Raw genomic sequence first — 69618 nt, 5'->3', positions numbered from 1 at the left:
GCTGTCAAATCTCCCCTCTTGGAGCTTTGTCAGATCTCTCGGTACAGTCTCTGGGGGAGGAATGTTGGCTTCCCTGTCCTCTGGAAGATTTTGATTGGATTAAGTTCAACTGGGTTGGGCTGTATTTGCTCTGATGCCGAAGACTCCTGGAAGGCTGGAGCCAAATGGAAGGTCTCAACCACCCAGGTTCTCTCCAGTTCTCTCCAGCTGCTTCTCCGCCACCTGCATTCCACACTCTGAGCCTGGCACAGCACTGTCTGCAAGGTACACCCTCTAGACCAGTTCCTTTGCCTGCCCAGAGGTTCCTGTCCTTGTGGGAGGCCCTGAACTCTAGGGGGGGAGGGGTCCTGGCCTCCCTGAGCTCTGAGGACTCCTGATGGGATTAGGTTCAACTGGGTTGGTCTGGATGTTCCCCAAGGCAAAAACCTCCAGTGAGACTGGAGCCAGATGGAAGGACCCAGCCACGGGGCTGCAGGCTCTTCAGTCTCTCTCTGGCAGCTTCCCTGCCACCTATGTTGGATGCTCTGAGCCTGACCCAGCCCTGCTCACAAGGTATACCCTCCAGACCAGCACCTTTGCCTGCCCAGAGGTTCCCACTGCTGCTGGGGGCTCAGTGCTCTGGGTTGGGGGGGAGGGGTCCTGGGACCTTCCTTTTGCCTTCCCCTTAGACCTCGGTGTTTTCAGAATCTGGCTTTTGTGGGGGATGGCGTACCTTTTGAATTGAGTCCAGAAGGAGGGTTCCCCACCTCTGTCCTATTGTTTAGTTTGATTTTCAGTCCCCTAGGAGCATTCAGTTTGTGATCAGTAAGGAAGGGTTTTGAGAGGTCTGAACTTTTGCTGCTTCTAAGCTGCCATCTTGACTCTACCCCCCCTTTTGTTAAGTTCTAACAGTGTTCAGCTTCTTGATTTCCTTGATCTCTTTGTCTCTTAAAATTTTCTCTGTTACCTCAAAATTTTCTTTTAAATCTTGCATTTGTTTATGTTGTTCTGAATGATTTTCATGAAGGTAGCTTGTGGTTTCATGTAATTCAATCAGATTTACAGTATCATACTTTGGGAAGTAATGTTTAAAAAAAATTTTCAAGTGAGGTGTGCATCCCTTCAAAAACTGTCTTCTCACTTGACTAGTAGATTCCTCGTTATTTGCCTCAACCCATAATTGATTCAGCCATTTCAGAGAGATGATATATAAATGAAGCTGGATGTTCCCCTTTATTTTGCATGAGTTTATCATATCTTGCCCATGCATTAGGCTGTGAGCAATAGAGCTTTTAATAGCTTGGAGCAAGTCTTCCCTACATTTCCTTAAGGAGCTCATGCTTGTGATATTTGCAAAATCAAGGTCTTCCCTTTGCTCCTGTGTGAGCCAACTAGTCAGGTTGTTTTCTGACCTGGTCTTTTCAATTAATTGGCGATGCTCATGGGGGCTGAAGAGTTCTGACAAGAGAAATTATACATCTTGGAAGTCTGGGTCAAAGATCCAGAAAGCATGTTTCAGTTCTTTTTGAGCCTTATATGGCTGATCAATAAATTTTGGAACCTGTTTCTTCAGGGAATCAAGCTCCTGGGTTGTAAACTATCTATGCACCTTTGATTGTAACACACCAGCTGTACTTGATAATTTAGTGACATCCTGTAGCATACCAGGCATGTTAGCATCTGGGAAGTATGATTGATGTATTGATATTGTATCCTGTATATGCATTTACCAAACGCATGGTCAGATCACTTGATGTTCATTGTATGGAAAGGGACAGTCCGAAGCATTAGCAAAGGACAGGCAAATTCTTGGGCTGGGCCTTGACAGCCATGCCTTGGCTCAGAATACATTCATTTGCAAAGCGCAGGGTGGATTAATCTCCTCCTCTTTGATATTGTCATTGTCAATTCAACCAATGTTAAGACCTATGCCGTGTTAAGTATTCGTTGATCTCCTCCCAATCTACATTCCTAAAACCTCCAATAAATTCTGGGGAACAAGCGTGAATTCCGTCTCTCTTTACCGTCTCTTACTCTCTTACTTCCTCTTGTCTTACAGCTCTGACTTCCCTGTATCTTCAAAGTGCTTTGTTCCATCTTTTCCTGCTGATCCTCATGACGCTGTCTCCCCCAATGCTTCCTACTAATGCTCAGACTCTCTTGTCTATAGGAGGCATTAAGGAGTTGTGACTCCCCACGTATTTTCTTATTCCTCATATTTCCTCGGAGTTTGCATCACTCCCCATGTGTTTGAACCTGCTGTCTTTGAGTCCTTATTATTCATCCATTTCCTTAGTCTCCCTTCTCCTCCTCAGGTTATTACCCACAGGTAAAAATCATATGGGGACCCCAGGCCAGGTCTCTATACATGCTTTAGTGGAAAAAGTTTTTCAGGTTCACTATCAGACTTAGTGTCCTTGCCTCTGTCATTTCCCTGTGCCTTGGCCTTTGATTTCTTTGCCTTTCTGTCTTTCTCTTTGGGTGCATTATCTGTCTGGCCATTGTTCTTGTCCTTAATCTGGTCTAGCTCTTTTCTCCTTGATAAATTCCTCAAACATGTTCTTAATAACATTTTTCCAAGCCAGTATCTACCACTAGTATCTTTGTTGCCTTTTGGGGAATTACAAATCTACAGATGTTCTTCATATAGGTCAGAGTCTGAATGACTGCCATGGAGATGATATAAACTTGAGTCATAATGTGCCAGAGGACAGTTTCTTTTTGGAATGGCCATTGTAGTATGAGCATCGTGGTGTTGCCCGGGTGTTCCACTGAATCAACTATCATGGTGGTCATCTTACTATATATGATGTTATAGATCCAGTAAGCCATAATGGCTGCCAGCACAACTACCCCACAGAGTACTTGCTTGAACGTCTTGCTGTTTGTTTTTAGGATTGTGAAGTCCAGTCAGCCCGGGGTGCCAAGTTGTAATAGATAATCTTGGAGGGTATGTTTGATGGATAATAGAGAACTAATAGATCAGATAGTTATCTTCCTAAGCCTACCCTCCTCCCTTTTATACTTCCCATCCTCCCTCTTCCAATCTCCCTTTCTCCCCTCTCCTTCCCTTCAGTTTCCCCTTCTCTCTTCTTCTTCAGCCTCCTTCTAAATCACTCAGGATGAGCTATGATGTTTCAGAGGAAATACTCTTTTCTCTTCATCTCAAGTAAGGGTTTATTGGGGGAAAACAGGACAAGATAGAGGATGAAGGTAAGAGGGGTGGGGTTTCCCTTTTATCTACAGTGAGTCTTAAGTTGGAGGATATTGAGAGAAATGGCAATTCAGTCACTACCATGAAACAGAGGAAGTCAGAGAGAGATATGGACTATTGTCCTTCTTCTTCTGCCTTCAAATCAGCCAGGCCACCTCCAGCTTGATTATCCCAAGTCCCAGAGATAAACCCAGCTTCTTCCTTCAAAGTCACCACCATCAGCCAAGAAGCCCAGAAATCCAGCCACCGTTGGCCTGGCTCCAAACTGCTTTTCCTGGTCTTATTCCAAAAGGAATCTTCATTTGACTGACAGCTGATCAATCTCCAGCTTCTTGTCTTGCTGCATTTTTTTGTAATTTCTCTCTTCTCCACATTCTACAGCCAAAGAGACTTATCTCCTGGGGAGAGGGACCTGATTTGCCCATCCCAGGAGGATGCCCATGGGCATGCAGCAGGGAGATGTCTCTAAGCCCAGAGGTTTTGGAGGGAGGGCTGGGAAAACTAGAAGTGAGTCATAAAGGAAGCCTGAGCAGAGAGGAATGGTCACAGAGCTAGAGAGTCCCCCCTGTGCAACGTTTCTTCCTGCTGAGGCTTGTAGACATGAACTCTTTTCTCTTTGAGAAGCCCCTGACTCCTGCCTAGAGCTCCAATGCCTTGCCACTCTGGCACAGGTGGATGACTGGTGCATGCCATGGACTGTAGCAAGGCTTCCTACCATGTCTCTAGAGTGACTGAGCTATCTGCCCCACACAGGCTCTCCTCCTCCTCTTTCTCCTCCCTGGAAGAGAGGATGGTGATTCTGAGATAGAGTGAAACTTTCTTTTGCTGTCTGTGGTCCCTTTCCCCAAGTGCATGAAGACTCCAGGGGAGCAGGAGGGGCAGGGAGATAGGGGCTCCTTAAAATCTGGAGGGTAGGTGATAGTTTGGCTTGGGGAATGGTGTTGGGATGCTGCCCTTGGATCCATTTTCCCACCATGCTCCTTGCATTTCTATTTAAGTCAATCACCCTTTTCCCATCACTACAAGGTGTTGTCATGAGATCAGCATTGGCTGGTTGTGGGCAAGAGAATCAGAGAGGGAATAATGAGGGTAAGTGGTGTGCCTGGAAGAAGTGGAGAGTCCTCCTTAAAAAGAAGAGGAAGAGGAGGAGGCAGTGATTTACATAAATCTTGGCCTGCTGGGTTTCATATTCAGGTGCCAGTGACCAGATTGGATTTATTGACTTAAAATCCAGAGGAGTGGGCAAAGCTGAGTCTCACATGCATTGAAGGATGGTTTCCATGTGGTTCCAGTCTCCTTGCCACTGAAACCATTGCCTGCTGGAAGCTTAATCCATGGAAGAGACAAGTATTGACTCCTCCAGGCCACTATTTACTCCAGGACTGCTTAAAGACTCCAGAGTCAGGTCTTGACAAGAGAGATGAATACTCAAGATAGAGTGCAGGCAGAAATATACAAAGTCTAGAGTTTCCATCAGAGAGAAATAGAAATTATAATTACCCAGCAAGTGGGGGGAGAGATACCAAAGTGGGTGGAAGCAACCTTTCTGCTGTCGGGTATGGTTTTCTGAAGTCTCATATGTGTAGGTGGGAAATTTGCCACACCTGAGCTACATTCCCAGCATCCTTTTAAGTTACGTCCTCATTTTATGTAAGGATGCTTAGGAGATAAATTTGGCTGGGAGTCATGCTGAGGGGCTCTTTTTTCAGAGCTTGTGCTTTTGGTAAAGTGCTGTGGGTGTGAGTCTCTGGCTCTCTTTGCTCTGCTCACTTGACTGAAAGAACCTTTTTTTTCTTTCACCTCCCTTTTGATTATTATTAAAAATCCCACAGACTGATAGTGGTACTGTATTCCAGAAGAGGAGAACTCAGAAATAGCAATGATGGTTACAGGTAATTTTGATTGTAATTTCACAGTTAAAATATAAATTTTTATTTAGAGCTAGAAGGAGCCATTTTTTAAAACCCTTCACTTTCTGTTTTAGAATCAATACTGTGTGTTGGTTCTAAGGCAGAAGAGCAGTACGGGCTAGGAAATGGGGGTTAAGTGACTTGCCCAGGGTCACACAGTTACAGAGTGTCTGAGGTCAGATTTGAACCCAGGACCTCCCATCTCTGGGCCTGGCTCTCAATACACTGAGGCACCCAGCTGCCCTCAATCTCTACCTTTCTTGTTAAGCAGGTAGAAAGAATATGTATCCCAGTCTACTAGAGAGTAGAGAACATAATCACATGGGGACAACTCTGCCCAGGGGCTAAGCAATACCCATAGAGACCACTGGGTGTCATTGGCAGACATGAGACAAAGGTAGGGGAGAAGGAAAAGACAGACATTCTTGCAAATCAAGAGAGAGGAGAAAGAGGAGAAAGAAAGAAAGAGAAAGAGAGAAAGAAAGAAAGAGAAAGGAAGAAAGAGAGAGAGAAAGAGAGAAAGAAAGAAAGAAAGAAAGAAAGAAAGAAAGAAAGAAAGAAAGAAAGAAAGAAAGAAAGAAAGAAAGAAAGAAAGAAAGAAAGAGAGAAAGAAAGAAAGAAAGAAAGAGAGAAAGAGAGAAAGAAGGAAGGAAAAGAAAGAGAGAAAGAAAGAAAGAAAGAAAGAAAGAAAGAAAGAAAGAAAGAAAGAAAGAAAGAAAGAGAGAGAGAAAGAGAGAAAGAAGGAAGGAAAAGAAAGAGAGAAAGAAGGAAGGAAAGAAGGAAGGAAAGAAAGAGAAAGAAAGAAAGAAAGAGAGAAAGAGAGAGAGAAAGAAAGAGAAAGAGAGAAAGAACGAAAGAAAGAAAGAAAGAAAGAAAGAAAGAAAGAAAGAAAGAAAGAGAAAGAAAGAAAGAAAGAAAGAAAGAAAGAAAGAAAGAAGAAAGAAAGAAAGAAAGAAAGAAAGAAAGAAAGAAGAAAGAAAGAAAGAAAGAAAGAAAGAAAGAAAGAAAGAAAGAAAGAAAGAAAGAAAGAAAGAAAGAAAGAAAGAAAGAAAGAAAGAAAGAAAGAAAGAAAGAAATGTTGTGGGAGGCTTGAGGTGAACCCCTGGGGTTTGGGACGGGTACCTTTTACAATAATTCAAGACTCTAAAACTTAGCTTAAAAATAAAAAGAGAAGTTTATTGATTTAGAAGGTAATGTTGAATCCAGTCAGGAGGGTAGCATAGGTGGAAGACTGCCTCCTAGGTGGAACAGCATGGGTGGAAATTGCCTCCCAGTTGACATCAATTCTGGGGTCTTTATACTCTTTACAGCAGTGAAGATGTGACTCTAGACTGGTATGCACTGAGGCAATGGCAGTGGGTTTGCCTGAAGACATAGGTGGTGACCCTCATAGTTTAGAGGACAGATGAATGTCTGAGATACAACTTGATATCAAGGAAGTGCATCTCTCTGTTCATCTAAAGGATGATCCAAGGAGGATAATTCTCTCAGTGTCTTATAAGAGTTATCAGATGTTTTGGGTTAGGAGTCACAAGGATAGAAGGGAGCAAAGGAATTTCCCTCCTTACAGTTGACCTGAAACACTTCTGTAATTTGGGGGTACACTGGTCCATGCAAGAAAGAAAGGAAAGAAAGAAAGAAAGAAAGAAAGAAAGAAAGAAAGAAAGAAAGAAAGAAAGAAAGAAAGAAAGAAAGAAAGAAAGAAAGAGAGAGAAAGAAAGAGAGAAATCAAAGCAAAGAGAGGAAGGAGTCAGCAACAGCTGTTCCAAAACTTGGCATGTCAGAGCTGGATCTCAGCTGTCCAGAGACCTAAACCATATTCTATATATTAAGGGCACCTAGGAACACCAGCTTTAGAGATATAAATGCCTGTAGAGAGATCAACTGGTCCAGACCTCTACTTTGTTATTTGTTCATTGTTGATTTTCATGTTAACTTACATGAATAATAAATGTCAAACTATAGTCATTATCAATAATTGACACAAAACACTTTAAGGTTTATAAGGCACTCAACAGACATTACCTTCTTTAAGTCTCCTAACAGCCCAAGGAGGTATATGATGGTAATTGTCATCCTCATTTACAGATAAACTGAGGACTAGCGGCAGGAAGTGACCTGACCTCAGATACCAATCAATGGATCTGGGCCCATAGATTGCTGACCTTCTTGCTTCATCACTATCAGAAAGGTTAATCTTATGGGGAAAGGAAGATGCCTTTAATGTGTAAGCCTTTATTTTCACCAGAATATGTGATTATTATCAGAGTGTACTGTCTATCCTCAAGAAGAAGAGACAAAAGGTCTTGGGGATGAGAGCAATTAGATGGTTCAGTGAATTAAGAGCCAGGCCCAGAGATGGGAGATCCTGGGTTCAAATGTGACCTCAGACATTTCCTAGCTGTGTGACCCTGGGCAAGTCACTTAACCCCTAGTACCTAGCCTTTACCAGTCTTCTGCTTTGGAATCGATACACAGTACTGATTCTAAGCCATAGGGTAAGGGTTTTGTTGTTGTTGTTTTTTAAGTCTAGGGGCAGGTTTAAGGTTCAATGTGCTTATCTCCTTGGTTCCTCTCATGCCCAAGAATTCATGTGAGCTCTCAGCCCCTACTAGAAAATGCTGGCTTCTAACTGAGCATGAGACTTGGCTTCAAATAACTTCATTTCAAATGCTGACCATATTTACTCACTGTGTGGTCTTGGGCAAGTCACTAATCTCTAGGGATGCTGGATTAGGAGCCAAGAGGAAGTGGGTTCAAATCCTGCCTCAGACACTTATTGACTACGTGCCTGGACAAGTCCTTAATTCCTTAGTGCCTTAGAATCTTCATCCATAGAATAAGGAGGTTCTTCTAAGAGATTTCTTTCATCTCCTGTAAACCTCAAATTTCCTTAGACTTATAAATGTTGGAAATTTCACCATTGGGATATTTCATACTTGGAAAATTTCTTACTGATAGTCTATTGGAATGGGAACTCCATTGGCATGGGAGGTTCCTTCTCTTCCCTTCTTAAGATTACTTTAGGACAGAAAACCTTTTGCTGAACAATGGAAAGGACTTTGACCTATGCTTAAGCATAGAACAGGAATTTCTTTGAGTCTTGATTGATTTAGAATTGATACAATGGAGATACTTGGAATAAATCTCCACCCTATTCAGTCCTAATAGGATTGAGTAAGGGCTGCAGCCTAGATCAAAATTTAATTATTCCAATCTCTACCATACTCAAGTTAACAGGATTTAGAAAGGGCTGTAGCAAAGGAGTATAGATTTAATCATTTGAAAATATGACCTTCAACAGACATGTGCAAAAGCCAGAAACCTCTGGGCGGTCCTGGGTTAAGCGAGAGCCTCCATTGACAGGGAAATTGATGAAGAGTGATTGGTAGATGTGAGGACTGAGGGGAGGCAACTTGGATGGTGTCCTTAAAGATAGGAGGGTCTGGAGACTGGGGAGGATTGAGTTTTTGGTCGGTGTTGTTCCTGGGCTCTGAGGAAGCTTGCTCTGAAGGAAGCTGAAGGTGGGGGCCTCTGAGACTGTTTCTCCATTTTGGACACGTGAGTAATAGGGACTGATCTCTTTTCTTTGCCCCAGCTATCTAAGGGCTTGGGCCTTTTGGCCCAGCCTAAACAGAAGGGGTATTTAAGCCCTATTCCCTTCTCTCCCCTTTCTCTCTCTATATATATATCTCTAATTCCTTTCTTGCTCCTATTGTAATTAAACTCCAAAAAAGGCTGACGGCTGACTTGAGTTTTTCATTTAGGAATTACATAGCTGATTCCTTGGCGACCTTAAATTAATATATATCAGTCTTTTAAAGTGATTCCCTTGTAACACTCCAAAACCTATAATAATTATTATCCTTTTACTTGCTGTTGGGAGTCACACTTACTATCGCCAATGCTGGGAATCAGAAATTCAAAGACCACAAATGAATGAATGAATAAAAAGAGTTTTTTAAGTGCTTACTCAGAGTCAGGCACTGTCCTCAGTGCTAGGAATACAAATAAACTCAAGCAAGTCTGTCCCTGCCTTCAAGGAGCTTACATTCTAATAGGAAGACAAATTGTATAGGTGAGCTAAGAATTCAAAGGGGGAAGGGGGCACCCTCAGATAGTATGGCTTTGAGTTGGCCAGGAAGTGGTGGAGTGGAACCATGACTGGACACGATCAAGAGATTGTTCTCCCATTATGGCCCCAGATCCTTGTGATGGGGATCTGAGCTCCTATGGGGGAGAAGGAAGAGGCAAGAGTATCATCTACTCCAACCCATACCTGACCAAAAAGCTCTTCTACAATATATTGGTGAGGGTATCTTCTGATAGGTGCCCATCACATGGGTGGATCCCCAATCCCCTTAAAGGGGGAATACCTAAACTGGGGTCTATTCACTGTTTCCCCCTTAAAACCCTTACCTTCATAGAATAGATATTAAACATCTATCCAAGGCAGAAGAATGGTGAGGACTAGGCAACTGGGGATAAGTGTCTTGCCCAGGGTCACACAGCTAGGAAGTGTCTGAGGCCAAATTTGAACCCAGGATCTCTCATCTCTAAGCCTAGCTCTCTGTTTACCAAGTCTATCGGCCACATTCACTTGGTTTTAAAAACATTTTATAAACACTTTCTAGTTGTGTGACCCTGGGCAAGTCACTTAACTCCAAATGCCTAACCCTTGTTCTCTCTTAGAATTCATACTAAGATGGTAGATACAGTTATTTTTTTATCTTAATTTAAAATTTTAGAAATTCTAATAACCATTTCCATAAAATTGCTTTCATTTGTTATCCCAAGTATTTTATTTTATAAATTCTAAAAATGTTATCCTGAGAAGGGGTTCTTAGGCTTCCCAGCATGCCCAAAGATCCATGGCTCCTAAGATATTCAGAGCCCTTTCCCCAAAGTCTGTCTGGGTGTGAATATTTATTTATTTAAAAAAAACTTTTTTAAAATTTTTATTTGGTCATTTCCAAACATTATTCATTGGAAACAAAGATCATTTTCTTTTCCTCTCCCCCCTTCCACCACCTCTCCCACAGCCGACGCACGATTCCACTGGCTATCACATGTGTCCTTGATTCGAACCCATTTCCATGTTGTTGGTATTTGCATTAGAGTGATCATTCAGAGTCTCTCCTCAGTCATGTCCCCTCAACCTCTGTAGTCAAGCAGTTGCTTTTCCTCGGTGTTTTTACTCCCACAGTTTATCCTCTGCTTGTGGATAGTGTTTTTTAGATCCCTGCAGATTGTTCAGGGACATTGCATTGCTACTAATGGAGAAGTCCATCACCTTCGATTGTACCACAATGTATCAGTCTCTGTGTACAATGTTCTCTTGGTTCTGCTCCTCTCGCTCTGCATCACTTCCTGGAGGTTGTTCCAGTCTCCATGGAATTCCTCCACTTTATTATTCCTTTTAGCACAATAGTATTCCATCACCAACATATACCACAATTTGTTCAGCCATTCCCCAATTGAAGGGCATCCCCTCATTTTCCAATTTTTGGCCACCACAAAGAGGGCTACTATGAATATTCTTGTACAAGTCTTTTTCCTTATTATCTCTTTGGGGCACAAACCCAGCAGTGCTATGGCTGGATCAAAGGGCAGACAGTCTTTTATCGCCCTTTGGGCATAGTTCCAAATGGCCCTCCACAATGGCTGGATCCATTCACAACTCCACCAGCAATGAATTAATATCCAGACTTTGCCACACCCCCTCCAGCAATCATTAATTTCTGTTTCTGTCATGTTAGCCAATGTGCTGGGTGTGAGGTGATACCTCAGAGTTAAAACACAGAACTATTAAATAGTCAGAAAAACCACGAATTTAATCAGGAGAGGATTTCGGGAATTTTTCCTCAGGTCTCTATGTAGAGTTGCACGCTCAAAATCCATGCAGAGCCCCAAGACTCTGGCCACTCTGGCTACTGACCCCTGGAAGGACCAACCATGCCAGATTGACAGTTCTGAAGGACAAAATAATTTGGGGAACTTAAATATCTCTTGGGGACCTGAGGATGGGAGAGTATGGTTGATTGGTTTTACAATGGCTACAAAGAAAACGAGGAGTTCTAGGCAGGATTATCAGAGAGGGGCTGATGCTTTTACAAAGGAAAGATCCAGCCAAGTGCAGGGCTACCTTAGAAAGGACATTGGGACCAAGGGAGAAACTACCAAGACAAAAAGAAGGGTACTTCACACCTGATTAAGACTGCTAGCTCTACCTAAATTACTTTAAGGTCTATTGTTGGTCTGAAACTTGTGAAGTTGGGAAATTCTCATGTAACAAGATCAAGCACAAACTTGGAGTTCTCAACATCTCAAGATTGGGGTTTCTACTGTGCCCAAAGGGCTTTAAAAGAATGCTGCCCTTTGATTTAGCCTAGCACTGCTGGGTTTGTACCCCAAAGAGATAATGGACAAAAAGACTTGTACAAAAATATTCATAGCTGCGCTCTTTGTGGTGGCAAAAAACTGGAAAATGAGGGGATGCCCTTCAATTGGGGGATGGCTGAACAAATTGTGGTATATGTTGGTGATGGAATACTATTGTGCTGTAGGGAGTGATGAACTGGAGGGATTCCATGTGAACTGGAAAGACCTCCAGGAACTGATGCAGAGTGGAAGGAGCAGAATCAGGAGAACATTGTACACAGAGACTGATACACTGTGGTACAATTAAATGTAACTGACTTCTCACTAGCAGTAATGCAACAATCCAGGACGGTCCAGAGGGACTTATGAGAAAGAAGCTCTGCACATCCAGAGGAAGAACTGTGGGAGCAGAAACCCAGAGGAAAAACAACTGCTTGATCACATGGGTTGATGGGGATAGGACTGGGGATGTAGACAATCACCCTAATGCAAATATCAATAATATGGAAATAGGTCTAGATCAATGACACATGTAAAACCCAATGGAATTGCTTGTTGGCTACAGGAGGGGGGTGGGAGGAGGGGAGGGAAAGAACATGATTCTTGTAACCATGGAAAATTTTTCTTAATGAATAAAATTAAATTTAAAAAAAAGATTGGGGTTTCTAGATTCCAAGTGACAGGTGAAATGAGCTTTATGAGTATTCCTAGGAATTGTCGATTTAATATGTTCCAACTTGGCATTTGTTAATCAACTGCCACTATATGCAAAGGCACTACAATGGGGATACAGGAAGAAAAAAATAACCCTTGTTCTCCCCCCTCCCTCAAGTTTCCATTCCACTGGGATGATACAACATGTACATCTGGGCACTTTCATATGTAGGGTTCTCTGTGGAGTGAGAAATGAGTGTGTTATTCTCAGGTTATTAAAAGTGATTAATATCTAAAGTTTTGTGCCCCTGCTCCACCCCAATTCTTACAAAATTTGCTTTATAGCCTTAAGTGAGCCTGTCTGGGAATTACCCAAGGCAGGAGTCCCAGGCGGATGGTCTTTGACCAAATCTTAAGTACCAATCTTGAGTTCTCTTTTGTCTTAGAAGACTCTTCTGGGGGCAGCTGGGTAGCTCAGTGGATTGAGAGCCAGGCTTAGAGATGGGAGGTCCTAGGTTCAAATCTGGCCTTAGCCACTTCCCAGCTGTGTGACCCTGAGCAAGTCACTTAAGAAGAAGACTCTATCATTGTATCTTTGTCTTCAATTTCCTGATCATTTCTTTAAAACATTGATTTGCTTGAATTGTGAAGGTATTCTCTAATTTCTTTTCTTTTTTAAACCCTTACCTTCCATCTTGGAATACTGTGTATTGGTTCCAAGGCTTAGAAGAGTGGTAAAGGCTAGGCAATGGGGGTTAAGGGACTTGCCCAGGGTCACACAGTCAGTATCTGAGGCCAGATTTGAACCTCTGGTCTGAAGGTCTGGCTCTCATTCCACTGAACCACCCAGCTGCTCCCAGCTCCAAGTTCTTGAAGATGTTAGTTAGCTTGAATGTGTTCATTGTAAAGCCAATGTAAAACACTCTGTCTCCAACTCTTGTAAAATATAATCCCTTCTGGAAGATTTGATTACATCAGGATTTTCCTATAAGTAAGGGATTTTGCTGTGAATTTGGGGGCATTTGTCTTGGGGTCACAACTTGAGGCAATGTCCCCCATTTTGTCTATAATCCCTTGGGAGCATCTGTCTTGGGTCTATGACTTGAGACAGTGCCCCTTTCCCCCATCTCTCTCTCAATTAAGCTTTTAAATTATTGATTTCCACAGTCATACTTTTTAATAAGTGGTAAAAGAGGGTGGACTTTGAAATTCCCAAGGACCCCTCAATTTCCACTCCACACAGTGTCCAAAAAAGTTCCTCTAGGTTCACCATGGCACCATATCTACATAAATGCATAGCTTAAAAGCCCCCATTGAAGTCTTCCCTTATATGGGTCAGGCAGAGGAAAAACTTAGTTGAAAGCAAAAACATTTAATGAAAAGCATAGTAGGAAGAATACTAATAAACTATTTCCATTCCTAAACTGGGGCATACTCTCCTACAAATACCCACATCATGAGTGGGAAAATTAGTCATGCCTAGAGAATATTCATGGGAGGAACATGTGACTGGGGCATACATATGGGGATGGAGGGCATGTGTGGAGAACACATGACCAGAGCATACGAGTAGACCACTCCAGGACTGTAAGGCTACTGGCGTCTCCTGGTAATGGGGCAAGTTCTATATTCCCTTGTGGGAATGTAGTCTTTGCTAGGCTTCATGGTCTTCCCTTGTAGAAGGGTTCTTGTGGTTGCTAGAAGTTGTCCTTTGAATGGGTATAGTTTCAGAGCATCTTCTTGATCCAGGTTTCTCTACTTTAAAGTCCTCAGGACCATCTTCTGACCATCTCAGCTCCAATCCAGTAACTGGAAAACTTTTCCCTGAAAAATAGGCTGCCAGCTCTCCAATCATATTCAGAGCCTCTGAGCTACCCTACCCAAGAAAAAAAAGGGAGTAGATGATCTCTGTTTCATACAGCTTAGATTATATCTCTCTTTGTAGAAGTTAAGTCTAGGCTTGAATCAGTCCTTTTCCCCAGACAACCACCTGATTTACAACCAGAAATTCCTAAGCTCCTCTTTGGTCTTGTAGAGAAGTCAATTTGAGCCAGGATAAAAAATAAGGGAAGGAACTAAGGTCGTTGCTCTCCACCCACCTGGTCCACATTCCTCCTGCCTTTATTATTTATAAGTAACTGGCAACAAAGCTCCCAGGCTTAGGAGCTGTTCTGTACACACAGAAAAGTAAATATAAGGAAATCTGAGAAAAGAGATTCTGCTACCTACTGGGAGAGGAGGAGAGGGGGGTGGAAAGGGGAGGGGCTGCTCCATCAGAAAGAGCTGCCACCATTGTTTCTCCAGGCAAAAGAGTTCCTCCTTCTGAACAACTGACTTCCAAGCAAACTTTTGGAACCAGCCCATTGGACTTTGCATATGCCTGGCATTCTGTACCCTCATATTGGTGATTTTGTTCCATCCTCATCACAGCTCGATGAGATAATCTATGTAAGGTGCTGTGGCATAGTTAGTACTTAACTTAGTGTTTGTTGAATTAAAACAAATCAAATTAAAGTGAACTGGCGAGGCATGTATTTCTATTCCCATTTTGCAGATTAAGAAAGTGAGTCATAGAAGTGCCAAGTGGAGATGTCTATCAATTGGCAACAGTCAACCTGCTGCCACTGCTGGGAATGGATGGGATAAGTTGGTGATGGCTGAGAAGAATTGGCCTGAGGGCTAGCATGAGGGGGTCCCGGGCCAGGATATGCAAGATGTGGGCTTTCTTTTTTGGAAGGGTCCATTGCCAAATCCGGGAGTGCTCCAAGTCAAAGTTCTCAGTCCAAGAGAACCTCTGGGAATTTCTTTTCTTTTTTTTTATCTTGGAATCAATCCTAAGTATTGAAGAAAAGCAATAAGGGCTAGGCAGGGGTGGGGATTAAGTGACTTGCCCAGGGGGAATAGGTCCCACAGCTAGGAAGTATCTGCGGTCAAATTTGAACCCAGAGCCTCCCACCTTTCAGCCTGGCTCTCAATCCACTGAACCAGCTTCCTGCCCCCGAGTTTATGAGCTTATTGATTTGTAAAAGTCTGAAGCCTCCAGGAGTTCCGGGAGTGTCCTCAGAGTTGCATTCTGGCCTGAGCATGCCTCTTGGTAAGCAGAGGTGTTAGGCAGTTTGAGGAAAAACCTGGAAGGCTCTCATTGCCAGAACGCTGACTGAGGGTCTGGAATGTGGAGAACATCTTGCTGCGCCCTCTGTGGCTAGCTAGCCCAGTGATGTGGGGAGAGCGGCTTCCTTCTCTGAAGCTCGCTTGCCTTATTTGTCAGTGGAGTCCTGCAAACCTTGCTTGCTCCCTCTTGCCCAGCTACGGCTGTGGTGAGACTGAGTTAAATGAGGCTGTTAGAAAGGATGAGGAAATGAGGTCACTGGGGAGAGCCTGGTGGTCCCCGGTTTCCTGGGTGATATTAGATTGTCTCCACTCGCACTGCCAAGAAGCACTGGGCAATCCTCGGCCAGGACCACTCCGGATTGGCTGAAAAGAGTCCAGCACAAGCATCCCTGCATCCTCTGTGGCCATGAGAGTGGGACATCGGCAGCCCAGGGGGACCTGAGGCCTAAAGGGTGCGGGTTCGAGTCATTGAGAAGTTGAAGCTGATGGCAAAACAAAAGGCTGTGAACAGCAACTGAGACTTGGGAACTTACACAACATTTTCTTAGCAACCTCCCTGGGAGGCAGGCATTGCGGCTCTTATCGTGCCCATTTTACAGGTGAGGAAATAGACTCAATAAACTTAGCTGGCTTGCTCAGGTCCCAGGGCTAGGAAGTGAGGGATGCACAGCTCCAGCCTCTCCTGGGCACTGGTTCTGTCTACTGTTTCATGATACTCCCCACAAAGAAAGGGAACGAATGGGAGCCGGGCGGCCCCAGCTTTGTCCGGGCCGGCTCTGCTGGCTGCTGCATTTGTGATTTTCCCATCTGGGGCAGGAAACATGTTTTCCACGTCTGTCTCACCCATAGCACCCACATAGCATGAATCACGGAGCAGGTGCCCATGAGATACTTCCTTTGCTTACTGAGAGGCAAGCCCAAGGAGTGGAAAGGGGCCTGGACACCTGGGTTTGGTCTGCTTCGACCACTTAATCGCTTTGTGACCATATCATGGGCAAATCACCTCTCTGACATGTGGGAAGCACCACACTCACACACCCTACCTCACCCGACAGTTGTGACGAAAGCAAGGAAGAAATGTGTCTTCTGGCATGGAGGATAGGAAGCCACACCAGGAGTCTGAAGGACCTGGGTTCAAGTCTGACCTCAGACACATGCTAGTTGTGTGACCCTGGGCAAGTCACTTAACCATAGTTCCCTAGCCCTTGCCCTTCTGTCTTAGAGTTGTTACTAAGACAGAAAGTGGAGATTAAAGAAAAAAGGTGACTTAAGCACATTCTAGGCCCAGCCTCTGCTACCTTCTGATAATCTGCTGGCAGCTCCCCAGGCCTGGATGCCCCCCCTTCCCTGGCATCTTTTTGGGCTCAGCACAAAGCCCCCATTTATTCATGAGCCCTACCTCAATGGCTTTGGGTTTATTTGGTGTTACTGAGGTATTGGGGAGGGGGTGTTCAACACCCCCCAAGGAACACGAGTTCCTTGAGAGCAGAGACTTCTCTCCTGTCCTTGTAGCTGCTCTCCCCACAGCTGGCAAGCAGTCCCACCACCTCAGAGAATCCCCCTCTTTCTTCCAGGCCCTGCTGCAGCCCCAGCTTCTAAGGAAACCTTTGACGATGGTCCCAGCCCCTTCCAAACTGCCCCCCTAACTAGCTAATGTGGATTCGTCCTCTCTGGTCCACATTGCAGCAACTTATTTTTTTAAACACTTCTTGCCTGTCGTGGAATCAATACTGTGCATTGGTTCTGAACCAGAAGAGCGGCAAGGGCTACGTAAGCGGGGTTAAGTGATTTGCCCAGGGTCACACAGCTAGAAAATGTATGAGGTCAAAATTGAACCCAGGACCTCCTGTCTCTGGATCTGGTTCTCCATCCACTAAGCACCCAGCTGCCCCCTACTGCATGCCATTGGTGATGTCTTTGGATTCCCCATAAGTCGGATTTAAGTGAGGCAGAGTGGTACTTTTTTTTCTTTTTTCTTTTTTAATTTTTATTTGGTCATTTCCAAACATTATTCATTGGAAACAAAGATCATTTTCTTTTCTTCCCTCCCCCTCCACTCCACCCCTCCCACAGCCAACACGCAATTCCACTGGTTATCACATGTGTTCTTGGTTCGAACCCATTTCTGTGTTGTTGGTATTTGCATTAGAGTGTTCATTCAGAGTCTCTCCTCAGTCATGTCCCCTCCACCCTGTACTCAAGCAGTTGCTTTTCATCGGTGTTTTTACTCCCACAGTTTATCTTCTGCTTGTGGATAGTATTTTTTAGATCCCTGCAGATTGTTCAGGGACACTGCATTGACCCTAATGGAGAAGTCCATCACCTTCGATTGTACCACAATGTATCCATCTCTGTGTTCAATGTACTCCTGGTTCTGCTCCTCTCACTCTGCATCACTTCCTGGAGGTTGTTCCAGTCTCCATGGAATTCCTCCACTTTATTATTCCTTTGAGCACAATAGTATTCCATCACCAACATATATTTGTTCACCACAATGTGTTCAGCCATTCCCCAATCGAAGGGCATCCCCTCATTTTCCAATTTTTGGCCACCACAAAGAGGGCTACTATGAATATTCTTGTTCAAGTCTTTTTCCTTATTATCTCTTTGGGTACAAGCCCAGCAGTGCTATGGCTGGATCAAAGTGCAGAAAGTCTTTTATCGCCCTTTGGCCATCAGAGTGGTACTTATATGGGTGCAACTGTTCTGCTTTGGGGGGAGGGAGTGCTTTATTCTTGGTATTGTGCCCCCCAAGGCCCAGTGCATAGTTGGTGCTTATGGATTGATTAATTGGTATTCCTATTGTCCAAGAGGCTCCTTGCTGTGATGGCTAGAGAGCCAACCTCTGATTCCTATCCACCTCTGAGGCGCAGATGTGTGACCCTGGAAAAGTCACTGAGCCCCCTGTGCCCAAAGCAGTTCTTTAAGATGATTCGTCACAGAGGTGCCAGTGTCCACTGGTAGAAGGAGTTTCCTTAAGAAAATCCCAGGTCTGGTCTCTGTCCCGCATCCTCACTGCCTAACAGTACTTGGCGCCCACAAGACTTGCTCGAAGCTTGTGGAACTGAACTGAATTGAAGATGGAATCTCGTATCCCTGGACTGCCCTTCGCTGGGTGCTTTTCCTGATGAGCCTTGAAGGGAAGCCGAGTTCCTTCTTAAGAATTCTTAATAAGGAGGCCACTTTATTTTGACGGACTCCTTCCAGACATAGCAAAGTGTTCCTGGGAGTTCCCCCCACCTCCCACCCCCGGGTCCCTTCGCAGCAAAGGTCAGCTTTGATCAGCCAGAGTCACTGTTTGTGACTGAAAAAGGAACTGTCGGCCAGCATGGTCTGTCTGGCCCCTCGGATGCTGCCTAGCCTCCAGCCACCCAGGCTCTCAGGCTTATTTATCTCGCACTCATCTCGGTTTATATAAAATACATCTGGCCCTAAGCCTTTGATCCTTCCTACAGCAAACTGACTGAGTTCTGGAGGAAAAAATAAACAGCGATGCTCTGGCTCCGGAGAAAGAGTAGAAACTGAACGAAGGCTGAGGTCAGAGCCCCTACTCTCACCCCTGACAGAGGGCCTAGGAGGGTGGAGAGATCACTGCCCGGCTTTCCCCTCGGACAAGACAATTGACCCCTTTGGGAGCTGAGAATCCAGGCCAGGGCTGGAAGCAGAAAGAGATCCCACAGGGCCCCTGAACCAACACTGGGAAGAGGAAAAGATGCCATCTGGAGCCTCCGTGGACCATTACCCAGCCCCAGGTCCCAGATCAAGGGCAGAGAGGAGGGACAGGTCACAGACAAGGGAGACCCAAGCTATCTGTGTGTGGAGAGAGGATCAGTTTGTGAAAACTTAGCTGTGTTGTTCTGAGCCCCAAAGCAGAGTGGGAATCTCGATTCTAACCTTTAGTCCTCCATGTAAGTCTGCAGCAGAATAGCCAGGACAGAAGACCAAGACCCAGGAGGAACCAGGACTTCGGTCTCTCTGAACCTGCAGAATGGCCCTGTGTTCCAAGTCTAGCGGCAGTTCATGAACACTTAACTCCACCCAAGCCAGTGGATGTAAATCTGGGTCAGGACGCGTAGAGCTCAGACCAGGAGGGCAGAGAACTAAGCCTGCCTTGGATCACATCACCTTGACTTACAGGACACGGGACTGAAATAGAAGTACATAAAAAAGACAGAAACTCGAGCCTAACAGCCTCCCTGTCCCCCAGAACAGAGAGACTAATATAAAGTCTAAAGTCAAGACATTGGCTGCAAGAATGAGCAAATGAGAAAAGAAACCAACCATAGAGAACTACTATGATGTCAGGGAAGCTCAAGACACAAACAGAAGAAGAAAATGACTTGGAAACATCGACAAGAAAAAACTTCAGAGAAAAAGGCAGATTGAACACAAGTCCAACAAGAATGTTTAGACTGAGGCAGCTGGCTGGCTCAGTGGCTGGACAGCCAGGATCCGGGAGGCCTCAGATATTTCCCACCTGTGTAATCCTAGACAAATCACTTAACCTCAACTGCCTTCCCCTTGGCTCTCATCTACTTTGAAACTGATATTTAGTATCTCTAAGACAGAATTTAAGGCCTAAAAAAAGAGAGTGCTTAGAGATTTGAAGAAGGAAAAAAGGGGGGGGGGATTTAAACCAACTAAGAGAAGTAGAGAAAAGCAGGAAAAGCAAAGAGAGCAATGCAGAAAAAATATGAAAAGAAAACAGAGAGACTAATATAAAGTCTAAAGTCAAGACATTGGCTGGAAGAATGAGCAAATGAGAAAAGAACCCAACCATGTAAAAGAGGTACAGAACACTACTGAAGAAAAACATCTTAAAAGTTAGAATTAGTCAAACAGAAACAAATGATTCTGAGACATCAATAAATAAGAAAGCAATAAAAAGACCAAAAAAGAGAAGAAAATGTGAAATAACAACTGACCTAGAAAATAAACGGAGGAAAGATCATTTAAATATCACCGGACTGCCTGAAAGCCATTAATAATTTCTAAAAAGAGGGTAGACACCCTACTTAAAGAAATTATTAAGGAAAACTGCCTAGATTTCTTAGAAGCTAGATATATTATCAAAGTCCCCAACTCATTTATCCACAGATCAGCATCATTGAAAGTCATCCTCAGGACCTTCTTTTTATGAGAAAATGTCTCTCAAATGATGGGCTCCCTAACTGAAGACTTCCTCCTCCTGTGTTGTTATGGTCCATATGCACAGGGTCTCTGTTCAGATTTCAGCGTTTGAGCCTGCAGCCTACTTACGCTCACTGTGGGTTTGCCCACTGCCCTTTGGGATGTCTGCAATTTTGAGTCTTCAAGAGATCGTGATGTTCTCTGACCTTCAGCCACGTGGTAGCGCTGGGAGGATATAAAGGGGGAAAGGGTGGTCTTTGGTGGCAGAGAAGAGCTTGGGGTAGGTCAGTGGGAGCCCTAGAGAGTTTCCCACAATGCATTCCTCCAATTCTGCTGTCTTCAGTTCAGAGCCCTGATCACTGTCCAGCTTCAGTGTCTGCCTGTGATATGTACAGTAATGGACTGATTCCATGAGCCAGCCATGCCAATGAAGCCTAGGCTTCACATTTAGTCAGGCACTTTCCAGTGGTGTCCAATTCTTCCTGATAGCACTTGGAGTTTTCTTGGCAAAGATACTGTACTGGTCTGACTCCTTCTCCAGTTCATTTGACAGATGAGGAAACTGAGGCCAATAGGATTAAGTGACTTGCCCAGCATCACACAGCTAGGAAGTGTCTGAGGCTAAATTTGAATTCAGGTCCTCTTGACTCCAGACCTGACACCCTGTTCACTAAGCCTGTCCTATGTTTCGAAGTGGAAATCCTGAAGAAAACATATGACTCCACCTGCGTATTTGGGTATATGATTTGGGGTTTTTGGTTTAAAAACTGACTCTATTACAAAAAAATGAATAATACAGAAATAGGTTTTGAGTGATGATCCATGCATAACCCAGTGGAATGGCTTATCTGCTCTGGGAGAGGAGAGGAGAGGGAGGCAACAAGAATTATATAACTGTGGAAACAAATTACAAAAGAAAAGAAAAGTTTAAAAAACTATTTTCAAAAACAGAGAAAGAAGGGGCATCTGAGTGGCTCAGTGGATTGAGAGTCAAGCCTAGAGACAGGAGGTCCTGGGTTCAAATCTGACCTCAGACACTTCCCAGCTGGGTGACCCTGGGCAAGTCACTTGACCCCCCCTTGCCTAGCCCTTACCGCTCTTCTCCCTTGGAGTCAATATTGACTCCAAGACAGAAGGTGAGGGTTTAAAAAACAAAACAAAACAAAACAGAGAAAGAAGACACTCACCCAATCTTCTTTTTATCAGAGAAATGGGATCATTATGTCCAGACCAAGGAGGAACAGAGCCTAAAAAGAACCATAGGCCAATTTTGCTAACAAAAACTGATGCAAATAATAATAATGATCAAATCTTACCAAAGAGACTACAGCAACATATTCTCAAAGTCATTCATTATGAGCAGCTTGGGTTTCTGTGAGCCTTGCAAGGATCATCCAAAATTGAGAAGGCAATTCAGGTCATCAGATAAACTTCAAAAGCAATAAAACTTACACCGTGACATGGCTGGATAACCTGGACAAAATGAGGCACTTACTGGTGTTTAGAACTCTGGGCACTGACAAACTCTTATGTGACACCATTTTTAAAAGTAGGCGTCTAAGAGCAAAAGCCAGTCTCATGTGCAAACAGGGAGGTTTTCCCAGGACAATTGAGGCTAATCAGAAGACCCATTACTATTATTTGGCCTAGAGATGACAGTTATAGCAGTAAGATAAGAGCTAGATTAAAGGTATAAAGATCAGGAAAGGGGAACTAAGATTATCCATATACACAGGCAACATATATGGTAGTTTACCAGAGAAGCTAGCAAAGAAACAAATTGTGGTTATTCATTGCTTCGATATGTAGAAGGATACAAAGTGAGCACCCATAAAATGAATATCTTATACAGGACTAACAAAAAGAAGGAGGAAATGAATGAAAGAAAAATGCCATTAAAAACAAACAAACTACCCCAAATATCTGGGCGTTAACCTACCAAGAAACAGGAAAATCTTCTAGAACCTCAAATAGAAAATGTTCTTTCTAGAAATAAAGATGAATAATTGCTAGTAGTTGAGGGTTATAGACAGAATAAAAAATGATGATGCCACCTAATATGCAGATTTAGGGCTGTACTCATCATGCAACCAAGAGGTTCATTTATCAACTTAGACAAAACAATAGCAAAATCCATTTAATGGAAAAAGGGGGCACAACTAGGTGGCTCAGTGGATTGAGAGCCTGGCCTAAATATGGGAGTCTTGGGTTCAAATCTGACCTCAGACACTTCCTTGCTGTGTGACCCTGGGCAAGTCACTTAATCCCCATTGCCTAGCCCTTGCCACTCTTCTGCCTTGGAACCAATACACAGTATTGATTCTAAGATGGAAGGTCAGGGTTTAAAAAAAATAAGAAAAGAAAAAAGATCTAGAGTCTCCAGAAAAATAATGAGAAAAAGTAACAATGAAGAAGAGTGTTATCAGATCTCAAACTCTATTATAGGGAAGTATCATCAAAGCTATTTGGATCTGGTGAAAAATGGAAAAAGAGAGAGCTGAGAAGCAACCCAGTACAGTGACTAGAGCTAGCCTTAGAGCCTGAGAGGTTTGGATCACTTTTGCCTCTGACACATAGTGGCTGTGCTCCAGAAAATTCCAAGAGAACACGCCTGACCTGTCTGCATCAGGATAGGGAGCTCCTTCCAGGACTGGTGAAATCACAGGTCTAGCTAGGAAAAAACACAGCCAAAATCAAAAAGTGGAAGAGATGAGATAGTCAAGAACCAGAAGCAATCAAAAAGGGCAACCCAGAGTCCAATAAAGCCAAGAACATAATCTGTGGGGAAAAGGATTCCACAGTTGTCAAGAATTGCTTGGAAAACTGTGAGGGAGTTTGGCAGCAATTAGATCCACGCCAGCAGCCTACACCACATAGCGCCACCCTAAGATCCTAAAGATAAAAGATCACTTCATAAAAAATTAGGGAATGGAAGAAAACATTTTTCATAAGTATGTCCATGGGCAAACTTGTTAGGGGAAGAAAGGATAGAAAACATCACAAAAGACAAAAGAAATCATTTCGATACATAAAATTAACAAGTGTTTATGCAAAAAAGAAACAGACAACAAGAATAAAATTAATTGTCAAGTGGGGAAAAAATCTTGGCACCAAATATATCTGACAAGAATTCAAGATATAAGGATGGAGGCTGTAAGAAACATTGCCCAATAGTCAAAGGATAGAAACAGTTACCAAAAGAAGAAATCAAAACTATCAATGTCGGTGTTTTTAAATGCCCCAATCGCTGGAAATTCATGAATTGTATCCTAAAACAACTCTGAGGTTTTACTTTGTAATTGTATTGTCAAAGATGACAAGATGATAATCAATTGTGGAGCCTCAGAAAGAAATACACATTAAACTACTGTTGATGAAGCTGCAGAGTAATCCAGCTATTAGGGCAGCTAGGTTAGTGAAGGGCGGGGTCTAGAGTCAGGAGGACTCATCTTCCAGGGTTCAAATCTAGCATCAGACATATAGTAGCTGTGTGACTGTGGGCAAGTCCCTTAACCTTGTTTGCCTCAGTTTCCTCATCTATAAAATGAGCTGGAGAAGAAAATGGCCAACCACTCCAGTCTCTGCCCAGACAATCCCAAATGGAGTCACAGAGTTGGACCCTAATAAAATGCCTGAACAGTGATTCAGATATTCTGGAAAACAATGTGGAATTATGCAAGAAAAGTTGCTAAACTGCTCATACTTTTTTGACTTAACAATTCTACTAGCAGGCATTGTATGCCAAGGAGGTCAAAGATCTAACAAAAGGCTCTGAATATTTACAGCAGCAAAACAAAACACAAAACTCTAGGTCATACTTTTGGCTTTTGTGTGTCTTTAGCATCTAGCAGAGTGCCTGGCATGTGGCAAGTGCTCCCTGCTGGATTGCCTGCAGGAGGGGAGAAGCAGTAGTCTCACCCCCTCTCCCTGGCCCCCATCTTTGGAATGTGGGCACAGTAGGGCTTTTTTTCAGCCTTACCCACGTCTCAACCCACTGAGCTTGGTTCGCTCTTTGTTCTCCTTTCTTTTTCCATTGTTTGAGTTGGACTTACTCTTGTCACTACCCTCAGTTCTACCCTCTGTAGTGATTTCTCTTTCCATGTGTGTGGATTAGAGCATAGGTGACTAAGAGGACTGAGAGCCAGGCCCAGAAATGGGAAGTCCTGGGTTCAAGTCTGGCTCAGATACTTCTTAGCTCTGTGACCCTGGGCAAGTCACTTAACCTCAATTGCCTAGCCATTAGCTCTCTTCTGCCCTGGACCAATATAAAGTGGTGATTCTAAAATGGAAATTAAGGGGTTAAAAAAACCCTGTAGGGACAACAACATGACCCTAAGGGACAGTTTGCTCCCTCAGCCTACCAAACAGCAAGGATTACTGGTTCACCTTTCCCTAAAGAGCAACCTTAGCCTTGCCCTTTGTCCCCCTTTGGGAAATCTCTATCAATGTACAAGTAAGTAAAGGACTCTCCCATTTGGCCTAGAGCCCGGGCCACAAAGCCACCAGGCTGGATCGGTTGTCTCGGACCCTCTCTCTCCCTACCTACCCTGCCATAACTTTTGTGCTGTCCCATTCCCACCAGTGAAGTCTGCAGAGCAGAGGATGCTGGGACTGGTCCAAACCTCACCTTAAGCTGGCATTGCAGGGAATTCACCAGCAGTGTAGACAAACTGGGAAGAACAGATGAGCTTTGGACTTGAGTCTTTCAGAACCCAGAGAGGGAGGGAGAGAAGAGCAGGAAGTACTCGGGCTACTCGTCCTCAGGGAGGAGAAGGCCAGAATGACCCCCGCAATGGCTGGCACATAAAGAACCGAAGCCACCATCGGGCCATTCTTTTTTTACCTTCTCTTGTAGAGCCAATCCTAGTGTCAGTTCCAAGACAGAAGAGCAATAAGGACTAGACCGGGGGATTGTGGGACTTGCTCGGGAAGCCTTCCTGGGCCCTGCTGCACTCTGGGACAGCTCTCTGTTGGTTAGCACCAGTTTGTCCTGGATGAATCTTGGTTGTGTGCAGATGTCTGCCTGCTGTCTCCCCATCCAGCACACTGAGAGCTCCCCCGAGCAGGGACTGTCTATTATCTCTCTTTGTGTCTCCAGCACTTGGCATAGTGCCTGGCACATAGTAGGTGCTTAGGAAATGTTTACTGGCTGAGTGACAAGTGGCCCCGGGCAGCTCCCAGATCTCCAGGGCTCGCCATCCCCTAGCCAGTTGCCATTTGGAATACTTTGTCCAAGACGAAGAAAGGAGACAGAAGAAAGGCCAGCAGAGCTGGGTGTTCCTGGACCCACGCCCGCTGCCAGGCAGGAGATTGGGCAGCTGTGCTCTCGTCACCTGACCACTCACAGCAACCCTCATCTCCAGGACCCATCAGGAAGGACCAAGGTCACAAGGGCCCAGGAAGGAGCTTCACTTTCCTTCTTGTGACCTCACTTTGGCACAGAAACCCATTAGAAGCCCAGCAGAGCGAACCCTGGAATCCTCATGGCCAAATCGGGCTCCCAACTCGGCTGGGGCTGGCTTGGCAGCTCATGCTTCAGGGTCTGGACGTTACAGGCAGGTCCTCTCCGGGGCAAGAAGTGAGAGAGACAGACCGGACTAGCTGGTTTCTGAGCTCCTTTCTAGTGCTGTCAGCCTTGCTGAACACAACGGAAGAAGACAGGATGAGCATCTCCCATCTTGTTCTTGAGAGGAAAACAAGCCAAGAAAGGCTTACTGAGTCACCAAAGGTGTTTTCTGGTTTCTCTCTCTTAAGAGGCAAGGCAGCTAGTGGCCCAGGAGAGTGAGTGCTCTTTGGACCTAGAGGGAGAAAGACCTGATTTCAAATCCTGCCTCAGACACTTACTAGCTGGGTGACCCTGGGCAAGTCACTTAACCTAACTGTTTTCTCAATTATAAAACTAGGGATAATAATTGTAGCTGTCTCCCCAGGGCTTATTGTGAGGATGAATGAGCTAATCCTTGTGCCTAGCTCACAGTAGGTGCTTCCTTCCTTCCTTTTTTCCCTCCCTCCTTCCTCCCTCCTTTTCCTCCTTCCTCCCTTCCTTATTTCCTTCCTTTGTTATTTCCTCCCTCCCTTCTTTGCTTCCTTCCTTCCTTCCTTCCTCCCTCCCTCCCTTTCCTCCTTCTTCCTTCCTTGCTTGCTTCCTTCCTTGCTTGCTTCCTTCCTTCCTCCCTCCCTTCCTCCTCTCCTTCCTCCCTCCCTTTCTCGCTCCTTCCCTTCTCCCTTCCTCCCTCCCTTCCTCCCTCCCTCCCTCCCTCCCTTCCTCCCTCCCTTCCTTCCTTGCTTGCTTGCTTGCTTCCTTCCTTGGTTCCTTCTCTCCTTCCTCCCTCCCTCCCTTCCTCCTCTCCTTCCTCCCTCCCTTTCTTGCTCCTTCCCTCCCTCCCTCCCTCCCTCCCTCCCTTCCTTCCTTCCTTCCTTCCTTCCTTCCTTCCTTCCTTCCTTCCTTCCTTCCTTCCTTCCTTCCTTCCTTCCTTCCTTCCTTCCTTCCTTCCTTCCTTCCTTCCTCCCTCCCTCCCTCCCTCCCTCCCTCCCTTTCCTCCTTCTTCCTTCCTTGTTTTCTTGCTTCCTTCCTTCCTTCTCTCCTTCCTCCCTCCCTTCTCCCTCCCTCCCTTCTCCCTCCCTTCCTTCCTCCCCAGATGAAAGGAGCTGTCTGGACGTAATCATAACAACCAGAGCCAACATTTCTGTGAGATCTTAAAGCTTAGAAGGCGTTTGACACACATCGTCTTCTTCAAATACAGCGGTGAGGTGGGTGCTGGGATCACGCTCCTTTGCCCAGGAAAGAGAGGTGGATGTAAAGGCTGAACTGCCACTGGTTCTGAGAGGCGGAGAGCGTGTGGAGGATAGAAGTTAGACTTGAAGTACGGAGGAGGGCCCGAGCTCGAAGCTGCCTTCACACTTCCAAGCTGTGTGCCTGCCCCAGGGCCCTCTCCCTCGGGCCACACCGAACCAGGGCTTTTGATGGAAGGAGTTCTAAGGCCCCTTCGGGAGGAGTTCTGGCTTGGCTCAGGGTTAGCCCCCGAGGTCCTTGCCTACTCTCCAATCCCGGGGCTTTGACCCAAGAGACCTCAGAGGCCAGCTAGTCCCACACCCTCATTTTACAGAAGAAGGAAACTGAGGCTCAGCCCCTTCCCGGAGCTGCCAGAGCCATTCTCCCTTAATCAATCGCTGTAACTAGCTGGTTCCTCCTTAAGAGAGAGAAGAGGGGAGCGAGCCGGGCTCCTAACTGGCTTCTCTGACTCCGCCCCCGCCTCCCTTCATTTTCCTTAGAAGGCTCTTTCTCTCCCGGCCGGGGTGTGAGTGTCTGTCTGTCTGCCGGCCGGCCGGCCCGTCCTTCTCCGGCAAAGCAAGTCCACGGGCCAGCCCGAAGGACGCGGGACGGCCGCGAGCCGCGGGAGCGCTGCAGCGGAGCTCCGCCGAGCCCGGGCACCGCGAGGAGGCGCGTGTCTGTGCTTGGGTGGGAGTGAACGGAAGGGGATGCGCAGCCCCCGCCAGCCTCACTGAGCTGGGGGCTTCGCCCCGGGGAGAAGATGCGCCTGGGGAGGTGAGGCTCACCGGCTTCTGAGGAGGGCGCCCCGTGGGGGAGGGGCCCGGCCAGGGCTGCACCTGTGTCCTGGGAACCCCGGAAGCCAGGCAGACTCCAGAGCAGCGTGGGGGGCTCCGGGGCTCCCCGGGGAGCTGCGAGGACCGGCCTTTGGCCCCGGGCCCCTGGGCGGGCTTCCTGCTGCCTCTTCCCAGAGCTCAGTGCTCGGGCTGGGCACGGGGGCAGCCTGCCGTGGGCTCCGCGCCCCCGGACACTCCCTCGGGGACTCCCCCTGGCCCCTGGGCGGCGCGGATCCCGCCTGGCTGTCTGGAGACGAGTCGGGCTTCCCACTTCCAGAGGGCACCCGGAGTGAGGCGCTGGGGATGAATCATCGAGGGCGGGGTGGGTGAGGGGGCCGTCCCGGGCTAACCTGGCAGGAGCAGCCGGGCGGGAGGGATGCCCCGAGGGGCGCAGGCAGGCAGGCAGCGGCTGCTCTGTCCCCTTCACAGATGGAGGTTCTGCGGCGCTCCTCGGTGTTCGCGGCGGAGGTGATGGAAGTGTTTGACCGCTCTCCCACCGACAAAGAGCTCGTGTCCCAGGCCAAAGCCCTGGGCCGGGAATACATCCACTCCCGGCTCATCCGGGCCGGCCTGGTCTGGAGCAAACCCGAGGCCAAGACCCCGACGCCTGGCGGGAAGCTGGCGGAGGTGGCCAGCATCCTTCTGCGGCTGGGTGAGTGGGGGCTGTGTCGGGGATGACTCAGTTGTAACCTGAGAAATGGGCGCATTTCCATTACCCTCACCCTGCTGCTGGCTATGGCCACCCCAGTGGGCTGGGCTTGGAGTCTGGGGCCCCAGTTCAAGTGCAGTTTCTGCTACTTCGCAGTGGTGTGATGAAGCAGAGCCCTTAACCCCCCCCCCACTCCCACAGCCTCAGTTTCCCCTTTTGTAAAATGGAGATAAGCCATCTCCCAGGCCATGAGGAATGTATTTTGTGAACCAAAAAAAAAATGCTTCTTAAGTAAAAGCTCTGGGGAAAGGACACTTCAGTTAGAGTCCTAGGACCTGGGTTCAAATCCTAACTTTGCTACTCACTATAATCAGGAATGGAAGGGACTGTGGAGGCCATTCTTCCAGAGAAGGAAACTGAGGCCCAGAAAAGGAAAGTCATTGGTCCATGAGTACACTAAGGAGTCAGGCAGGATGGCTTCCTAGCTGCCTTGGGGAGTGGGAGGGGGATCTAGGCATGCCTGTTTCCTCATCATTTGGCCTGCCCAGAGGGAGCTGGCCTAGGGGAGGACCTGAGCCCCAGAAGGTGCAAGGACCATCCCTATTTCATGATCTTATCCAGTGACCACAGAAAGGCGGGTCCCTGGGTGGGGCCGTGCCAGCCGCCCATTTTCAGTTTGGAGGTTCTCAGTTTCCTGCCCATTGAGGCCCCGGGGTGGGGGTTGGGCAGTGGATGTGGGGGGCCCAGCTCCCCCTCCCTCACTGCCTCTGAAGACCAAGTTCATGGGTCAGGGGTCCCCTGTCAAGCTGGCTGTGCCTCCGTCCTCTGCATCAGACTGGAATGGGAGGAGGAGGCAGCCCGATGCACAAGGGGGTGCCGGCCCTGGGAGACGATCCTCGCCCTCGCTGTGCCACCCCGAGCCGCCTAGAGCCCGGGGCCTGCCTCCATCCTTCCTTGGCTTCCTGGTTGCCTCTCCAAGGGGTAAAGCCGAAAGCTCCTGCCCCGGGCTGAGCTCCTTTCAGGAGGCTCCCCCAGCCTCCTGGCTCAGGCCTTTCCCCAGCTGCTAAGCCTGCCCCAACAATTCCTCATTCCTGACTGTTTGCTCAGCTCCCCTGACTCAGAACTGCGGGGCTGGTCCCTCATGACCAGCCACCCCGTTCCTGCCCCTCCTGCCCCTGGATCTGGGGGCCTGAGCCTGGCATCTGCCCGGGAAGAGAGAGCCTGCCAGGTCAGAGGGGCAGAATCGGAGAGGAGAATCAGGGGAATGGCCCAGCCCCAGACAAGGGACTTCCGGGGGCTTCTGAGGAAGAGCAGAGGCTTTTCTGGGGCGCTCCGGGCTCGTCTTCTGGTCTCTGTTTTGTAGGTGAGGAAACCGAGGCACGCCGAGGACTTGCCTAATCACACAGCTAGGCTGCATGGGAGCTCAGCTCTTCCTGAGAAGTCCAGGTCCCAGGCTCCGGGCACCGCTGATGACTCCCTAGGGCCCCCCTCCTCAGTCAGGCCACAAGCATTTCTGTGCCCATGCCAGGGCAGGGCAGTCGCTTTGGGGGCCTTGAGAGAAGGAGGCCCCGAGGGGTCCCGATGGAGCTTGGCTCTTGCCGGACTCCCCAGAAAAGGCGGCTCCCGGCCGTCCCGAGACACCGCAGCTCCGGGGTTCTCAGGCATTTAAAAAAGGAAAGACTTGGAGTTTTCCCAGCCCCCAGCCCAAGCGTCCCCTGCCACTTGGGTGCCCGGGCCTCCGTGGGAAGGAAGGCCAGCGCCTGGCTCCAGCGCTCTCATTCCCCCTCCCCAAGTGGAATGACCCCATTTCCTTTAGCCTTTTCTCCCAGGCTCTATTTCTAGTCTCCTAATTGTTCTCCTTTGGATTCCCTCCAAATTCTCCATGCTTCCTGGGAGGGTCCAGGACTAGTGACCCCCTCGGGCCCCTTGGCCACCCTCCTCCATGATTTGACTAACACAGGAGACCAGTGGGATGAGTTCAGAGTAGCATGGGTTCAAATCCTGCTTCTGTGAGACCCTCTGTGCCTCAGTCTCCTCATCTGTAGAATAGATGATTTCCCTCATCCCGTTGTGAGGCTGCCCGAAATCTTGTCTATAAACACAGCACTCTGCACACTCGGAAGGGCTTGGACAGCGCCAGTTTTATAGGCGTGAGCTGGCAACTAACACCAGAGGCTCTGAAAGAGCCAGCAGATACCGGCTCGTCTCCTTGTCCCCATTTCACAGAGGAGGAAACTGAGACACAGAGACATTGAATGGCTTGCTAAAGTCACACAGCAACACCAGCCAGATTTTTCGATGTAGTCTGCATTCATTTTTTTATTTTTTTAAAGCCTGACCTTCTGTCTTGGAGTCAATACCGTGTATGGTTGGTTCCAAGGCAGAAGAGTGGTCAGGGGTAGGCAATGGAGGTAAAGTGACCTGTCCAGGGTCACACAGCTGGGAAGTGTCTGAGACCAGATTGGAACCCAGGACCTCCTGTCTCTAGGCTGGGCTCTCAGCCCACTGAGCTACCCAGCTGCCCCCTGTAGTCTGCATTGATGAATGATCACTTTTCTAGGTCCAGACAAGCTCGATTTTCTACTGTTTTTCAGTTTGAAGCTTGTCCTGAAAATTTAATCTTTGGCTCTCCAGAGCCAGTTCCAGCTGGCTGTGTCTAATATCTAATGCTTATTAACTGACTCCCTGGAGAATCCAGCCTCCCACTCCACGGAGAAACCTTCTCTACAAAGGGTCCTTCGCCTCTGCCAGAGGGTTTCCTAAGACGGGGAGGTCACTACCTCACAAAGCAGCACATTCCATTGTTGGGCAGGTCTCATTGTTCCAACTCCCCAGCCTGCCCCTCCCCTCTCAGGACTTTTCCTAGAGCTGCGGATTTTTTTTTAAATTAAGTGCCAAAAGGAACATGAAAGCGATTAAATTTCACCTGGGCAAGTTGGCGGGTCATTCTATGCCCTACAGACCTGTCAGTGGCATTTCGGAACGTTTATTTATTAGGGGCGACAACCTCGGAGGAACAGGCCAAAGGATGGTAAACCTGGAGTCAGGAAGACCCAAGTTCAAGTCTGGCCTCAGACCCCGACCCGTTGGGTGATCCTGTGCAAGCCTCATTTTCTTCCTCTGTAAAATGAAGGGACTGGCCTTGATGGCCCCTAAAGTCCTCTCTGCAGCCTCGGTTTCTTCCTCTGTAAAGTGGGAACAATAAAAGCACCTACCTCCCAGGGTGGTTGAAGTATTGGCAAACCTTTAAGTGTTGTGTAAATGTGAGCTAGGATTAGCTAGTCCAATTTACCGATGTAGAAACTGAGGCACGAGAAAGGTTAAGTGGCTTACCCAAGGTCACACATCCTTACCCCAGTTCCTGCACACACAGTTAATGCTTTCTAAGTGCTTGTGGACTGACTGACTGATACAAAGCAAGCATTCTTTTACTGGGGATTCCAGAGAGGACATTGAATAGAGAGAGCCCTGTTTGGGTGCAGATTGGACTCTGTGACCCTTGATTTTCCTTCATTCTCAGGTCCTAAGCTTCAGGCCCTCCTGATCAGCCATTAGTAAATAGCTGGGTGGTGTGGCCTTGGGCATGTCACATGGGATCATAGATTGGGAGCTGGAAGAGACTTGAGAAGCTATGGAGGATTTATTGTAAAAAGGAGTAAACTGAGTCACCCGGGGGGAAGGGGGCAGATCCTGGAAATGACCCCCATCTTCAGCCTCCAAATCCAGCATCTTTAATGTTCTTTGGGGTCTCAGTTTCCCCATCTGTCAAAGCTGTGCTCACCGAACTCTTCTCCTCTGCCCCTTGAGGTAGAGGGTCCAAGCCTGGGCTGGGTGCAGGGCCGTGTCCTCACCTCCTCACTCCTGGCCTTGTTGCAGGGGATGAGCTGGAGTACATCAGGCCCAACGTCTACCGGAACATTGCTCGCCAGCTGAACATCTCCCTACAGTCTGAGAGTGTGGTGACCGACGCCTTCCTGGCCGTGGCCACGCAGATCTTCGCAGCAGGTAGAGCACCCAGCTGGGCTGCTGGCATCCCCAAGGGTGGAGCTCTGGGCTTGGCAGGGCGCTGGGCACTAATGATTTTCCTTGGAGGTGACGCAGCATTGGGCGGAGCAATGCCCTGCCATCCTGCCCATCACTGAGGTCACCACAGCTGGCTCATCAGGGCTGGGAGCCTCAGAAACCAATGAAGGAAGGAGGGAGAAAGAGAGGGAAGGGAGGGAGGGAGAGAGGAAGGAAGGAAGGAGGGAAGGAAGGAAGGAAGGAAGGAAGGAAGGAAGGAAGGAAGGAAGGAAGGAAGGAAGGAAGGAAGGAAGGAAGGAAGGAAGCGAGGAAGGAAGCGAGGGAGGAAGGAAGGAAGGAAGGAAGCAAGGAAGCAAGGAAGGAAGCGAGGAAGGAAGCAAGGAAGGAAGGGAGGAAGGAAGGAAGGGAGGGAGGGAGGGAAGGAGGGAGAGAGAGAGAGAGAGAGGAAATAGTTGAAGAAGCACTTATCACAGCCAGGCACTTTGTAGGACCCAAACACAAAAGGAGAGAGTCCTTGCCTAGGCCAAGTGCCCATTCTTGTCAAAGGAGGGACTGTAGGAGTAGGTCTGGGTCCCAGGAGCCCCAGGGGCAGTGAGTGGGACCACAGGGCTGTTCCCTCTTTCCAGAAACAACGGATGCATTGATTAGAGAATTGTAGTGGCTTAGTGGATTGAGTTCTAGATTTGGGAAATAGGAAGTCCTGAGTTCAAATCCCCTCTCAGTCATTTCCTAGCTGTGTGACCTTGGCCAAGTTACTTCCTCTCTCTTAGGTCTGGCATCCTCACCTTTCAAACGAGGGGGTTGGATCATGGCGGGGGGGGGGGGGAGGACTAAGGCCTCATCAGAGAGGATAGCAGGGTACACCCCCATGATCCTCTACTCCAGTAGGGTGCATCGGGGATGGGACAGAGCATTGCCTTGGGGAAGGTTGGGTGGGAGCCAGGGGTATGCTGGAGCCCACTTAAGTTTTCAGTGGGAGCAATGCTACCTCTTGGGGCTGGATGGATTGCTTTGTTGATCATTTAGACATAAGGAACTCCTGGAGGAAAATGTTAACAATCTGTGGTAATCGGGGAATCGGGTGCGAGCCAGGCTGCCTCAGATTCAGTTCTCTTCTCGTATCCATTCTAAGGCAGTAGATGGGGGCTTACCAATCATAACACACAGTAACTTACGAGGGCAGGTTTTGCGGGGAGCTGGTTGTTAAACGTTTCCTGGCACAGCCTTAGATTTAAAGCTTGGTCTCCTCGGGTAGGAGCCAGATAGAGCAGGCTAGAGACGTTTGTACCGTAGCCAGTCTCAAGGCAGGAGGCCTAACTCTGCGAGGGAGGGCGGGAGTCCTGGGCCACAAATCCTGGCCGTGTGGGGAGAAGAGAGGGAGCTGCTGCAGGATGGATGACGAGATGGCCCGGTGGGTGACCCAAGAAATCAAGAGGCTGCAAAGCCAGACAAACTTGGCCCTGGGCATATCCTAGTCTCTCTGGGTCTCGGAGATTGCACATGGCTAAACAATTGTTGCTGGCAATGGTGGAAGGAATTTCCACACTGTAGGATGAACAGGATCACAATGTAGCACCCAAACAATTCCGTGTGAATCAGGGACTTCGACTGAAGGGAACCCCCAGATCTTTGGTTCAGGAGATGGCCGGGAGGAGTTCTCTCCTTCCCCAATGACAGACTGGCCTCCCCGAGCGAGCCAGAGCTGGACCGGTCACTCCTTTCACCAGTCAGTGAATGCCTTTGAACAGCCTCCTCTCTGGGAACTCCCATTTGGGGGGTTTCCGGAAGGCCCAGGACTATTAAAATGGCAATTCTGGAGACTGAATCGAGTGTACATTCCACAAATGTGTGCAGCCTCCCTGGCCGAGGACCCAAGAGGAGACGTTGCCTGTTCATCCAGGAGTGCTTCTGAGGCTTCATTTGTTTCCCAGAAGCGTTAAAAATGCTCCCGCCGCTGGGAAACAGCTTGGCGAGCCTGGCTGGGAGCCTATGACCCGTCTCGCCTCCGGCCAGATTGCCAGTTCCGTCCTTTCTTCGGAGAGCCGGAGCCGACAGGGCTGGTGTCTGGACTGAGAAGAAGGGGCTCAGGGAGGCGAGCTCTATCTCCCGGGCTCCTCGCCTCTCTGGAGGCTGAGGCTCCGTACCCTGTGCTCATCCCCGGGAATATACGGGGAGCTCCTCCTCACCAGTAGCGGAGCCCAGGCCTTGAGCTGTCTACGGGCCACCACTGAGTCATCCCAGGGTTTCCTCCACTCTGAATGAGGTCACCAAGCCTGTGCCGGAGAGGAGAGGGTGTGACAGCACCCATCAATCTCCCTTGCGCGGCAGGGTCCCTCATTTGCCATGAAAGGGAAGGGGGGCAACCTTTGTGCCGAAGCCACAGAAAGTTTCCACACTCTTGAGCAGACGTGGTTTGAGTCCAGTTTTTCCTTTCCGTATTGTAACACACCTGACCAATTGGAAGCATACGCACTGGAGTGCCAACGCATTAACTAAGAAGTCAAATTCTGGACTTTCCCAGCAAAACTCTAGGTGCCACCTGAGAAATGCCCTGCTGGGCACCTATTTTTTGCATCAAGATATGCATTTTATTTTGACTTAAAGGCAGCTAGGTAATTAATTCAGTGGGTCTATAGTCAGGAGGACACAAGTTCAAGTTTAGCCTCAGACATTTATTAGCTGTGTGATCCTGGGTTAGTCATTTAACCTCTCTTTGCCTCAGTTTCCTCAACCATAAAATGGAGATCATAAGAGCACCTACCTTCAAGGGTTGTTCTGAAGCCCAAGTGAAATAATATTTGTGAAGAAGCATGGTATCTGGCACATTGTAGGAGCTTAATAGATGTATATTTCCTCTCTCCCCCCACTGCTATTGATCTAGGTAAAATATTTAAAAATATGAAGACACAGCTAGGTGAGAGAGTACCAGGCTGGAGTTGGGAAGTCCTGATTTATTCAGACACTTCCTACCTATGTGACTCTGGACAAGTCCCTAAACCCCAATTGCTTAGCCCTTCAGGCTCTTCTGGCTGCCTGGTACCAAGACAGAAGATAAGGTCTTAAATAAATAAATAAAACTATGAGCAGGAGGCTAGGGAAAAGGGATTGGCCTGGCAACTTGATTGATTTAGGAAACTCCCAGGGGAGGCAATTATTCTGCTGAAATGAATGAATAACTCTGCAGTTGACCATCCTAGAGATGTTTCCATTAGCATTTCTCCAATTAGGGATTTTGAGCATTTTCCCCTTTGGCTATTGATATCTTTGATTTTTTCTTCTGAAAATGACCTATTTAGATTCTTTGAACGTTTGTCAATCAGGGAATGAGTCTCATTCTTGGAAATTTAATTGAGTGCTCTTTATATTGAAAAAATGAGTCCTTTATCAGAGAAACTTGCTGTAAAGATTATTTCCCTTTTCCCTGCGTCCTTTGTAATTTTTGTTGCCATTATTGTGAAAAATCTTCTTAATCAGAAATATCCATTGTGGCTTTTGCAAGCCCTCCCCCCCCATTTGGTCATGAATGATTCCCTTATCCATAGATCTGATCAATAATTCCTAGTCTACGGCCGTAACTTGCTTCTTGTAGCATCCTTTATGTCTAAATCATATATTGATTGTGGTATGAAATGCTGGTCTGTACCTAGTTTCTGCCAGACTGCTTTCCAGTTTTCTTGCCACTTTTTGACACAGACTGAGCTCTTGACCTAATAGCTTGGATTTGGGGGGTTATCAAACACTAGGCTACTGGGTCCTTCTGTATTGTGTGTACTTAATCTGTTCCATTGATCGCCTTTCCATTTCTTATCTAGTGCCAAATTCTTTTAATGATTAAAACTTTCTTTTGAGATCTGGTACTGCTAGTTCCTTTTCCTTGCTTGCTTTTTTAAAAATAGATTCCTTTGTATTTTTGACCTTTTGTTCCTCAAGATGAAATCTGATGATTACTTTTCTAGCTTTGTAAAGTAATTATTTGATAGTTTGATTGACATGACACTCAATAAGTAAATTAATTTAGGTAAGATTGTCATTTTTATTATATTGATTTGGCCTGCCCATAAGTAACAAATATTTCTCCAATTATTTAGATCAATCTTTATTTGAAGAGTAAAGAGTGTTTTGTAATTGTCTTCATATAGTTCCTATGTGTGTCTTGGCAGGTAGATTCCCCTGTATTTTATAGTGTCTACAGTTATTTTAAGTAGAATTTCTCTTTCTGTCTCTTCATGCTGGGTTTGTGGGTCACATTTAGAAATGCTGTTGATTTTTGTGGGTTTATGTATATCCTACAAGTTTGAGGAAATTAATTGCTTCAATTTAGTTTTTTAGTTGACTTTCTTTTTTAAAAAAATTATTTATTTAGAATACTTTTCCATGGTTACTTGATTCATGATCTTTCCCACCCCTCTTCCCTCCCCCCTCCCAGAGCCAATAAACAATTACACTGTTCTATATGTGTCATTGTCCAAAACCTATTTCCATATTATTCATATTTGCAATAGAGTAATCCTTTAAAGCCAACGCTCCAATCATACACCCATCAAACCTTTAGTTGACTTTCTACAGTTCTCTAAGTATGACACCATATCACCTGGAAAAAGTGAAATTTTGTTTCCTTGTTACTTGGGCTTATTCCCTTATTTTCTTTTTCTTGTCTTATTGGTATAACTAGGATTTCTAGTATAATACTGAATAGTATTGGTGATAATGAGCATCCTCACTTTCCTTGGGCCAGTTATTTTTCCCATGTGATATTTCACATTTTCGTCTATTGGTCTAATTTTTTGACATTGTTTTATTGTTTTTTGATGTCTCATAGAGTTGTTGGCTTCCATTTGGCCAATTCTAATTTTTAAGGAGCTATTTTATTTGTTGAGCTTTTGTACCTCTTGATAAACTGTAAATACTGTTCTTCATGGCCTCTAGGAATTCTTGTTGAGTTTGTCTCCAATCTACCCTTCTCCAAAAAAAAAAATTAGTTCATTAATTTTTAAATCATTTATTTATTTAGGCCTGAAATTTTTTTTATTTAATTAATTTAAAATACTTTCCATGGTTACATGATTCATGTTCTTTCCCTTCCCTCCTCCCACCCCCCTCATAGCTAATGAGCAGTTCTACTAGGTTTTACATGTGTCATTGATCAAGACCTCTTTCTATATTATTAGTATTTGCCCTAGGTGATTTTAGAGTCCATATCCCCAATCACATCCCCATCAAACCATGTGATCAAGCAGTTGTTTTTCCTTAAAGATGTTTTCAATTCATTATCTTCTGAGTTTGTGTCTTGAGCTTCCCTATCACCATAGTAGCTCTTCATCGTTGGATTCTTTGTTTTGTTTACTAATTTTTCTACTCTATTTAATGACTGGAATTTATGTTATGTTGGGATGAGGGATAGTCTGATATGTACTTGTTAAATTTTTTTATGGTTGGGCTCTGAATTATTAATTTGGTGGTCGCCAGGGATTTAATTTCTAAATTCCAAAATGAATTACTAAAGTAAATGTAATTTATGGTAGTTTATTTACAATAGAGGGAATATATTGAGGCAAAGATAAAAGGAGAGAGAGAGAGAGAGAGAGAGAGAGAGAGAGAGAGAGAGAGAGAGAGAGAGAGAGAGAGAGAGAGAGAGAGAGAGAGAGAGAGAGAGAGAGGAGAGGGAGGGAGGGAGAGGGAGAGGGAGAGGGAGAGGGAGAGGGAGAGGGAGAGGGAGAGGGAGAGGGAGAGGGAAGTAGGGAGACAGAGAGAGAGAGAGAGAGAGAGAGAGAGAGAGCGAGCCCCAGCTTCTTCTGAGCCAGAAAGGCAGGGAAACTAAGTCAGCCTTTACACTCACCATGGTGACTGTCTAAAAGGAAAGCAGTCTGAGGTCTCCTGCACAAGTTCCTCCAGGGTTGAGTTCCATAACCAAGTCCAAATGTCTGTCTTCCAGTCTCTCCTCTGAGTGACTCTTCTTCACTCCAAGCTTGAGAGACTGATCCTCCAGTCAAACTCTGAGTCAGAGTTCTTTGATCTCTCCTCTGGCCTCTGTGGTCCTCTATTTAAAGATCTTTTTCTCTTGTGTCACCTCTCCTAAATTTCACATCTACCAATCACAGCAGACGCAGGATCCTCTACAGGACTACCCACTCTTTCACACATGGGTCACAGGCCTCCCACTCAATGTATGAAATGGATGTTCACACCTTTTTGTGGTTAAAATCCAAAATGGGTAGATCTCCATACTCAACGTTAAGTACTGTGTTTACACTTTGGGGATTAAAATCTAAAAATAGATTGGGGATTACAAGTCAATCTTCCCAATCAAGGAAGAGCTAAGTACCTTCATTGTTACAATCAGGAGAGAGCCAAATCCAGTCCTCACATACCTGTCCTTTTATGTCCTTCTGCTTTCCCAGCTCAGTTTGGGAACCAGCAAGTTTTTGGTGTTTCTGAAATGATGTGATCCAGGGAGAGGTCAAATTCTCGACATCTTGGTCCGAGTTCTGCCAGTTGGGTCTGTTGGCTTGTGTATGGTTGAGGTTCCATAGACTGTTGTTGGACTCCATCATCGTTAGCCCCCTTGGAGGTTCTTGAGGTTCAAAGAGAGGGAGGGAACTGATGGGCTAAAGGTTAGATCTGAGTTGAGGCTGTAGCCCTGGGCTCAGAGCTACACAGCTGAATGTCTGGAATTTGTTATTGCTCAGTCCTCGGTGGTGTCTGGAATCTTCAGCTGCTCCTCTGTACTATGGAACTGTGACCCAGCACGGGGTAATTGGTGACAGTGTCTAGACGGCACCCCTTCTTGCTCCTGGCACTAGTTCAGGGACATCCTGGGTTCTCTTCGTGCCCTACTGCTCTGGGCCAGTCTGTGTTCCATCCCTGGGTGTTGCAAAGCTCCCTACTGCTCCTGGCCAGCTCCCCCACCCCTTCCCCAGCATCCACATACCTCTGTCTTTCTTCTTAAGTTTTTCTTGGCTAGAAAAGATGGCTCCATCAGCCTCGGTGTCCTCATCTGTCAAATACAGACAATAATACACACCATATGCGCCACTCTACATGGGGATTGTTAGATAGCTAAGCGGTTGTTTACGTAGCACTTGACACATGTCCCATGTTACCCTCACAACCACCCTAGGAGGTAGGCTGCTATTATTACACCCATCTTATGGATTAGGAAACTGAGGTGGAGAGAAATGAAGTGACTTCTCTGAGGCCACACAACTAGCGCGTGTCTGATGCGGCCTTTGAGCCTGGGTCTTACTGACTCTATTTCCAATGTTTTATCGGCTGCCTCTAGAGTTAGTGAGGTCCTGGGTGTTGACTGCTTTGCAAGCTCCGACGCATTCTGTCAATAATGGCGATTAGTGTTGGGTTTCCAGCGTCTTGCTAGTATAAACAGTGCTGCTGGTGATCTGCTTGACTAGGCAGGGATTCCATTTTCTTTATTTTGAAGAACAACAGGCTTCCGGGGCGCCTTGTGTTTTATCACTGTTTCTCTGGGCATCCCCACTCCGCTCCCCCCGCCCGTCCCAAGGGGAAGCTTCCCTCCAAACGAAGAAAACCAAAAGCCGTGCCCAACCCGGCCAGTGATTTTTCCTGATGGCGGACGAGAGCCGAGAGGGGCCTTTGGATGTGCCGAGGATGCCGTGTCCCTGCCTCCCGGCTGCCCAATGGCACCAGCGTCCTTGGGAGCGGCAGCTTCCTGCCCAGGGCTTCCAGCCGTGCTCACGCCCTTCCCCGGGACGCAGCGGAGTGTCTCCCGGGCGGGCGGCTCCGAGCCTGGCTGCGGAGACTTGGACGCACTCCCGGCCCCGCTCTCGCAGCCGCTGACCAGGTGACGTTTGACCCGGATGGCAGCACAAAGCTGAACTCGGCGCTTTCCTGGACGCCGCGTTTCCCCAGTTTGTTCAGTAGTCACAAGCTCAAGATCACGGGGTCCCTCCCTGGACGGGGCACCCAGGTGGGGCGTCCCCGGGCCCAGACCCACACCCCCGGGCCAGCTGCTATTCCCGCGTGGGCTGCTGGTCACGGGGGCTGCTGGGGCAGAAGGGAGGAGAAGAGAATGAACACTGTCGCGCCCACGTTGTGCCAGGAGCCGTGCTAAACACCATACAATTTATCCCATTTGACCCTCGCAAAAATCCTGCAAGGGAGGTGCCGGTATTAGTTTGTCCATTTTACAGGGAGGGAAACTGAGGCAAACACCATTGCAGGGATTCGTCCGGGGATCCAGAGACACAAAGTATCTGAGGCCTTCCTGACTCGAGGCCCGGTGCTCTACCCACTGCACCCCCCAGCTGCATCCCTACTGTGGGGGCAGGGCGAGGGGGCAGAGAGGAGTCAGGGTGCGGCACTTATGGGTTTAAGGGGGGTTCTTGTTGCTGAGAAGCTTCCTTTAGCATTTGGAGGAAAGCGAGATCTGAGCTGAGACTTCCGGGGTCCCTTACCCAACTCCCGCTCCCAGAGGCTCCCTCTCTAAAAGGAGGAGACAGCTCTAGAATCAGGGGTCCCTGGGGTGCAGCAGCGGGGCCGCCCTGCAGGGGAGGGTGGAAAGAGCCCTCGCCGTAGGGTGAGGGATCCTGCTTCTGACACTCCGGCTGTGGAGACCTTGGACAAGTCACTTAATGATGAGATAGTTGGCCTTGAGGAGTCTCCCTCGGCCTCGGTTTCCCATCTATAAAAAGGGTCCTGAGCTTGGAGATAACAAAGGACGACGAAAACAGCCACGGCGCGGCGGCCCACATCTCCTCCCTGGGGTCCCCAAGCCGCCTCCCCCGCAGGTCAGACCACCCATTGGAGCTGGGAGGATCATGAAGGAGGAAGGTGACGGAGGAGGAAGCCATCGGGCGCAGTCCGGGTCAGATGTTCTCGCATTCTCAGGACTTTCGGTTCCCTTTTCTGGGCTCCTCTTCATCCCGCTGCACATTCCTTCATTCTTTGGGGCCGGCACGGAGCCCAAGGCCTGACTCCTGGCTCGCTTTCCTCCTGGGGGCGGCCGGCTCCGGCCTCCTGCCTGGCTTGGACTCGCTTTGGGAGGTCAGCAGAAAACTCACCAAATTCTGTCCGGCCGGCCAGCCGGGAGATCCCAAGCCCAGATACGGAATTGGGCGGAGGAGCCAGCTGGATGGCCAGAGACAGCCACAGGTAAAGGGGAGGGAGCCGAGGCCGCCTCCCGAAGGAGGACAGGAAACGGAGCTCTTCCTCCCTGGGATGCTGGAGGGAGCCTTCCTGCTCAGGTCACACCCGCGGCCCCCCCCCCCCTCCAAGAGTCCCGTAGGTGCCACTTCTAGCCGAGTCCCATTCCAGAGACGCTTCCGGCGTCCCAGGAGAAGCATTTCCCTTTTCCAGGGCTACGCGGCTCCGGTGCGCCTTCCCCTGGCCTCTGTTGGGAAGGGGGGACGACCAAAGGGCGGCGCCGAGGCCTCTCCGAATCGGGCCCGGGGTCCGAACGGCCTCTCTGACCCGGACTCTTTCCTTGCTCCCACATCTCCTGGAGTGTTGCTGTTGTGGTTCCGTCATTTCAGTCATTTCTGACTCTTTGGGACCCCATTTGGGATTCTCTTGAGCCGTTTGCCATTTCCTTCTCTGGCTCACTTTACAGATCAGGAAACTGAGGCAAATGGGCCACTGACTTGCCCGAGGTCAGACTGGAGCCCAGGATCTCCTGTCCCGCTGAGCCCCCTGCCCAGCTGCCCTTCCACACGCTCTTTCCTTCTGAGATGGTGGAAGGACTTTTAGTAGGAGAGGTTCCAGGAAGAAAAGTGGGGACAGGGAGCCCCCGGAGCTCGACCGGGGTCCCAGCAGGCCCCCCGAGCTTCAGCTGTTCTGCAGAGACCCCTCTGGGTGACGAGGACTTGCACCCGCAGTGGGAAAAGCTCCTCGAGTTTTGTGGCTGGTCCCAGGCGGAGGAGGGGCCCCGCGTCACCCGGGAAGGACGGCCCGTCCTTTTTAAGGGGCAGAGACGAGCCAGGGGCCAGGATGTGTTTGGATGCGTCCCAGAACGCAGCCTTTAGCTCCACGGCTGTTCCGGCCTCTTGTGACGCCATGACGCTCACTGGCTCTCCTGTGGAGTTAGTAATCCCGACGCCTGCTGTTGGGGGGGTTCTAGAGGTCGCCCTAATTCTGATAGAGGGAAGTCCAATGACTTACCCAGGGTCACGCAAGCTTCACGGAGCTCTGTAGGAGCCCAGGGATGTTGCCCCCATTTCGTAGAAGAGGGAACTAAGCCTTGGGAGATGAAGTCACGCAGCTTTTAGCCCCCTTCCTTCCGCCCTGGCCAGAGCCTTAGTTGCTCCGTTTGTCCATTGAGGAGCCGGACTGTGTCCTGGGAGGTTGTGCGTCCCCCAAAGCTGGCCGACCACGCGTTGTGGGTAACACAGAAGTGCTTTGCCGACCCTCGAGCACCCCACCAGCGCCGTTATGGGGTCGCCCTGGATTCTCGGGGCAGGACTCGACTCGACTCCTTCGCCGATCTGGGTCTCCAAAGCCCTGAAACCCAGATTCCTAGAAACGCCCAGGACGGCCGGTCAGTCATTCAGTCGACGTTCCAGCAGGCTTTGCAAAGGGCCCGAGCGGTCCAGAGGTGGGCAGAGGGGATGCCAAGCCCTCCTCCGCCCAGGCTCCGGAGGGAGCCCACGCCTGACCCTGCCCTGGCCACGGGCTGTTCCCAGCTTCCCTCCAAGCAGGGGTGGCTCCGGGCAAGCCGGCCTGGTCCTCACCTCCCGGGAGAGGCCCCTTTGATCTTTGGCAAGGCGCCGCTCCCGAGGGGCAGCCATGGTGCCTCCGTGATGTGTTGGGTAAACAGAAGCTCCCTGTCTCCAAGGCTGTCGCACCATCACTGTTTATGAGAAGAATGTTTACTTTCAAAGGGAAATTAATCTCTTTAACTGTGGCTCTCAGAGTCCTGGGTGGCTCCCTGCCTTGGCACCGGCCAAGGAGGTAAGAGAGGCTGGCCCAGAGGAATCTGTCCAGTCCTCCCGGGGGAGAAGAAATAGGCTGCTCTTTGGCGTGGGGTCTGGCAGCCTGGGGAACCCCCTGGATATGAGGGAGCTGCCTGCTGAGCAACAAAGGAGGCCCTGCCTGGCACTCCTCGACTTTCTCAGGAGCTTGGCTGGACGAGGATGGGAGGGAGTGGACAGCACACCGCCCTAGGAGCCAGGACACCTGGGTCCTAATCTGCCTGTGCCACTAGCCCTGTATGATGGCGCCAGAGTGACAGAATGTCCCGGAGCCTGTTTTCTGAGCTGTAGAAGGCAGGCCAATAACTAGATGGATTTTTTTTCCTTCTTAAATTCATGCCTCCACAAGCTTGGGTTTCCTGTTAACAACAGTCAGGGATATTTGGACTCGGGGTTTCCGGAATCCTCTGGTCTGCTTTTGAGATGGAAAAACTGAAAAGGGGAGTCCTTTGGCCAGGCTCAAACGTAGAGGATGGGTTCTTAGTCTTCCTGGGTCCTGGAGCCGGTGGGCCCCTTTGCAGAATCCTGTATTAAATGCTTAAAGGAGAATGCCCAGGAGTCGAAAGAAAGCCTGTCCTGTGGACATCTGCTGTATTTCTATCCCCATCCAAGTGCCTGCTGTGCTCCCTGTGATCCCTCAGAGCCCCAGTGAGACCGCAGGGTAAGGGCCCCTACCCTGGAGGATCTCTGGGGGGCCTTCTGGAGCTGACCTTCCTAGGATCTCAGAGATGGAAGGGACCTCAGGGACCATCTATTTGAACCCATTCTTTTATAGAGAGATTAAAGGGCTCTCCTCAGGTTACACCAGTGCTTGGACCCCCCCGGCCAGCACTCTTGCCAGTTCTGCACCCCAAGCCTCCTAGAGTTCTGTGTCCAGTGTTAGCCTCTGCCAGGCCTGTAATAAGCTGCCAGGCAGGGAGGCCACTGGGCAGAGGAAACTTGGGCTTGGCTGCTAGGCTTTAGAATTGGAAATAGCAGGTCAGTGCTGGCCAGCAGGGCAGGAGGTGTGGCCATGTTTATACTGTTCTAAAAAAATGTCCAACTTTCCTGTTTGACCACTCTTCAGTGTTCCTTTGTAAGAGTACAGGGAGGACCTATGAATCTCAGATGTCCGCCTTAATACCACCTATTTGTCTAGGGCCGTAGTGGCAAACCTATGGCATGCATGCCAGAGGCGGCACTCAGAGCCCTCTCTATAGGCACATGTGCCATCACCTCAGCATAGAGTTCAACAGAGTTGGGGAGAGGGTCAGGCTGCTCCCCTCCTCCTGTTCATGGACACCCAAGGGCATTTCTCACCCCACCCATCCCTCTAAAAGGCTCACCATCCCTGGTCTATGGCTTGGAGCCTCATGAGCCACTGAAGGGTGGATTCTGGGAGAAAACACATGAGAGACCTACTGTGCAGATATCTGTCACCTGTGGAAGAGACAGGCTATAGCTACACGTACTCTGTCAGGAAGGACACAGAGGATGGTGAACATCCCTCTGCCTCTGCTTGGGCCAGACAAACTCTAGAGGCCTCACTGGATTCACTTCTGGGCCCCGTGGCTTAGGAGGGATAACGGTGAACTGGATAGTGACCAGGGGATGGTGACGAATGGAGAAGGGCCTTGAGTTCTTGAGAATCAAGTGAGGGACCTGGGCATGGTGAGCCCGGTAAAGAGAAGACTCAGTAGTGTTGTTTAGATATTTGAAGGGCTGTCCTAAGGAGCAGGAGTTGGGCATTCTCTTTGGCCCCAGGCAGCCAAATGTCAGAAGTATTCATGGGAAGTTGCCAGGAAGCACATCTAGGCAGATTCGGTATCAAAAAAAGGCCCTCACAGGAGATCTGCCTCCAAAGGGAATGAACTTCCTTGGAGGACAGCTAGCCAGTGGTTCCATCTCCCTGGACAGTTTCCAGGGCCCCCCGGGTGACCCTTTTGCAGGGTATTTTTGGCCTTGCTTGGACCAGATGGCTGGTGTCCCTCTCAGCTCTGATATTCCATTCTCCTGGTGTCTTTCCACTCTGGTCAAAGGCCAACTATGCCTAGCATGAGGAGGAGGAGGAGGAGGAGGAGGAAAAGGAGGAAGAGGAAGAGTTCATAGCAGCTCAGCAGCCAAAGAGGGCAACAGTTCTCCATGCTGATTAACATTTGGTATAAAGAAGGAAGAAAAGATTTGGGGAACCCTGCTGCCTCTGTTTCCCAGCTTCTGTGATGGGGCTCCTGGGGCTGTAGAGGGAGAGTTCTGTAAATCATTATCATGAACAATGTGGAATAATTAATAGGACACTGGGCTGTGGAGTCAGGAAGACCTGGGTTTTAATTCTGCATCAGATAATGACTAGCTGTATAGCCAGGCAAGCCACTCGATTCTTTAGCACTAATACTTATTCTAGCAGCTAGATGCCACAGGAAAGAAATAGTCCTTGTCCTTGAGGCTTAGCTTACACACCGATAGACCTCTCTTGGCCTCAGTTTCCTTATCTGTAAAATGGATTTGCCAACGTCCGTCCAGCATTGAGTCTTTCTTTGCTCCTATGATTCTGTGACCCAGAGAATGAAGACCCAGCCCCTGTCTCCTCCTGGTCAAACATCCCCAGTTCCTTCAATTAATCTTCATTCATCTCACCCCATCAGGCATCCCCTCTCAATGGGCTCCAGAGCTCACCAAGGTCCTCCTTGATAGGGATCATCTAGAACGAAACACGCATGGTCTGATGGGGCGGCAGGACGGTCATTTCCCTCATTCTAGGCCAGGAAGCCCCTTTCTACTGCCTTGATTAGCCTTTGGGAAAAGCCTGGGAGGGAGTTTCCATCTGCCTCGAGTCTCCTCCTGCTCCCTTCCACTCGGGCCAGGGAAAAAGGTCCGGAGGCTGAGCCAAATCACGCGTATCCTCTCTTAGTGATCAAGGAAGCTGGAACTAGGAGGGGACCAGGGAGCAGCTGCCCAGGGAAGCCGGGCCACACAGGAAGCTGTGTTGTGAGCGAGATTAGTGTGGGATTGGCTTCTCCCCCTCCAACTGAAAGATTGTAGGCTATGAGGCCCCAGCCGGTTTCAGGAAACAAGAATGTGTGTGTGTGTGTGTGTGATTGCATGTGTGAATGTGGGTGTGTATGTGTGAGTATGTGTGTGATTGTGTGTACATGTGTAAGTATATACAATGTGTGTATGAGTATATGTGAGTGTGCATATGTGAGTGTATGTGTGTATATATACGTGTGGTTTGGAAGAAAGAGGGAAGAGTGGAAATCAACGGCAGGCACTGGGGAGAGATATAGATGGTCCCTTGGGATCCAGGACCCCAGGGTGAGAGCCTGAGTGGGTGGTCTGCCCTGGGAAAGGCAGCTTCCTCTCTGAGCATCAGTTGTAAGGCATGCGGTAAAAGAGTCGGGGTGAGGGAGAGGCCGAGCTAAGACTGAGCTGGGTAGGGAGGAAGGAGGAAGAGGACTCCAATCTGGCCATTGCTCAGCTTGGTTAATGTTTGCCCAAGGTCAGCATTAGGCCAACTTTCAGGGCACCAGCGCGAGGGGTCAGGGGTGCCAGGCACAGTGTCGAGGCTCAGCAGGTGTCCTCAGGGAATAAAAGAGAAGCCAAGAGTGGGAGAGAGAAAAGAAGAAAGGGAACTAGAGCTGGCCTCTTGTGGCCTGGAAGCTCCCTCCACCTCTGCCTTGGGGAGTCTGGGAAAGCCTCTGGACAGCCCTTCTCTGAAGGCTTTTAGGGGCATACCGTCAAATCCATTGGGTTACCAAGGAAACCAGTCAGGGAAAGAAAGAGGGAACCTTTCCCCCAACTCTCCCCACAGGTTCCTTGGGAGTCCAGGGACCTCTGGCCAGGTCCTTGCTTTTTTTCTGTGTATCCAAAAGAAATGGCTTTGGAAGGCAAGACCTGGGTTTGCATCCTTGGCTCTGACTCTTCCTAGCTGTGGAGCCTTCACAAACTGCTGCCACTCCATGTGTTTTGGTTTCCTCATCCAGAGTACAGGAATCTAATAGTCTTATCATTTACCTTTCTAGAGTGCCTAGTATAGTGCTGGCACATAGTAGGTGCTTAATAGATGCTTACAAATGAATGAATGAATTTCTGTCTCAGAGGGGATTTGGGAGAAAGGGCTATATAGACCCTGAGTTTTCTTTTTTCAATTATAAACAGCAACAATTTTTGACAATTTTTTCTGAAACAATTTTTGACAATTTTTTCTGACATGTTGTGATTCTGATCCTCTCCATCCCTCCATCCCCCACCCCAAAGTGGTAAATAGTTTGATAGAGGTTTTAGTGGTGCTTTCATGCGAGACATATTTCCATATTCCCCATGTTGTGACTGAAAACACAAATTGTATAGATCTTGAGGCACTCTGAAATGGGATTATTGCTGTGATAATGATGGACGTATCAGAGAAAGCTCCTGAGGCTGGCCCCTGGCCCCCTACAATGAAGGGGTTAGACACAATGACCTCTGAAGCTCCTTCCAGTATTAAACAATGATCTCTGATCCGATGATCCCTTGAACTCCAGGGATAACTGGAAAATCCCAACATCCCTTTGGACCAGAGAGGAAGTGGGATAGAGGGTGGTAGTTGACTTGAGCTAAAGCAGACTGCAACTTTCTTCCTTTATAGGAATAACATGGGGCAAAGTGGTCTCCCTCTATGCCGTGGCAGCAGGGCTGGCAGTGGACTGTGTGAAGCAGGCCCAGCCAGCCATGGTCCACACCATCGTGGACTGCCTGGGAGAGTTTGTACGCAAGACGCTGGTGACTTGGCTCAAGAGGCGAGGAGGATGGGTAAGGAATTCTGTGTGTGTGTGTGTGTTCGTTCTTATTTTTAGAGAAACAAACCCTGTAGAAACAAAGCAAACAAAAGCCCCAGTGACTTTGTAGAAGTTGGGGAATGAAAGGAGCAGGAAGTCTGGCTGGTGGCAGGACTAGCTTGGTACAACAAGCAGGTGCTTCATGGGCCCCACTCATTGTGTTTCACTTCTGACCTCTGGTAATCTCCAAGTCCAGCTCCCACCTCCAAGCAGGCTTTTCCTTTCTCAAGGCCAAATTGCAGCTCTCAGGCATGGACTTCCCTCAAGCTGAGGCCCCCACAGGGGCTGCCAACTGAGTCAGATCTCTAACCAGAGATTATCATCTCATAAGTTTGCACAATTTCCTCCTCTTCTAACCCTCTTCTCAGGCCAGGATGCAATGGTGTTGAGCTTGGAAATGGAAATTTCCTCTTCCTCTAGTCTGAGGGGTCATGGTCTGGTCATGGCAACTGCTTATCATGAGAGCCATTGGGTTGAGCTGTATAATTCCATTAGGAAAAGAACAGCCCAATACAGGATCCTGAGTTCAAATGGAGGTTCCAATGCTTGCTACCTCTGTGATCTTAGGCAAGTTCCTTCCCTTCTATAAGACTCAGTTTCCTCATCTGTAAAATAAGAGTGTTGGACTGAATGATCACTAGCCCTCCTAGCTCTAGATCTACTGATCTGGTGATCTTTTCTTGCTTATTGCTGTTTCCAGTTAGTGATGGTCAGTTAGTCAATATGCATATATTAAGAGTCTTCTATGAGGAGGAAGCTGGGTGGCTCAGTGGATTGAGAGCCAGGCCTAGAAATGAGAGGTCCTGGATTCAAATCTGGCCTCAGGCACTTCCTAGATGTGTGATCCTGAGCAAATTGCTTAACTCCCATTGCCTAGCCCTTACCATCACTCTTCTGCCTTGCATGGAAGGTAAGGGGTTAAAAAAAAGTCCACTATGTGCCAGGCACTGTGCTAAATGCTAGGGATAAAAAATAGGTTTTTTTCCTTTAAAAAAGTAAAAGATCGTCCTTTCCCTCTAGGGGCTCACAGTCTAATGAAGGCAACCCCAAGTAAATGAATCCCTTCCAACAAGATGCAGGATGAAGCCAGGAAAAAGTGGAGATGATCTAAACAAGGAAAGGGTTAAGGGCAATCAGGAAAGGCTTCTTCCTCTGGGAAAGCGGGATTTTAGTTGGAATTTGAAGGAAGCCAGGAGGCAGAACTGAGGAGGGTCTGGTTCATAGCATAGCTAGGAGGCCAGCATCACTGGTTCAACCAGGCATGGGGTGATGGAGGTCTCCACCAGGGTGGGAGCAGGGTCAGAGAAGAAAAGGGATGTATTGGAGATAATGCCACATGAAGTGGCCACTGATTGGATACGGGGATTGAGGGAGAGTGAGGAGTTGAGGAGGAGGCTTGGGGAGTAGGCCCAAGGGGCTCGGAGGATGGTGCTACCCTGGATAGTAACACAGAAGTTTGAAGAGAGGAAGATTTGGACCATCTTGTGATTTCATTAGCAGAGGAAGTCCCAAGTGAGGAAACTCCCTCTGTTGATGCAGGTCAATAGTACCTTCTCTGCACCTCAGAGCACTGAGAAATGAAAGGATTTGCCCAGTCACCCAGTCAGGACATTCCAGAGGTAGAACTTGAATCCAGGTCTTCCTAATGTCAAGTTTCCACTGGTCTCTACTGCCTCTCTTCTGTCCTTGTTATCCACACTTTCTGGTTGGTGTCTCCAGGTACTGAGCCAAAGAAAGCTGTTCTAGCCAAGACTCCCGGCCAGAACATGGGAACGCCCCCACCCGACCCCCGTATACATGATACATAGCAGAGGCTGATGGGTTCAGGTTGGCTTAGGAGAGAAGGGGAAAGAGATCCTATCACGCCCCTGGCAGCCTGGATCATTAGAAGGCTCATCATTCAGAGCTGAGGCTGAGGGGCCCCCATGGGTGAGCATCAGTAGGAGCTAGGCATTACAGGGCAAACAAAGAGGCAGCTGAATGAGAGGGAAGTCAATGAACAGACTTGTTCATCTTCTGTGGCTGCCCCAGGCAGAGGGCTGGAAGCCTAAGCTGTGGGGAGGCTCTCAGCAGAGATCAAAGTAGCACCTACCAAATGAGTCCAGGGGAGGGTGGGAGGAGAAGGGGAGTCGGGTTCAAGTTCAACAAACAGTGGACAAAAGAGAATGGAAAGCCAGCTGGGCAGATGCCTTTGAAAGTCACCGAGTGGATTGATTTTCTACTTGAAAAGAGAAGCCAGCTGCCCGTAATAGAGAGCCAACCGATGCCCTGTTGCTCTTCTGCTGAGGGCATGGAAACAAATGCCCGTTCTATCTGGTGTTTGTTAAATCCAGAATAAAGATCAAGTCGGGAAGGGCAGCAAGTAAGTGCTGGCTTATGAAGGTGGCGCTGCTGGATCTGGTGCACTTGGATTGATCACACTCCCTCCATGGGACTCTCATCAGTCTGGGGCTGCAAGGGGCCTGAGAGTTCATCTCCCTTAACAGACGAGGCCCAGAGTAATGGAGCCATCTGCCCACAGCCAGTAGGGATCAGAATCTCTGAGGATGGGAGCCCACCTTCCTCTAAAGGCGCCCAGCCCTAGGAAAATCCCCGAGGAAGGCCACTTATCTGACCCCTGGCTGCGTGGGCAGAGACTCCGGATTTGGGTTTGGTTGCCAGGCAGCTGAGCAGGGACCCCACCTTCCTGGGTCACACCCCAATCATTAGCCAGGATTTCCCTCTGCTCAGCGAGAATTCCCTGCCCATTCATGGTAGGCTTTCCTCTGGCAGCCCCTCCCAGGGCTGAAGGATGTCCCTGAGAACTGCAGACAAAGGGGCCCGCCCCTGGCTCCCAGGGAGATTGCTTACCATGGCATCTGGCCCTGACCAGGCATCCCTCAGCCCTGCCTAGGAGGCTGAGAAAGGGAAGAGGCAGCTAGCTGCAAACCTGCCTCGTTTCCCACAAGAGTGCCGGAGCAAACCTTTGCTAGTGGGCCAGGCAGATTCCCAAGAAGCAAGGCAACGGGAGGGGCTCAGATCCCCACCGTGGTGGCTTAGAACTGAGTGGCCCTCTCCCCCTGCCTCAGTTTCCTCATCAGTGAAAGGAGGGGGCTCTTCTCCATCTGTGTTCCTCCGCTTCCTAGCAACAGAGGGGACCGCCTGGCAATGGCTTTGTGGGGCGCCCGGGGCTGGGGAACAGCCTTGGGGACTTCCAGAAGCCCTTTTGTCTGGGCCAGCCAAGCACAGAACATTCGGTGGAGTCTCGGGTACCGAGGGCCACAGATGTCTGAAATTCTGTCCCTGTGAGTTGACGCCTTTGTCAGCAGAGATGGTGTCCTGGCTGGAAGTCCTCAGGTCTCTCTCCCTCTCTTTTAGCCCATGTATTGGTTCCAAAGCAGAAGAGCCATCAAGGCAAGGCGATGGCTGTTAAGGGACTTGTCCAGGGTCACCCGGCGAGAAAGTGTCTGAGGCCAGAATTGAACCCAGGACCTTCTGGGCCTGGCTCTCAATCCTCTGAGCCACTTGTCTGTCCCTTCGATCTCTCTTAGTCCTGCCTTTGCAGCTGTACCCAGGAGCCCTGGCGCCTTTCTTAGCGTGCAAGTCTGGCCTGGGGGGGCCCCAAAACAGCTGGGGAAAGAAGGCAAGACTGGATGAAGTCCCAGGGGAGAGAAGGCAGCGGCCTCCCCTCCCCTCCTCCCTTGGCCTCTGCTGGCAGCGCCAGCCTCTCCTAGCTTTGGCTTCTCCATCTGAGCACCACTGGCCAGGGCAGGAGAGCCAGGAAAGGGTTCAGCCTTTGGCCTCCTGAGACTCAGAACTGGCCTCTGCTGGGCCCCCATCCCATCCCAACCCCCACGAAGGCCGAGCTCAGCGAAGACCCCCCCCCCCCGGGAAACACACTGTCCCAGGGGGTGCCTGTCCTGGTCATAGGCTCTCCCTGCCCTTCCCTAGAAGCCCTGATGCAAGGCTGGGAGGGCCGGACTCCTCCGGTGGCAGCGCCCCTGGGCAGCTGTGGTCAAGCCGGGGGCCAAAGGAAGCTCCCCGTCACACAGCGGAGCCTCGGCCGTTCCAGGGGAGCTCAGGCCGGCTGCCCGCTTTTCCTCTTGGGCCTCGGCCGTCTGCTCGGGACCCTCCTGCTGATGTCTGCGCTGGGGCTGGCTCCGAGGAAACCTCCCCACAAGGGCATCTCCGGGGCCTGAGCTTGGCCGTGGCCCTGGCTCTGCACGGCTGCCTGGGGCCGGCTCCCCCGGGCTCTGACAGCTGAAGGACCGCAGAGCCCGGCGCCCCAGTCCCGCCTCTGCCCCCGGCTTCCTCTTGCCAGGCGGCAGCCTCCATCCTGCTCCGTGTCCAGAGTGGAGAAGCTCAGATGCTCTTCTCAGTGCTTGTGCTTCAAACCCGGCTAACATTTTGGGCTCCACCTTCGTCCCAAGCTCAGTCCCGGGAGGCCGATGTGACCCTACGTAATGACACCCCACATTCAGCCACGGCTGAAGGAATTAAGCTGCCTCCTCTGGCCTTCAGGGCCCTGCTTACTTTCAGGGCAGCGGTTAGAGCCTAGGCCTGGAGTCAGAAAGCCCCGAGTTCAAGTTTGACCCAAACTCAAACCTGGGCAGGTCACTTAACCCCCAGGGCTTACCACTCTCCTGCTTTGGAACCAACACTTAGTACTGATTCTGAGAGGGAGAGAGAGAGAGAGACAGAGAGAGAGAGAGAGAGAGAGAGGGAGGGAGGGAGAGAGAGACAGAGACAGACAGAGAGAGAGGGGGAGAGGGAGAGACAGAGACAGAGAGAGACAGAGACAGAGAGAGAGACAGAGACAGAGAGAGAAAACAAAGAGAGAGAGGGAGGAAGAGACAGAAAGAGAGAGAGGGAGGGAGAGAGAGAGAGAGGGAGGGAGAGAGACAGAGGGGGGAGGAAGGGAGGGAGGGAGAGAGAGAGAGAGGGAGGGAGACAGAGAGAGAGGGGGAGACAGAGACATGGAGAGACAGAGACAGACAGAGAGGAGAGAGAGAGACAGACAGAGAGAGAGGAGAGACAGAAAGAGAGAGGGAGACAAAGACAGATAGACAGAGAGAGAGACAGACAGAGAGAGAGGAGAGAGAGACACAGAGACAGAGAGAGAGACAGAGACAGAGACAGATAGACGGAGAGAGAGACAGAGAGGGAGAGAGAGAGAGAGAGGGGGGAGGAAGGGAGGGAGAGAGAGAGAGAGAGACAGAGGGAGGGAGGGAGGGAGGGAGAGACAGAGAGAGAGGGAGGGAGAGAGAGAGAGAGAGGGAGGGAGAGAGAGAGAGGGAGAGAGAGAGGGGGAGGGAGAGAGAAAACAAAGAGAGAGAGGGAGGAAGAGACAGAAAGAGAGAGAGAGGGAGGGAGAGAGAGACAGAGAGGGAGAGAGAGAGAGAGAGGGAGGGAGAGAGAGACAGAGAGAGATTGAGAGAGAGGGAGGGAGGGAGAGAGAGAGGAGAGAGACAGAGAGAGGGAGGGAGGGAGGGAGACAGAGAGGAGAGAGACAGAGACAGAGAGAGACAGAGAGGGAGGGAGGGAGACAGACAGACAGACAGAGAGACAAAGACAGAGAGAGAGAGAGAGAAGGAGAGAGGGAGAGATGGGTGATCCTCTTTATCATCTCCATCCCTGTCTGCCTCAGTTTCCACCTCTGTCAGAGCGCCTACATCCCCGGGCTGTTGTGAGGATCAAATGGGGCAGCTGGGAAGTGCTCAGGACGGGGGAGGCTCTGCCCACTGCTGCCTTCCTCCCAGGGTCATCTCCAGAATCAGAGCAGACACAGTCTCTAAAGGCTTTTGCCAGTCTTTGAGGGCCGTCCAAATGCTGGATCTTATTCCCACTCCTTCCCCTCCCTTCTTCGGCCAGGCTACCCTAAGCTGTGGGTGACGCGCCCTCGGGGCCCCGAGCCCCCCCCCTCCCCTCCCCTCTCCCAGGCCTGCTTGAGAAAGCGCTCCCGAGCCTCTGGCCTCCATCCCAAAGGCGTGGAGGGAGTGGGGAGGCCCCAGGCTGGATGTGGAGGTCCCGAGAAGCGAGGCTGCAGCCCTTGGTGGCGCCCCTTGCTTTGGGGCCGGCGGTCCGACTGGCCAAACTCCATTCCCCAAAGCCCCAGCCCTGAGCTCAGGCTGGGGAAGACGCACCTCTGGCGGCGGCCAAGCTTGTCTGCACAATGGGAGGGAGAAGCCAAGCCCTGGGCTGCCTGGGAGCCCTCAGCAATTTTCGGGGCGTGGAGATGCCGGAGCAGCTGTTCCCAGCCACTGTGGGGAGGGAGGAGGAGCACAAGCAAGAGGAGGAGGCTGGGAGAGTGCCTCATGGGCCGGGGCAGCAGTGGGGTGAGCTGGACAGAGGGATGGAGCGGGAGTCAGAAGCTACTTACTACTGTAGGCAAATCATGCCACCTCCCTGGCCTCAGTTTCCTCAACTGTAAGATCAGGGAGGAAGGAAGCAAGGATGGATTCAGTTCTTCCACAGAGTTTCTGAGCCAGAAGGAACCTCAGACACTCGTTGGTCCAACTGGTGCCTGAGACAGGAAACTCCTCTCGTTTGTCTCCAAAGATACCATCAGCCCCGGCTCAGCCACCCCCAGGGACGGGCAGCTCACTACCTGCCCCGGCAGTCCATTTCACTGACAGCAACTCAGAGTGGTGGGAAGTTCCTAACCTGGACCCCGAGTGCCCCTCTTGCCACCCGGATTCCTGTTCCAGGTGCCCGTCAGCCCTTTGAATCCAGGCTCTGTGCCCCCACCCTGAATGCCCACCAGGCCTGGAGTGAGTGGCATGGGCTCAGGGAGGGCCTGCTGGGGCTGGCGGAAGGAGCCCAGGCCTCCAGGCCCAGCGTGGCCCCATCTCTCTGCACCAAGCACTTGACATGAGGTACCTTCATTGGAGCTCCCTGGTGAGGTCTGATCATCAGCCCACGTGCCAGAGGAGGTCCCAGAGGCCCAGGCAGGTGACTTGTTCTAAGGAGGATTTGAATCCAGGCCTTCCCAGTTCAGCCACAATGTCTCCAGCATGCGGAGTATCTCTCTCCTCGCCCCCAGCAGGCACATTCCTAGCTGTGGTCAGCTGGGGATGGGGAGCTCACTACCTGCGGTGCCTTTGGGATGATTTAAAGGTGGCCTAGCAGGGGGTGTTGGCTGCTGCCCCCCAGCTCCCCCTTTCCCCTCCCCCAGGGGCTGGGTCTCCTAAGCCATCTCGTTCTCTTCCGCGGCAGGCAGACATCATGAAGTGTGTGGTGGACAGTGACCCCAGCCTTCGATCGCACTGGCTCGTGGCCGCCCTCTGCAGCTTCGGCCACTTCCTGAAGGCCATCTTCTTTGTCCTGCTGCCAGAGAGATGAGCGCGGGGCGGCGCGCTGCCCTGCACATCCTGGACTCTGGGGGCCTGCTGGGGCTGCTTCCCTCTGGGGACAGGCGGCTCTCCAGAGCAAGCCTGCGAGCAGAGGCCGGGATGGGGAAGCTGCCGGCTTCTCCTCGTGCTCAGCCATGTTTCCCGTCCTCCCAGAATCCCGCCGCTGGTCCCTCGCCTCCGCTCCGTCCCGTGTCTCTTTGCAAAGCCGCCCTTGGCTCTTCCCATTGGGTCGGCGGCCCTCGACTCCCCCATCTCTCATCCTGCTTGTGTCCGCTGGCTCTGGCCGCCTCTTCCTTGGACCCCGGAGACCATCGTCCTCGTCTCCAGGCTCTCGTCTCTTCAGGCCTCCCTCCACGCCGCTGACAAAATGCAGTGCCGACTGTGGCACGCTCCTGCTTAAAGCCTCCGTGGCTCCCTAGTGCCCCTGGGGTCCTTCCTCAGCCTGGCAGGGCTCCCTGCAGTTGTCCTCCCCAGGGAACCTCCCCTTTCCAGAAAGAACAGCAGTGGGTGGACTGGAAAGGGGTCTGATGTCCCGGACGGTGGCTCCCACCTCTGCAAGGATGGAGGCAGGAGTCCTTCCTCATCTCTCCCAGGAGCCTTCTTCTCCAGACTTTGCCACGCGGCTTCCCATCCTGCGCTCTAGATTCCAGCCAAACTGGACGCCTCAGTCCTACTCCTGAACCCCCATCTCTGTGCATTTGACCAAGCTGTGCCCCCACGCAGGTAGGAAGCGCACCTTCCTCCCTCTCCATCCAGCTGTCTCTGGTCTCCTTTGTATTTATTTGTGTACATGTGGAATTCCCCGAGGGCCAGGACTGCTCTCCTCCATACCCTGACACCCAGCACGGTGCCTGGCATGCAGGTTGCTGAGGGATGGATCGTCGAGGTTGTTAGGGCTCGCCAGGGCCCCTCCAGTTATCTCTTTGGGTGCCTCGTAGCTCTGAGTAGAATGGAAGCTCCCCTCAGGCAGGCAGAACTTGTTTCCCTTTTCTTTGTAGCCCGGCACCTAGTAGTTACCTAATAAATGTTTGTTGAATGAATAAATAAAGGCAAAGAGAAGTCAACGCCCCACCTCCCCCCATATAGTCCCTACAGGAGCTGCTCTTGGGACTTGCTTGCTGTGGGTGCTGGAGAGCTTCAGCTGGCCTCCATGATTTTAGCCTGCCAGAGACATATCTGACTCCCTCTGCCGGAGATTCCAAGCCCAAGGGTGCTTGAATTTAGAAGGGAAGAGCTCTGGTAGGGCAGGGACAGCATGTCCAGAGGGTCTCCTCTGGCCATGGGGAGGGAGGGAAGAAAGGTGAAAAGGATTGTGCAAGGAATCAGGGCTTGGGAGACATTCCATCCAAATGGATTTCCTGGACCGGAAGTATTCTCATGAGGAGTTTCCAGATCTAAGGACCACTCAGTCGGGTCTAGAGACAGGAAGTCCTGGGCTAAAACAAGATCTCAGACCCCTTGCTAGCTGTGTGACCTTGGACAAGTCCCTTAACCCCCATTGCTTAGACCTTCCCATTCATTCTTCAGCTTCAGAAGCCCTACACAGTATTGATTCTGAGAGGGAAGGTCTGGGGGTTTTTCTTTCAAGTCAGTGTTTTATCCTAGAAATAGACAAGACCCTCTTCGTAGTCTGAGAACAAATAAACAGATTTTTATACTAATAAAAAGAGGGAGAAACAGGGAAATCGATCATTTAGGTAGAAGGAATAGTCTGGAAAAAAGCGCAAGGGCAGGAAAGCCCAGGAAATTTTTTCCAGGTGGGATTCTTCATTTGGTCTGGAGTGCAGAGTAAGGGCACACACAGTAAGGGGCAACACAGCAGGGCCTTCTGAACCAGAAGCAAGGGCTTCGGTGCCTGCCTCCAGGGAATGCAGCCAGGCTGCTGGGAAAAGCCAGTTTCTTCCTATTGAAGGGAGGGGAGGGGAGCGGGAAGGAACAAACCCATTTGAAAGGTTGGGGCCTGAGTGTCTCCATGGCAGGGAGGAGTCCTGGACAGAGCCTGGAATGAAGGAGTGAGAGGAGAGCAGGTCGGAACCACCTGTGCCCACTGTAGCCACATAGTGCCTGTGAGATGACACAGGCATCACGAAGCCCCGCCTCCTGGCCTTTCTCAGGCAAGAGGGCAGAAGCGGATGGCCAAGCTCTCCCCTTTTTCCAGTTCATTTACATGACATTTTGTGTACCTTTGACTGCCGGGGACTGCGTTGTTGTCTGCAGGCTTCATTAGTTGTGAAGGGGGAGGAGGTAATAGAGAAAAGGAGGAGCACTGGATGGTGTTGGGGGAAAATACACCCAAGTGGGTAGCAGGGGCTCGCCCCAAGAAGGGCAGGCTCACGGCTCCATTCAGTCCAGAAGTGTGAAGGAGCCTAGATTGGGGCAACTGCCTCTGAGCTGGCTGTACAGCCTAATAGCCGGAGGACCAGCCTTGGGGCTGACGGAGTAGCCCCCACGGTGGTGGACTAGTCGAAGTTGTAGCTCAGTCTGTCTGTTAATGAGGGTCTGGGGGCTTGTTGCTTCCCATTCCAGGAAAGTCTCCCCCCACCCCCGGCATTCTGGGGTGGTACAGGCTGAAACCCCTGGAAAACGGGATAGAGGAGGAAGGTCCAAACTCAGGTAGAGGTGTGCTTGGGCCTCTGAGACATCATGGCTGAAGCTGAGGACACCAGAAAGGGAATAAGGAGCATGAGTGACTTTGGGGTGTTCCCCTGGACTGCCGGAGCCCTCCCTGCGCGTGCCCCAATTTCCCCCCATTGGTCCCCCCTGCCGTCATCTGCCAGTGTGGGCGATGACTCACTACCCTTCCAGAACACCCTCATCAAAGATGGGAACACGGCAGGCTTACAGTGCAGCAGACAACCATGATGGGGGATTCAGTGGTTCAGAACGAAGGTAAATACAGAACAGCACCGAGCTGGTCCAAAAGGCCCGGACGGTGCAGAGCCAGGATGTGTGACTAACAGTACAGAACGGTTATTGACTCTTGAAACAGATTTTGCCGTTTGTGCTTGACCAATACTGAAGCTATAGATTGTCGCGATGTGTGCTTAACGAGTGAGAAATGCAAGATTTCGGAACATGAGGGTCGCTGCCCATTGCCCAGCACCATCAATGGCCTGCTAGGCAGAGAAAAACCCAAACCTACATTCTAGGCGGTTTGGTTCGGGTGGTGGAAGTTTTCCTCCCATCCCTTCTTCCTGCCTGGGGGCTCAGGAGCTAAATGAGAGAGAGTCCTATTGTTATATCTGATAAACTTACCCAGTGCAGACAATTATCAAGCCAAGGGGACCTGGTCCTCTTCTCCCCAGGCTTAAAAAGAGGAGGGTAGCTGTCTGGTGGGGCTATATTGGTCCTTCCTTGGTGTGTCTGTCTTCACAGAGGCCCAAAGACCCCTGAGAGTGGGGCCAAGAGCAGCCACTAGTTAGTCAATAAATATCTATTAAGGCTTTGAACAATGATATATGTAAAACCCAGTGGAATCGAGTTGGCTACGGGAGCAGGGAGGGAAGAGGAGAGGGAAAGAACATGAATTGTGGAGCCATGGAAAGATGTTCTAAATCAACTAATTAAATAAATTAAAATAAAAAAGAAAGAAGATTAGTTTTAAAAGAAAAGAAACCTCTATAAACATCTGGGGTTTCAAAAAGAGGCAAAAAAGTCCCTTCCCTCAAGGACCTTCCAGTCTAATAGAAGACAATAAGCAAACAAAGACTCCAAACAAGTTAGATAGAGGCTAAATACACGAGAAAGGGAAGGCGCTCCAATTAAGAGGGGGGGTGGGGGGTGGAGAAGCTTCCTGTAGAAAATAGGATTTAAGTGGGGATTTAAAGGAAATCCCTCCCTGGTAGGAAGAAGCTGGAAGAGACTGGTGCCATGGCCACACTCCAAGGGTGAGGGCCAGCAGAGGGGGAGTAGTTCGCTTTCTTCTCCTTATAAAGTCCACCCAGAGTAGTCAGATGGGAATGGACCAATGTCAAAGAGAAACGAGCTTCAAGAGGGAGTGAGGAAAAACGCTGGAGAAAGGTCTGGGAGGCGGGAGGGAGCTTTCATTGGTAGAGACAGCCTACTTTTTGTGCCTGGAGGGAAGGAGAAAAAAGGGGGGGGCGTCCATCTGAGAACATTTGAGTGGTTAAAAAAAAGTTGAGATAAAGGCTCTGGGAGGGGGGAGACAAAGGGGGGAAGGAAAGAAATTGAATCATGGAAACACGGAAAATATTTGTAAAATTAAAGAGATGAATTGGACTGAGATGCATTGGGAAATGAAAGTGAAGTAAGAACAAAAGTATATAAAATGAACGAAATATAAATAAAGATTTATAAGACACAAATATATAAACGGATAATAAAATGAAGATGAAAAAGGAACATTTCATGGCAGACCATGAGCTGAAAACAAGTCCGAGTGGGAGAGACCTGGGGGAAGAGGGACCAGAGGCCATCACTTCTTCATGAAGAGTAGGCTCTGGCGCCACTAGGTTGCACAGTGGATAGAGTGCCAGGCCTGGAGTCAAGAGGACCTGGGTTCAAATGTGACCCAGACACCCTGGGCAAATCACTTAAGTCCAATTGCCCAGCCCTTACCCCTCTTCTGATGCTAGGGCAGAAGATAAGCGTTTAAAAGAAAAGTAGGTTCAGGATCAGGAGAGCGATAGAAAGGGGGCACATAGAGAAGAATTTCTGCTTGTTGAATGGGGTGCAATTCCCAAGGCATAGGGTGCCCATGTAGTAAAATGAGGCCGAAGATCTTGGGGTGAGGGAGGTTGAAGACGGGTACAACCACAACCCGGGAAAGGTCAGGAGAAAATCGTGCAGAGATGGGAGAGATGCAACTCCAGCACCCTCCCGGCTTCACCACCCAGCCACCAATCGGGGGAGAAGAGGACAGACGGAGCTTCCGACAGAAAGGCAGGCACTCACTCACTTTTTCCGAGCTACCAATTATGGCCCAGCTGTTCTGGAAAGCCATTTGGAGTCATGCAAAAAGAAAGCAAAAGTGCCCAAAAGATGCGCGTGTTTGACGCCGTAGACTCACTGCTGGGCATTTAACCAGCAGCCGTTTAGACACGGGACGAAAGGGCCCACAACGGGCTCCCCAAAATAGCAACAGAGCCAGGAGCTGGACCACTGATTGCTTGCTTGCTTTTTTTTTAAGCCCTTCCCTTCCATCTTGGAATCAGTACTATGGATTGGTTCCAAGGCAGAAGAGTGGTGAGGGCTAGGCAATGGGGGTCAAGTGACTTGCCCAGGGTCACCCAGCTGGGAAGTGTCTGGGGCCAGATTTGAACCCAGGACCTTCCATGGACCAGTGATTTCACTGGCTCGGGGAACGCCATGTGACCACTGATAGCACCTCTGAGCACTGAAGGGCTAAGGGAATTGCCAAGGCTACATGGCCAGTATATGTTAGAGGCACGACTCAACTCTAGGTCTTTCTGGCTCCCAGACTGGCTTTCTATCCATGATGCCAGCCTGCTTCTTAGAGGAGCCTGTGGGAGGGGGCTGGCAGCAAAGAACTGAAAACAAGTCATTGGGGAAGAGCTGAGCAAACTTGCACAGGAATGTAGCTGAGTAATTGGGGCAGAGCAAATCCGTCAAGAAGTTGGCCATTGAAATGCCCCCGTCTACACTCCCATACCCTGATGAGGTGAGGACACACCTCAACAGACAGAGGTGCAGACTGGAGGAATGACTTCCCATGGAAACAATCAGGCCATCAGTTCAAGCTCTTCCACAGGTGAGCCAGGAAGTGGCTGTGGACTGGCTAAGGGAGCTGAGCCTCCCACTGTCGCCCTGGGGACCACATCAGCTTGGAGGTGGGAACTGCTCTAGCCACGCTGAGTAAGACTAGCTCTCCGTGCTGGCGAGCCTGTTTCCCCCGACTCTGCATTGCAGGCAGAACCTCTCTATCACACACTTGTTAGGGGATGTTTCCCATCAACTGCTCTTACTAGATCTCCAGGGGAAGTATTTGTTTCTTAAAGCAAGTTAGATTGGCTGCCCAATGGATCTCATCACTGGGGGGGAATCACACCTCTCCCAACCTTGCTGAGGAGGGGAGGTGCAGCTGGCTCATTTTGAGGTCACATGCCTCCACTGGGAGGGGGAAGGGGGCATAAAGTCAAAGAAAAGATGGCTGAGGGGGCAGTGGATTGAGAGCCAGATCTAGACATAGGAGGTGCTGGGTTCAAGGCTAACCTCAGACACTACCTAACTGTAGGAACCTGCGTAAGTCTCCTAACCCCTATTGCCTAGCCTTAATTGTTGTTCTGTGTGAAATTGATACTGGAATTGTTACTTTTTACAAGATGGAAGAAAAGGGAGAGAGAGAGAGAGAAACGGGGAGAGAGAGAGAGAGAGAGACAGAGAGAGAGACAGAGACAGAGACAGAGACAGAGACAGAGACAGAGAGAGACACAGAGAGAGACAGAGAGAGGCAGAGGGAGGGAGAGAGACAGAGAGACAGAGGGAGGGAGAGAGACAGAGAGACAGAGAGAGAGACAGAGAGATAGAGACAGAGAAAGACAGAGACAGAGGGAGGGAGAGAGAGAGACAGAGAGAGACACAGAGAGAGGCAGAGAGAGGCAGAGGGAGGGAGAGAGACAGAGAGACAGAGGGAGAGAGAGAGACAGAGAGAGACACAGAGAGAGACACAGAGAGGCAGAGGGAGGGAGAGAGACAGAGAGACAGAGAAAGACAGAGACAGGGAGGGAGAGAGAGAAAGACAGAGACAGAGGGAGGGAGAGAGAGAGACAGAGGGAGGGAGAGAGAGAGACAGAGAGGGACGGCCACAATGATGGCTATGGCAGCAGGGAAAACCTCAGAAAAGTCTTGAAGACTCACATGAACGGATGCAGAGAGAAGTGGGATCAGGAAAGTGACGAGCACCAGGGCTACAATGTAAACACACAGAGGAAACCAACAAGTACATGGCATCATTGTAATGAGCTGAGAAACGTGGCCGCCTTGGCTCTGGGGCTCCCCAGATCGAGGTCAGGCTCCCTGCAGACACCCGATTGGCTCCGGCTTAGCTCAGAAATCCTGAACCCAATCCTTCCCCAGGAGCCGGGGTGACTGCCAGGCTCTGCCACGCCCTGCAACAGGAGCCCATTCTCTTTCTTAATCCTCCCGGAGGGGGAGGGAATTCAATGCGGGGCTCTCCATGGGAGCTTCCAGCTGATCATCTCTGAAGGGAACTTTCCATAAACTGAGCAGGGAGGGGTGGAGAGGCAGGGACACAGTTCTTGGATTCGAGACCCTCTGCCAGCTCCGGGCACAGAGCCAAAGGTCGAGGGCTCTGGGCCTGGCCACACGTGCTCAAATAAGGCAATAGAGTTCCGAGAAATCCATGCAAAGTGAAGGGCATTTGCAAAGGGTGAAAATGTAACAACTGGAAGGCTTCCTGGAAGAGGTGGTCCCTGAAAGGAAGAGTTCCTAAGAAGCCCAGGAGCAAGGCAGGAGGTGCAGCGCTCTGTGGGAAACTGGAAAAGCAGGGGGAAGCCAGCGGCTGGGCGGTCAGCAGGGCAGCCTGGAGGGGGGAGACTGGGACTCCTGAGGGCATCGTAGGCCCTCAGGCTGGCAGAATGGGGGCTGCTGCAGGGGAGAGAAGGGCACTGAGCAAGTAACAGCATTTGGGCACCTTTGGGATCCCGAGTTCAGTGCCAACTGGGGCCCCCAGTGCTTCGCTAGCAGCTGGGGTAAGAGGGGAGAAAGGAGAGGAGGGAGGGAGGGAGGGAAGGCCCGTGATTGGCTGCGAGGGCAGAGGCAGAACTGCGTCGCCCGACTTCCCTGGCCCGTGGCCGCTCTTCTCCCCTGGGCCCGGCCAGGCAGATTGTGAGGACCTCATTCAATCCCCCATTTTACAGATTGGCTAACTGAGGCCTGGAGAGCCGAGGCCGCTCGTGCTGGAGCCCGCATAGGTAGCAGGTTCTGGGCTCCTTCCAATTCTTGGCTTCTGGGATTCAGCAGCGTTGAAAACGGGCCTAAAGCAGCAGCAGCCCTTTGAGCCCAGGCCCGGGCCGCCCCCTCGCCCCCCCACAGCCGCTCAACCCTGAAGCCACCTGCTCTCTTGGGGCCTGCAGACACGCCCACTCTGAGGTGCCTCTAAATGAGCCGGTTTGGGGAAGGGCCTGAGGGAAGGCCTCGGTGGTCTCTGGTGGGTGGGTCGGTCAGTCGGTCAACAAGCGCTTTATAAAGCTTCTCTGCGCCTGCCCCGTGCCCAGGGCCTGGGCTGCGGCCGAAGATGAGCCGCCCTGCCATCTCACCAACAGGCGGGAAGGCGTGAGGGGGCTCAGCAGAACTCGTAGATCCTGACACGGCGGGGCGTGTGTACACGCTCACAGCCCTGCAATTGCTTGGAATCACATGTTTTAAAGCAGAGGCCACGGGAAGGCCGAGTCTCCTCCCTGCCGTGACTCAGCCCCAGCACCGCTGGGCACCCCTGGCCTGGGCACCGAGTGCGTGCAGGCCCTGACCTGTGAGCAGGGCGTCCCCGAAGGCTGGGCGATGACTGACAGCTCCAACAGCCAGGCCTGGAGATGGAGCACAATGAAGGCCAACCGGCCTCGGCGTGTCCCAGCGAGCAGCTGGCGCATCATCAGCCCCGGACCCTGGGGAGGCCGCAGGCGTGGAGGAGAGCCCTGCTCGGCACCGGCCCTCCCCTCCTCGAGGAGAGTGTCCCCCCTCCGTCCCCACATGGCCTTGGGCACGTCAGTGGTCCTCTGGGGGCCTCTGTTTCCTCTCCTGTAAAGCGGAGAGACCGGCCTCCACAGGCTCTGAGGCGTCCCTTCCAGCTTCAGGAAGGCGCCCAGCACACCAAGCGCCCCCCCTCTGCTTTCTCTGGGGGCCTCCCTCCACTCTGTCCCATGTGGGGTCCTCTGGAGGGAAGCGATTGAGGGGGACGGGACGAGCCTCCGTCGGCTGCTGCGTGTGGAGGCCTCTCCGCCTCCTGGCGAGCCCGTCCATCTCCAGGATGGAAGGCCCAGGAGAGAACCCGAGGCCGCCCTTTGCGCAGAGCCGCAGGCTCGAGCGCCTGGCCTGGCTGCACTGAGTCCACCCCGAGACCTCCCCATGAGCTTCGGAGTCCCCAAGAGGGGAAGGGCGCTGCGGGCGGCCCTTCTTCCCACCTGAGGCTTGTGCTTTGGGGCGCATCAGATCCCCTTTGGGCTGGGGAGCTGCACAGCCTCTCTGGGTCCCTCCTCCCCACCCTGCTCTATCAGGAACTCTAACCCAGGAGGGAGGCTTCCTCCACTCCTGCTGGTCCACCCTCACAGCCCTCGGCATGACTTCCGCCTCTCCAAAGATGACCATCATTGAGGACATTCCAGAATGGGCCAGCTTGGGGGAGGGAGGCTGAAGAGCCCCGAGAGGGCCAGTCCCGGTTTTCCTGCCTGGGAGTGGGGGATGGGAGCAGCCCCTGCCCAGAGCTCCGTCCTAGGTGTAGGGTGGAGGGGGGGCGCCTTCGGAGGAGTCGTGATGACGAGCGACAGAGGGGCTCGGAGAGTTGCCGTGGTGGGGGCTGCTGACTCCCTCCCTGACGGGCCTGGGCCGAGGCTGGCATCTGGCCCATCAGGCGCCTCGAGCTTAGCCAGGTCCTTCCAGTGGAGACTGACCTCGAGGCTCAGAGGGACCCTTCTGAAGGCCTCTGGGTGGGAGCCCCATTCTCGGCCAGTCAGCCCAACAGCCCGGGCCTGAGGGCGAGCAGGGACTGGGGGGAGGGGGAGGCCTAAAGGCTGGCAGGTGGTGTCGGTGCTTCTCTACCCGATCCTTGGACAGTCGGCTGCCCACAGAGGTGGTTACCTGGCTCCGGGCTGCCAGGGGAGCAGCCACAGGAGACAGCCGCAAACCCTCCAGCTGCCCCAGATGACTGCTGGGGAGAGAGGGAGCCCCTCATCCCGGGAATGAGCCCCTGGCAGGGCTGCTCCAGCCCCAGAGCTTCCTGTTGGCTCAGCTCCTGGCCAGCAGGACCAAGGCACAAAGGGAAGTGAACAGCGTTTCGTTCCTGCATCAGGGCCGTCACCTGGACACGGATGCATCTCACTGAAACCCCAAATGGTGGATCCCAATTTCCTTCCTGATAACAGCTGGAATTTACCGAGAAGGCACGAGTTCAAATCCTGCCTCGGATCCTTACTCTTGGGGCTCTGGACAAGTCACAACTTGTGTGGACAGAGAGAGGAAGAGGGAGGGAGGGAGGGAGGGAGGGCACTCGGGCATTTGCTGGGAAAGCAACCTAGTCTTGAGCACTTATGAGGGCAGCAGGAAGACCCACGGCTGCAGATGGCCGCCAAGTTCCGGGGAGTCTCTGTGGGGCTGCTTGGTGGCTGCCGGCCTCTCGCCTCCTAAACGCCGCGAGAGCATTTCTTCCCCTCTTGACTTGCACCCCTAAGCCGTGCCCTTGGTTTGGACCACTTTCGAGGCTGCCCCACCGGCCTCTTCCTGGAACAGCCGCCTCTACTCGGTCACCATTTTGCTTCGGGACTCTTCTGGCTCCTCCTCTGGTCGCCTTCTTCCGGGGAAGCAGAATCTGGCTGGGAGGCGGCTCTGGCTCTTCCCTCTCTCCGGCTGCACACTTGTGGGCACGTCCCCGGGTCAGTCGGGTCAGTCGAGGCGGAGGCTCAGGGCCGTCCTCTTCCCACAGGCGAGCATCATTGCTGCTGAGCATCCCATTGGTGGGAACGAGGCTCCAAAGGTCTGATGGCAGAGCTGGGAGAAGTTGGAGGCCCTGAGGGGGGGTCAAAGCCAGGGAGCTGCTGGGCTGTCCTGGGGGCACCATCAGACTCGTCGCTCCCCTCCCCCCTTCCCCTTCCCACCCGGAAGGACCAGCGTGTCTGTTGTTCCAAGAAGGGGGGCGGGGAGGGCGCTTGCCGGGGTCATAAGTCCAGATTTCTTTTTCGAAAATCAATCCCCCCAACACATTCGAACGAGCCGGAACCGCTTTAATCTGGTTTGGGCCCCACCGGAGCTCCTTGGGGGCCTCTGACGGGAAGTAACCGAGGCCTGAAGCCCGAGGATCGGTCCTCTCGGTCCAACGCGGGAGCCCTTTGGCCGGCTCTTCCGGCTTCCCCACAATTCCCTTTTCCCTCCTTCCTCCAGACAGCGGGCGTCAATGCGGGAGGAGGCCAAGGGAAGGCCCGATTCCAGCCCCCCAGGGCCGACTTTGCGCTTGGGAGTATTTCCTTAGAGCTGCGGATGGGTGGCTGAAACAGGGGCGAAGAAGAGCCCGGGACCCCCGGGGCCTCCTCTGGGCGAGCTCGGGAAGGGGGGGGTTGAACAGCCCGTCGGCCAGTGTGGCTGCGCGGTGAGGGGAGGACAGGCGGGAGCCACAGAGGACACCATTATTGGGGGGTGAGTGAAGGAGAGAAAGGGGGGAGGCGAGAGCAACAAGGAAAGCGGAGCCCAGCGTGGCGGCCGCTCCTGCCTGCCGAGGCTGCATCGCGGCTGGGGAGCCAATCCCGCCGGCAGCCGGCGGAACAAGGAGAGACGAAGCAGGAGCCCAAGTGCCCCCCCCCCCCCCCCCCCCCCCCCCCCCCCCGTCATGAGGCTTCCAACCACAGCCTTAAAAATAAAGGGCTTTTATTTGGTTTCTGGGCCGTGGCAGGGCTGGCCTCTCTGGGTGGGGGCCGCCTCTGCGCCGCGGCGCTCCCTCCCGCTCAGAGCGGGGCCTCCAAGGGCGAAGGCGAAGGCGAAGGCGGAGGCAGCGACACTCTCTTGTAGGTGATGTGCAGGTGCTGCGTCATGGGCTGGCTGGAGGTCGCCATGGAGACCGTCTGCTCCAGCCTCCCGTCGGTGGTGAGGCGGAACGTGCGCATGATCTGCGGAGCAAAGAGAAGGGCGTCTCTTGGGGGGCAGCAGGGCGGGTCCCCCCTCGGCCCGCCCAGCCCCCCTTCTTGGGAAAATCCCTCTGTAGGTGCCAAGAGAAGGCGGGCCTGGCGGGCTTCTGCCACTCGGGCCGGCCGCCCGGTCCGGCGTTCTATGGAGGCCGGGCGGCTGCAGGCGGCAGAAGCACAGGGGCCTGCTGGGGGCGTTCCTGTCCTCAGGCCTCTCCGTCTCCACCCCCTCTTTGGAGCGCCGTAGCCTCTCTGGGCCCTTCGTGCCGGGATTGGGGGGCTGGACATGCAGGCGGGTCTCCCCGAGGGAGGCCTGCTGAGGGCTGCCCACCCCGGGCCCCCCTGGGGCTTCGGGGCCCTCCTGGGGGGGGCAGAGGCCCCGCCTCAACTCCTACCCGCCCACCAATCAGGCGGCAGGAAGCTCGGCTGGCCCAATGGGAGGCCCCACGCCCGAGCACTTCCCCTCCCGGCCATCTTGGAATCCATAGAAGCGCTAGAGGCGAGGCCTCAGCAATGGGGAAGGGACTGGCCCAGGGCCTCTGTGTCCAGGCGGGGCCCACAGGCCCCAAAGGGGACTATCCCATTGGGGCAGGTGGGGGGGTCTAAAGCACGACCCCCCCAACTCCGCAGGCTTGGCTCCAGGCCCAGGGCCAGGCATGAAGGGGCTCAGCAAACCTACCGCCCACAGGCCAAGGCGTGTTGGCCCCTGCAGCCCCCAGAGACCCCCCTTTTAGGGGAGCCCCAAGCGGAGTCGGCCTCGCCCCCTCCCAGCCCCGGGTGCCGGCGGACATCACCAAAGGTCTAGTGCAGACAGACTGCGCAAGGGGGGCCGTTAGCCCACTGATAAGAGGAGACCTCTGAGGTGACCAAGAGCCCTCCGTTGTTCCCCACTCTCGGGCAGGCTCGGGCACGGGGAGGGCACGGGGCGGGCTCACCTGCTCCACCCGGGGCTCCGCTGCGAAGGACATCCTGGCGATGGAGTGAGACGCTATGCAGAGCTCCTGCCCGTTCACCTCGCCTTCTTCCACTTCCACGATCCCTGGGAGAGGGAGAGGCTGTGCTCAGTGGGGGGGGTCCTGTTCCTGATCCCCGTGCCAGGCGGGCACAGGCAGAGCTCGGGGCCTCTGGACAGGCCACCTGACCCCCTGTGACCCCCTCCCTGGGCTGGGCGAGGGGCCGTCCTCTCCCCTGGGCAGCCCAGCCAGCTCTCCTTCCAGTCCGGCCCCAGGACGGGCAAGTCTCCCCCAGCTTCAGGCAGTGAGGCCACATGGAGCCCCATCCAGCCTTCAAAGCTGACAGATGGCCTGGACAAACGTGGCAGGAGAGCAGGGAGGGCGTCATCCAGACGGCCGGTGGACGCTCACTTCCATCAGCCCTCGGGGCTGGAGACGGCGAGCCTGGCCCGTGGCTGCCAGACTCCCCCCAAGAACCAAACCATTTCAGGAGGAGCCAGACAAGAGAAGCTGCCCCTGGGACGGCTGACACCCCTCTGGGAAAAGGGGGTCCAGGTCTGCGGCCCCTCAATGTGCCAGAGCAGGAAAAGGGATCCCCTGAAGCAGCTGGAGCCCAGCTTCTAGGAGGGCCTCGATCCGGACATCCTTGAGCCCCTGAGCCCTTGGCCTCCCCTCCTTCTCCCCAAGAGCTCCTGTGGTACGCTGGCACTCCTTGGCCCTGCCCATTGGCTCTCCCCAGTGCCAGCGGCCCAAGGTGGGCGTCAGGGCACCAGGGACGCACGCAGGGCGCCAGTACCTGTGTTCTGTGCGCTAACAAAGGCCACCTTGTTGGAGTCGGGCTTGACACGGATGAACCCACATTCCCTGTGCATTGGCTTCTTGGTGTCTGGATGGAAGGCGTTAAACCTGGGCAGGAAACCAGGAATGGGGCAAATGTCATTAGCAGGCAGGGCTTTGTGGAGAGGAGGGGAAGGAGGAGTAGAAGAAAAAGAGGAGAAGGGAGTAGAGGAGGAGAAGAGAAAGAGGAGGAGGAGAAGAAGAAGAAAAGAATGAGAAGAAAGAGGAGGAGGAGGAGAGGAGAAAGAAGAAGGAGAAGGGGGAAGAGGAGGAAGAGGAGAGGAGG

At 51.0% G+C, this 69618-nt stretch overlaps 2 protein-coding genes across 4 annotated transcripts in view; one reads left to right on the top strand and one right to left on the bottom strand.

The window, feature by feature from the left end:
• The first annotated feature begins 27302 nt into the window (after positions 1-27302).
• BOK (BCL2 family apoptosis regulator BOK) lies at positions 27303-56768 on the top strand. Of its 2 annotated transcripts, none has more exons than XM_007502416.3 (5): positions 27303-27925; positions 28414-28636; positions 32510-32638; positions 48200-48363; positions 55588-56768. In XM_007502416.3, the coding sequence occupies exons 2-5, from the start codon at positions 28414-28416 to the stop codon at positions 55594-55596; spliced, it is 525 nt and encodes a 174-aa protein (XP_007502478.1). In that variant the 5' UTR covers positions 27303-27925; the 3' UTR covers positions 55597-56768. The 2 variants fall into 2 exon arrangements, with proteins under 2 accessions (XP_007502478.1, XP_001364730.1); XM_001364693.4 differs by having other exon boundaries at positions 27306-27925; positions 55584-56768.
• A 10503-nt stretch (positions 56769-67271) lies between these two features.
• THAP4 (THAP domain containing 4) overlaps positions 67272-69618 on the bottom strand; it is a 27097-nt gene continuing 24750 nt past the window's right edge. For both annotated transcript variants that reach the window (XM_056808188.1, XM_001374496.5), the window contains 3 exons: positions 69292-69401; positions 68478-68581; positions 67272-67527 (listed from right to left, as the gene is read on the bottom strand). In XM_056808188.1, the coding sequence (XP_056664166.1) occupies positions 67366-67527; positions 68478-68581; positions 69292-69401 (376 nt within the window). In that variant the 3' untranslated portion in view covers positions 67272-67365. The remainder of the gene's footprint in view (positions 67528-68477; positions 68582-69291; positions 69402-69618) is intronic.

Source organism: Monodelphis domestica, chromosome 8 (assembly GCF_027887165.1).
Source record: "Monodelphis domestica isolate mMonDom1 chromosome 8, mMonDom1.pri, whole genome shotgun sequence".
Lineage (NCBI taxonomy): Eukaryota > Metazoa > Chordata > Mammalia > Didelphimorphia > Didelphidae > Monodelphis > Monodelphis domestica.
This window is presented reverse-complemented; position numbering and strand designations above follow the sequence as displayed.

What these genes read in the sequence shown, in the direction of transcription:
- BOK (XM_001364693.4), top strand. Translation starts at nt 28,414, where the DNA reads ATGGAGGTTCTGCGGCGCTCCTCGGTGTTCGCGGCGGAGGTGATGGAA. An exon ending in CAGCATCCTTCTGCGGCTGG is followed by an intron (nt 28,637 to 32,509) that starts GTGAGTGGGGGC and finishes GCCTTGTTGCAG; the next exon opens with GGGATGAGCTGGAGTACATC. An exon ending in TCAAGAGGCGAGGAGGATGG is followed by an intron (nt 48,364 to 55,583) that starts GTAAGGAATTCT and finishes CTTCCGCGGCAG; the next exon opens with GCAGACATCATGAAGTGTGT.